This window comes from Diadema setosum, chromosome 12 (assembly GCF_964275005.1).
Source record: "Diadema setosum chromosome 12, eeDiaSeto1, whole genome shotgun sequence".
In the NCBI taxonomy this organism is placed as follows: domain Eukaryota; kingdom Metazoa; phylum Echinodermata; class Echinoidea; order Diadematoida; family Diadematidae; genus Diadema; species Diadema setosum.
Genome location: NC_092696.1, coordinates 31,708,445 through 31,780,533, shown reverse-complemented (window position 1 = coordinate 31,780,533; position 72,089 = coordinate 31,708,445). Strand labels below are relative to the sequence as shown.

General features: G+C 37.4%; 1 pseudogene; it reads left to right on the top strand.

Moving 5' to 3' along the window:
• Window positions 1-44,532: 44,532 nt before the first annotated feature.
• Window positions 44,533-70,599, top strand: LOC140235640 (uncharacterized; annotated as a pseudogene).
• The last annotated feature ends 1,490 nt before the right edge of the window (window positions 70,600-72,089 follow it).

Below are 72,089 nucleotides of genomic sequence, written 5' to 3'. Positions count from 1 at the left end.
GAAAAACACACTTTCCTGCCCATTTTAGGATCCCAAATTTTAGCATAATGTAGAAGAAGACTTGCTCTTTCAGAAAATATGAACATTTAAGATCGGATCGGTTGACCCATTCCACCTATTTCCAGTCCTCACACAAAATCAGTGTTTGCGTCTTTTTGTTCGTTTTGTGATGCACGGTCAAATATGCAAAGAGAGAAACTGACTTTGATATTTAATTGCATCTCTTTCCCTTCCAATCAAAACGTTACCTGAGATGAGATATTGTGGTTTTTAAGAGTGTAAAAACGTTTTGGGCTAGTTGATAATTATAAAGTACATGAGAAAGCAAAATGGAACTAAAATTACAAAGACAAAGAATACATCTGCTTTATTTTTTTTTTTTTGTCCTTCCATGGATTTGCAAAGCTTGTCAGCATAAGGTACTGCTTGTGGTATAAGATGGCCTCTCAACCAGAATGCATTTCAGTGCAAGATGCTCCTTTATGATTTGCCTGCTCTACAGTAAACTTGTATTTGTGTCCATTAGTATGTTGCAAGAATATTAGAAATCACATTTGTGCAATTGTAATAGTTTCCTTTTGTTTGTGTGTAATCCCAGCTTCATGTCGAAAAACTAAGTCAAAATAAGCTAAAAAGGGAAGGGATGTGTGTTGTGACTGCATTGTGCTGTTGTGTTCAAAACCCGTATTAAATTGATAAATGGTAATTATTTCAGCATTTGCTTTTTTTTTTCACAAGAAATGCTGCCTGTGCTGTGTTTACCTTCCTTGCGACTTTCACATGACCTTGTTTTTTTCCCGCCTACAGAACACATCACCGTGGAAACAAGGACCAAGTCACCCAATCAGCTGACCACGCTTTCCCTTGCGGAACAGACTGTATGGTAGGCCAAAATTTTCGGACAGAGCAGGACGTTGTTCTGCCGCAGTTCCTCGTGACTTGCAACCTTTTTGCAGGGAGCGCTACGCGACCAACCAACCGCTCGCCCAGATCGGCAGATGCTCTGTGGTGTGTGTTCCAATTCATTTATGGGGGTGATGGTATTATTCCGCCACAGTGTCGGAGAACATTGGTGTTGGATTTGCGATGACTTCCGGGTGACACAAGAGTCCGTGAGAAATTGTGCACCACATACAACGATGTGATGACCCATCAGTTTTTTTTTTAATGTGTCCAACCAGACAGTAAGAGAAAAGCTGGAAAATTCCAGGCCACCAAATGTAAGAATTGTCCTTTCCGCGCACGGTCAAGCCAACCCACGTCTAGAGAAAGACGGCCTCTGGGCCGGATGACAGCCCCGAACGACTTGAGGTCCTGCCCCAACATGATGCAGAAGAGATGACCTGATCTTGAACCCCAGCCTGACACCCCCTCCCCCCCCCCCCCAATATTAGCAGCAAACATCAAAGGCAGCTTCGCAGATTAACGAACAATGTCACGTCTGTCTTGGTGAGCACGCCAGGCCAAACTCTCAGCAAGTCACACGGTCTCTTCAATGCCAAACTCTCACACATCCTCTCCAATTATCTTTTGCGATGCTCTCCAATCAACTGAAACTAAAATGCTGACATGCAATGAAGTACTTAAATCACTGTATTAAAATGTTTTCTGTGTATCCTTCTACAACAAACAGAATCTACACATTCCATTGAGGAAATAATATTTTGTTATTCGTAAGGTTCTGTCCCTGGAGTGTAAATGCTCACGAGATTTCATTGTTTCGATGTACAATTGTATGTGCACTTATTCGTTAACAGAAAGGAATGAATAGAAGAATCAGAGTGTGGTATTTTAAACAGACTGCTGAGTCTGGTTTTGGTAAGAGAAGAGGAAGCAGAGAATATTTTATAGCAGTAAAACATATTAATTTGGCTGTAGCATGGTTTAAAGGGGAACACCTTTCAGCCAGATCTGCTTTCAGCTCATTTAAAATTCCAGCAGCAGATAAATTGATATTGCTGTAGATTTGCTTGAAGGGACTACGACGTAGCCCACTTGCCAAATCCCAGAATGACCTCAAAATTAGTATTCCTGTCATGTTATGTTGCCTCCGTAATACACACAGTGAAAGGGGACATATAGAAAGTCATATATGTTGATTTCTAAAAAGTTTAATTGTGTTTGTATAAAGAGTACAAAAGAGATGATGTCACAGTCTTTTGTTATGAGCTTGGCTTGGAACCAGGTGGGAGCCAACAATAGTGTTCACAGACAGGGCCAGATGAGGTTGTCTAGAACCAGTCTCCATGGCGATGAATGCCTATGACATCACTCTTTGGTACTCTGTTGGAGGGTCTGAATCATGAATTCGGGGACAGACATTTGAAAGAGTGTGGTACAGAGCTACCAAAAAGACGAAGATGTATGGTCAGTTATGGTGCTTGATGGTGTCATTGATCATTAATTTTAGACATTTTTTTCCATCTTCATTGGGCTTTTGCCTTCACAAGCATGCAGGTATTTTTTTTTTTGTTTTTCTAGGTAGATGACATTATGAATATTTTCGCTAGATGCCGATATTCATTTATGATGTGTTTCAATCCTCCCATTCACATACATTGCACATTCTGAGGTCCAGTGTAGGGGTCGTATGGTACAATGAATAGGATAATGTGGTCTGTGCTATTGTACATGTACGTAGTCACCAGTTCACGCTCATCGTCAAAACTACCTCTCCCCCTCGTAAAGACCGGACACCGATGGTTAAAGCTGCAAGCAGCCAGTCCGTCACAGGTCAGCCTGCATGGAGTGAGTTCATTGACCTCTGTCTCCCCAAAGTGCTCTTTTGCAACATTATCCCTACAAGTACTGAGGAGAATAAACTGGATGAAATCATATTTTTCCTCGTCAAATTGGCAACATTCAATATTGATGGATATCCCATGTTTCAACATGATAAGATGAAACAGGTTAGAAAAATGCAATTAACTTTAATAGAATAAACTTTCATCCTTAAAAAATGTGTTGCCAATTTAGCAATTACTTTACAAGTATTTTCTCAAATTTGTGAAAGTTTTGCAACAGCATCAAACATTGTATTTTTCAAATACTTCTTTTCTTAATTCCATATCATTTTGACTTTGTTCTTGTGAGCGGCAATATTTCTAAAACCCATTTACTATTGAAATTAATGAAAATGAACAGTCACGTAAATTGGTATCCCAATATCTCATTTGCATCACTTTTCTTTGATAAAAGTCAAGATTCTTTTTTTGTTTCCCCCACTAATAAATTCTGAAATTATATCATGTCTGTATCTCATCAAATTGATCATACCAATGATGTATAAAAGAATAATGACAAAAACCATAAAAAAATGCAAACAAGAGACTTGAAAAAGAGACTTTCGCATTAATTCCTCCAGCCTAACAGGAAGGAAACAAAAAAAAATATAGATACTTGTTGCCAATGTTCAATGCAAAATGGTCAGGATGAGGGTAGTGCCAAGTGGTAGAGATGACTTTCTTCCGTTGATGCAATGCTTGTGGTTGTTGTAGAATGTGCCATGTGTCGGGGACGAAAATCGTCGTCTTTATTTGTCGAAACATCAGAGAACCCGTAGACACCGCAAGCAACTCACAGTAGAGACAAAGTTAGAATCTAAACAGTGTACGTGTGTTTTCTGCTCTAAGGATGCAAATATTGATATAATGAGCAGGAATTTAGAGAGAAAGATAGGGAGAGAGTGAGATGAGAGAGGGTGAGTGAGAGTAGATGTATGCAGTATGTAGAATGTGAATTACGTTTATTACTTAAACCGAATTCACGCGACGAAATTTCTCTCAAGTATTGTGTACATAAAACTATATAAACGTGATGATATACACTCTATGTATATGATGTACAGCATATCGCAAACGTAGCTAGTGGAGAGAGAGAGTGTGGAAGAGAGAGAGAGACAGCGAGAGAGAGAGAGAGAAAAAGAGAGAAAGAGGGAGATAGGTTGGCGATCCCCAGTTAACGCAGAGTTAAGACTGTTTTACAAGCCAAATATGTAATGTACTTTTTTTTTTCTATCGAAGTCTAGGGATCGACTTTGAGAAGCTGGAGGATGAAGTTTATGTTGTCTATGCAAATTATAGGACAGGGGAGAAGAGAGAAGAGATATGATGTGAATCAAAGGAAGTGCATGTGGATTGACAAGCTGAAAAAGCTAGCAATCCTATCAAAGTCTTTTGGTGTTTTTGTTTTTGTTTTGTTTTGTTTTTTAGATGCAAGTACTCCCTATGAAGACAAGAAAGTCGGCTCTGGGAGGCGTGGTGAAGATACACAGGTGTTTAAAGATAGCAAGATGTTTTATGTTTTCATAGTGCTGTGGTGAACATGATTCTCTCTTTTTTCCTTTTTTTCCCTTTAAATCGTTCTTGTATTGCAAGGTAGTAACAGTGTTACCTTTTTGGTATATTGCTTAGTCTGAATTGTGTTTTTGATCTCACAATTTACACTCGGTATCAGAGGGAATGCAAAAGTGTTGATTATGGATTTTAATTTGAGATGTTCAGGCACCTTATAAAGGACACGAAAACAGAGAGAGACAGGAAAAAAACAAATCTTATCGGCTGCTGTAATTGTCAAAAATATTATGGTCACACAAGTTATTCCCTAAGTCCCATCTGCCTACATGTGTATGGGATTAGGAGATCAGTACAGCCCCTTACCCCAGCTGCAGGGAGTATTAAAGTGATATTAAATGATATTAAATGACTTGTCTGGGTAAACCTCCTCTTATGACAGAGAAATTTGATTTTATCGGAGAATGACTTTTTAGTTTGTGAATTATAACTGAAGACGTGATGATATTATGATCGTGTGAATTCGAAGAAGAAATTTCAAAAAAAAATAATAATAAAGAGATAGATAAATAAATAAATAAATAAATAAATAAATAAATGAATAAATAAATATAAAAAAGGGGAAAAGTGATATTCAAAAACCATAGTGGGTTTTTTTTTTAAATCATTATGGCACAATTCTTTGTTACTCTGTGTATGGTGTTAAATACATTGCTACCTTCATTGTGAATTTGTTCAGTATACCTGGTATAAGTATGTGCAAAAGGAAAAATCTTTGTTTGATTTCAAATGGTGTCTTTAGATTTTGTATGTTGTCTTCTAGTACAAAAGAATGAAGGATGAACCATGCCCATACAAAAGGTTACGTTTGGTATTTTTTATCATTTTCTGTTTAAACATTGCGGATACACATAGAAACTGTGGTATGATTTAGTGGACGATATCATTTCGGACAGAGTTTGATTTGTAATTCTTACTGTAAGGTCCTTCCGTAATGCAATCATCAGTTATTGAGCCCCATGTTTATCATACATGTGAGTAAGATTGTTAATGCCTTCCTTGTTCCTTATATGCTCTTTACCCTTTTCTCCTTTTTTTCTATTTCTTGGAGGGTTAGACTAAGATTCAGACTCTCAAAGTAAACCATCTCATTCAGTGAAATGTGCCATCAGACTGAAGAAATGCCATGTTAATACATCATTTCAACACACAAAGGGTGCATTTATACTCAATTTATGAAGGCAGAATCGGCATTTTTGAAACATTATATCAAATGCCATTCATTGGAATGCTGTTTATGCTTTACTATTTCAGCTCCAGAAAGAGTCGATTTTGCAAAACATGGACTGCGCATTGTTAAAAAAAAAACTATAAATTCCTCTTGTAACTAGCTGAGCAGCATACATGAACATGATTTTGCATTTATGCCTCCCCAGTAAATGTGATTAGAAAGACTGCAAAGACATCCTTTTGTGCATTTTAAATCAGCATTTTGAAAGAGTGCTTAAAGGGGAAGGCTAGTAACTGATCAGTGGGAATCAGTGGAAATGCTGGGAGATGATTGTTCCAATCCTTATGGGATTCATTCAAGATTTCATTGTATATCTATTGTTATGTGAAAATGATTTGCTTCAGAATGGTCTCATATTCAAGTAATGTGCAGATTAATGCTCCGTCACTGACCAGGGACGCTAACCTGGAAGCATTAAACTGCACATTACTTGAATATGAGACCATTCTGAAGCAAATCATTTTCACACAACAATAGATATACAATGAACTCTTGACTGAATCCCATAAGGATTGGAACAATCATCTCCCAGCATTTCCACTGATTCCCACTGATCAGTTACTAGCCTTCCCCTTTAATATCAAAATGAGTCAGGATGCAAGGGTGTTTTGCACCAGCTACCACATTTCAAAGCACAGATTGTTTCCCAAAAAGTTAAGCGGAAATCACCAAAAGTGATTTCTTGTCCCTGCAACTTAGTTTAGGACGCCGCTCTGTATCTATCACAGTTTGTCTTTATGTTTAAAAACAGATTCTTAAAACCAAGATGATAATGCCCAACACAGGGATAAACATAATTATAAACATACATTATTAATATTTATGTATATTATTTTATCATATTTTGTCCACAACCTGAGTGGGTGCATTGTCTAACCTTGTTAAACTTCAGTGTATGTGTAGAAAATTTGTTTGTATAGGGAATTATTTTATTTATGTTCACAAGCAGTGTCTTTAGTTTGTAATGGTAACACCGATGTATTTGTCTAATTAGTCCAGAATATATGCGCTCCAATCTTTCTGATTCTAGGAAATAGCATTCAAACTATATACCTTCTCGTTGGTATCCTTATTCAGGATGCATATTCATTTCAAAGAAATATACCTCAGTGGAGTCAAATATATGCATTGTGCTCAGTTCCTGTGAGTACAAAAGATATACATTCCTCTTCATATTTTTCAGACGAAATAACAGCTGTTGTTTGTGCCTGTTGTCTGTAAAACAAAAAAAAAAAAAGAAACGAGAGTACACTGCACCAAATTACTATTGATTTCTTGATTACTGTGTTGAATAAAACAACAACAACAACAAAGACAGAATGTTTGCCCTCTATACCCCCTATCCCGGCAAAATATGTCACAGCTAGCTGCTAAAAAGCCTGTAAAATTATTCTCTTCAGATCAATGATGGACCCAGGCAAGAAACTAAAATCATGCAGTTCAATTTGTTTGTAGATGTACTGAATTATTCCCCCCCCCCATTTTTTTTTTGAGAAAGAGAGAGGGGTAGGATTGTGTTCAAGTTAATGTCCTTTGGTTTTTCCTACTTTGAGATGTGATTCATTTTGTCGCAAAGTCCGTAGTTGAACATGTTTCAAACTGATTTTGTGGGAATGAGAACTACTAGTATACATAGTGGTTCATGTACCATTCTCTGCCCCACCCTACCACCTCCCCTTTCTGGTGTGGGTGCTGGCATAGGGTTGACAAAAATCCCTAGAGACAGTGAAAATGTGTCGTCCTTTAATAGTCAAGCCACAAAATCTATGGACTTGTGAAAGATCTTTGAGTGGGAATGTCCCTGACTTTTCTGTTGATTCAAAAATATGTTATCGTCACAAACACAGGGACCTTCACTCGCATTCTGTATGTTGATGAATTATTCATGAACCTGTGTATGAAAGAAGTATACTTTATGCATTTTGATATTTCATATAGTTGTAGTACGAGAAATGAATTTTGAACATGCGAGAGAGAGATAAAAATGATTATATATTCAGTGAGATCGTTCTGGGATTGTCTTTATGTCAGAAGCAAATTGGTAACATGAATAAAAGAAAATCATCTCAGAGTGTATTTTTTATGGGTGCATTACAGGTAGTACAATATTTGTCCAGGTATAGAGGATTAATTTTTCTTTCTTTTAATTGTGTCTTTTTTTTTTCCTGTTGTACTGATATTTTTGCTTGATGCTAGTTGTATGTAGTGTAATGCAAAATGATTTTCAATGCCAGAGTGGACTTCACCCTGTGACATGAAAGTTCACAAGAGGAGAAACTGTTACATAATCAAAGACAGTGTACAGATGATAAAGAGGATACTTGAGAATTGATTCCTTCAGAAATCTGCTATGATTACTATGATACAATAACTGACGATGTTGATAAAAGGGTTATTTGTTTTATGTACCAGATACACTCTGTATGTTACAGGACTGAAAATAGAGAGTGAGAGAAAGCAAAGCAAAAGAAAAAAAAAAGGAGAAAGATAACCAAATAAACTACCTAAGTTATTCTTTATCAAGCCTTGTGTATTATTGTGTATTTTTTCCTCCTTGTTATATGTCCTTGCGTGAAAAGGAAATTGAGCTGCGTCACGTTCGTGTGATGAGCTGCAATATAAAGGGCAAAATACTTTTTTGTCGTCTGTTGAATACCCGGTATACCAAATTCCAAAGGGGGAAAAAGTGAAGTGTTTTCCATCATGTGACAGGAGCAGTATGTTGGTATAGTGTGAAGAAATTCTTTTAAATTCTGTTTTAATAAGTGAGAAATTACGACTAGAAGGTGATGTCATCATCATCTACATGTTACAGTTCTAAATTATTTTTCCTTGACTACTTCAAGCTTTTTATACTGGAGGAATACAAAAACGATATAATTCTAAACAAAAATTTGAGTGGCCTTTAAACTTCGAATCGGATCAGAGTGGGACATTCAAACGGATTCAAAGGATGGATGCAAATCTCACATACTCTCAAAACCAAACTGACATGGACAAACTTTACTCGAAAGCCTGCACGTTAACTAATCTCTTAACCCTTTCTGTGTCAAGGACTTTGGACAGTGTGTACAATGCTATGGGGTTTTCTGAGCCAATCGTTACTAAAAGCACGTAAAACAATTTAGCTATACATGTTCTTTACAAATCATTGCCAATTGTCACGAAGTATTCTCTTTGCAATATATAGCTTCTCTTTTTCAGCCTACAGCTTTCACTTTCACGTCAAGCGGTCATGATGCATTAGTTTCAAATGACGAAGATATTTTATGGTGAAGTGCGGCGACATCAAATAATATATCCCTATAGTTCCCTCTCTCCCTCTCTCGCTCTCTCTCTCTCTTCCTCTCACTCTCTGAAACCTGGACATTTCTGGTATTGCATTACGTACAGTACTTGTGTGCGTATTTTATTGAGTTCTTCATGTTTCAAAACACGTATACTTAGACACTTGATTTTTATTGCCTGGTTGCCTGGTTGAAGGGTTATAAGAATTTCAGGAAATGGCGGCCGTTTTGGACGCCATCTTGGATTACGGTACTTATGGGCGTCAATATCTCTTAATATGTATCTGATTGAGTTCTTCATGCTTAGAAAACATATATTTAGACATGTAAATTTTGTATTTGGTTGCCTGATTGAAGGGTTCTAAGAATGTCAGGAAATGGGGGCATTTTAGATGTCACCTTGGATGACGGTAGTTGCGTGCGTCAACATGTACTTTACTGAGTATTTCAGGCTTCTAAACATATACATGTATTTGGACATTTACATTTTGTATTTGGGATACCTCGGTGAAAAGTTATGAGAATTTCAGGAAATGGCGGTCATTATGGATGCCATCTTGGATCAAAACTAATAATCTTGGACTATATGTGACCCTGCATCACAAAACCAACAAAAAGTCGCCAGACATGGATTTTTGATTTAGGGTAGATTCTGAAAGAGCAGACTCTAAGCTTTAAAATGATGTATAACTCCATTCAAATGGACTCCCCTAACCTACCGAAATACTGGAAAGAAAGCACACACTCTGGAAAAGAGTGGCTTGAGAAAAGAGGCTCTGAAGTACAGGGTCTATTCAAGTGCTTAATCTTTACCAAGCCGTGCTAGCTGTTCGATGAAAGGGACAAAAAAGAGGATGTAAACCACAGGCGCAACAACAATAAAGGAATTATCAGATTTAGCTGAAATTGAGCATGTTCTATTAACACATTCCGTTCATGATTATTGCCAACTTTCAAAGCAGTAGCATTATCATTTCAAAAGTTATTAGACTTGAAAGTGAAGAGTGTGCAAGGGATTTCAAGAAATGCACAAATGCCCCAAAGACATACCTGATCATTCTACTCTCCCCCTAAAAAGGGTTGTAGAAAAACTGCTGAAAACACACTTTCTCAATCATGTTATGATCCCAAACTAAAGAATAATGTAGAAGAATAATAGCTCTTTCAGAAAATATAAAAAAGTCAAGACTCGATGGACCCATTTCACCTTTTTTAAATTCTAATGTAAAATCAACGGGTGCGACTTTTTGTTTGTTTTGTGATGCATGGTCATATATATCATATATGGTGAAAACTTTGAACTATTTTTTTTATTTGTTTCTCGTCAGTTTTCCCTTTCTTTGTTTCAATGTATGTATATACACTCAGCAAAAAAAGAAGAAAGTAAACACTTCTTCAAGTTTATTTTCTCAAACTTTACGCATGAATGAACACTTTTGTTTTTCTCTTCCAAGGCACAAACGTAAAAATTGCAAAAATGAACAAGTTGTTATTCATGCGTAAATGCTCTTCCATGTAACAATTACAACAAATGACAAATTGAAGACAATAAAAAACATACCTACAATGTATGATCTCCATAATATCTTAAAAACCCGAAAGATCAATGAAAGCTACAGGTGACAATGAAAAGTGAAGAAATTTCTGTCACTCCAAATTCAAATAAAGTGAGAAAAGAAGCAATATTACGAAAAATGGTAGGATTTTGCATTGATTTCTCAAATGAGGAGAATTGTAGATTATATTTGGTCCTTGAATTTGTCACATGGATTCTTAAATTAATCAATTGAATGAATGAAATCAAGTTACTTTGTTGACTTAATCATCTTTTTGCCCTTACTCCCTATGTCATTTGAAGTTTCAGCTGATAAAGAATTCACATTTTCACCACTTAAGTTTCCCTCTTTGATATTGTTTGAGGTTATAAAGAGACAGAGAGAATGAAAACTTATTAAGGCTTTTTCATTCTTAACTCTCATTGTGTTAAAGTATTTTTATTGTTAAAAGCCATTTGCAAATGAAAGAAAATTTGTCAATTTTGGTAATATTTACTTTTGTGCCTTGAAGGACAAAAAAAAAATGTCTTCACTCATGCATAAAGTTTCTCTTTATATTGACCTACTAGGTTGATAGCCAAATAAATTACCTTTAATATGATATATAATACATTGATTTTCATTAAAAATCTTCTATGAAAATTATGAACTCGAAAAAGTGTTTACTTCCCGTTTGTTTGCTAAGAGTATATATATATATATGACTTATAAATTTGATTTTCTCCTGTGGGGCAAATCACTAGACGTAAATTCAAAACAAATTACTTTGATACATAATTGACTTATGAATAATAATATCCAGAATAACGATAATAACATGAAAAACTTGTATAGCACTTATTACAAAGGCATTCTGAGCATGATGGTGGTAAATTGAGAAATATTCAGAAAACGCCACCGATGATATCTTTGTTATTATTATCATTACTCTTTATTCACTTCATGCAAAAAAACATAATTACTTTGTACAATAAGATATTTCGTTAAAACATGCAGATACACAAATACAAACATAATGCTTTCAACAAAAAAGCATACACATAAATTAAAAAATATTAAAAAAGTGAAAGTTAAATACATTTCCAAAAAGGGCTACAAATTAGAAGGTCCCTTTACAGAGGAAAGAGATAGAAAGAGAAAACCGTGAAGAAATCGGAACATAGATTCACTTTCAAACACGCACGCAAAAGGCAATATGAAACACACACATGTATCGATTACGAAATTACATTTCAATCTCATTGCTTATACAGGGTGGCCCAAAAATAACGGAACGCCTAAGATTTTTAATTTTAGCAAAACTGTTCCTAATATGTCATTATTTTGTATACTATTGGAAAGGCCATTCTTTTTCCAAAAGAATGATACCAAGTTCTTTAATTTTGGTTAATGCATCATGGTTTTAGGACCATTTTGTCAACCCTTGCAATTTTCTAAATGTGATCATTTTGCACTCTCAGAGACACCGAAATCAGCGAGAATTCGGCTTGCTATAGAATCAGTAACGTTCAAAATGTGTGGAATGTGGCTGTCATTGTCCGTTACCATTGTGAATGAGACAACCTGACGACAATAACACTGTCCGCCCCGCATTCCGCACATTGCGAACGCTATTGGTTCTACGGTAAGACGAATTCTCACTGGTTTCTGTATCTCTGAGAGTGCAAAATGATCACATTTTGAAAATTGCAAGGGTTGACAAAAATGGGCCTAAAATCGTAACACATTAAGTGAAATTAAAGAGCGTGGTCTCATTCTATTTGAAAGAGAATGGCCTTTCTAATAGTATGCAACATGATGACATATTTGTAACATGTTGCTGAAATTAAAGATCTTAGGCGTTCCGTTCTTTTTGGGCCACCCTGTATAGGAAGAATAAACAAGGGGAACTTAATAACATAAATATCACACATCCTGTGTTTTTATACAAGTGGACTATTTTCTGACATGCCTATACAGCTGTTTGGATGATATGCTTATCTTTGTGTATATGCATACTAAAGACTATAGTCAGACCCGACCTCACTAATTCCAATAAACCGTCATGTGATCGACTTCGGGGACATTCACTACTTATACAGCAAAACACAGAATATAGCTCTTTAAATTGTGACGTAAGGTTTTGTTTTGTTGTTTTTCATGATTGGTATAATGATTGGTGAATCAGCTGCGTTAAGGGTATTTGCGATAATTCATGTCGTACAATAGCACATAATGGTGGGTGGATATCATCTGTTGTTGTTGTTTTTTTTGTCCATCTTCAGTTGTTTATTGCTTCTTGATAGGCTTACCAAATTACTGCCTATAAGATATACATATAAGTACGTCAACCGGTGACTGTAATTATCGTCAAGTTTGACATGTATCCAATAAACTTTTACGTGAGCCCCGTCTGGGATAATGAGTACTTTAGGAGAACATTACTTGTTGGGACATAAGCTTTCGTTTAACTTTTCTTTTTACAATTGCTGAAACATTGAAGTTATTTGACGATCTTTGTGTCGTATAATAAGGCCTATAAAAGTAGATATAATCTGACATTGTACCGTCACCCGCCACTGCTCTTCCAGCTGATTGTCTGCGATTCTAGGGACCTCATGTCGCTAAATAGATACCCCAAGTTCCTCTGCGCCATGCAATGAATCCCTCTCCATCTGATGTCAGAGCACTTGTACTCTAGCCATGCTAGGATCATGTAGGTCTTCTTGACATAATGTTTTGTTCCAGAGCTTTTGCTAATTGCGTAATCAATTTATAGTTATTTGACGATATTCGTGTCGAACCGGTGCTGGAAGATATCCTCTGGTTTTTCTGTTGTCATACGACACTGATCTTCCAGCCGACTGATCTATGATTTCTGGGGTTCCATTGACCTAAAGATGCTGGGAAGATCACTTTTCCTCAGCGACATGCAATGTTTCCCTCTCAAGGCGTTATGCTGTCTGATCTTCCAAGAGGGTTCGTGGTTCTTGATCCTGCACAATACGCCTGCCAGCAATGGCTATGCGAAAGACTAAGATCACGATGGAGACTATGACCACAGTAATTGTGATCACGCAGAAACTCTCTACGGATGAATCTATTTCCTCGTCAGGAGTTGATGGTACTGGAGTGAGGATTGGAAATGCTGATGCTGATGGTGACTGAAGTATACCACAGCAGATTGGTTTGTCATTCGAAAGGGTTCAAGTGTGATGCTTAATGAATGATACGTTTTGAGGTCTTGATCCATTGCATACGTAAACGTCGAGCCGCTAGGCAATTTCACTTTGGCATCCTTAATATGCAGGCTATGAGGTCTAACTATCCAGTCATACTCTTCACTACGTAGTCCCATGATGTTACAGTTCATGGTGTTGTCCCTTGGGTGTTTGTGGCCTGAACGTGCGTCAAAGAAACAGGTGCATCCAAACACACAGACATGGTAGGTGGTCGTCCTTGTATAACTCGTACCACGGCCTGCTATTGAAAATGTATAGTTTCTCGAGTTTCTGAAGGAGATACTAGCGAAAGACAGATGCGGCGATCCAATTCCGTTCACATCTTTTACGCTTGGTAAGTTTTTGTCTAATTTTGAGTAAACTCCGAAGTACTCGTAGTTGTTCTTTGTATTCCTAGTTTGGTCCCCATTCTCGGAAAAACGAAAAGAGACAGTACCTACATTTATAGCCACTGCATTCCAATATCAAATTATCTCCTGCGTTGACAGATATTTTGACAAAGTCCTCTCCATTGCATACCACGCAGACTTCCAAGAACATCGGAGAAAATAACACGTCTGACAAAAAGAAAATCATTCCAACGTGAATTGCAATTGACTTTAAGAGACTTCATCATGCCGTTCCGTCTCTCACCGCGATTGATACAAACAAGACAATAATACTAACTAAACAACATTATTGTTTAGTCTTTTTGCGAGTAGACATGCAATGACTTATAGTTACCAAAAGACATTAATTCATTCCATATCAGCAGTCTTACCACATGAAAGTACAGAGCATCAGTACAGCAATTCACCACGATGCTATTATCCCGACTGCGATTAGATGATACAAATCACTTTCTTTTTGCTTCCATCTAAGCGGAATATCAAAAGAAACGTCTCGGCAAAAATCACTTAAAATGAAGTTTGTGATAAATGGCAGCGAGTCTTGATCCTGATCACAGAAGTCCTTTCTTTCTCACTGCCGATAATTCTGATAAAATGATTCGTGTTCATGAGATCAGATGTTGCAAACAGGGCCAGTTTAGAGAGTACAGATATGAAATTTGATATATTGTTTATGTTTTGGGCTGAGATTCTAAGATACACAAAGATAGAAGAACACGATGGACAGAAAGGGAGAGAGAGGGAGAGAGAGAGAGAGGGAGAGAGAGAGGCCAAAATACACAATGTAAAACATGATAGATTTGCATACACTCAGGTACCACATACAATAAGGAAACGCAAAATGATATATCATTCAGTTAACACTTTGATTGAATTCAAGGAGACAAAATAAGCAAAAACTAATAATTCATGAATTCATGACAAATCAGATATTTTCGGAGAGACACGTTTTTCTAACGTAATATGGGTCTACAGGTTGTTGGATGATATCATGCTTATCTTACGAGAATATGACTTTGTACAATTATGGCCTCGCTAACTCAAATTTATCATTCAAGGGACATTGAGTTGTTTGTCCTTCGATTCGACGAAAACTATCTCTACACGAAGATAGCGAAATTTAGCAGCAATTATTGTTCTTTATCACGATGAACGCGTACATGGCTTATTAGTCAAGTCCATACCTTAATCTCGAATTCAAGGATGATGAATAGGAGTTAGATATCTCAGCTATTTAAAATCGAAACAGAACTTTGAATTGCTCACAAATTGTATGTTCCTAGATATTTCATAAATATTTTCTAGTTATCTCGCAAAAACTATAGATATTAATCCCCTGTCTCAACCAAATCTATATCCATCCCTTTAACAGGTCTGAAATGTGTTAAATGAAAACAATCAATTGATATAATAATTATTATCAAAAGAGGTTAATATTTCTATTGTGTCATAATTCTGTCGTTGCCAACTTTGGGAGAGAAATTTGGGAGTCGCGAGGTTTAAAGGGGATGCTAGTAACGGATCAGTGGGAATCAGTGGGAGAGCTGGGGGATGATTGTTCCGATCCTTGTGGGATTCGTTTAAGAGTACATGATATATCTATTGTTGTGTGGAAATTATTTGCTTCAGAATGGGCTCAATTCAAGTAATGTGCAGTTTAATATTAATGATCGCCCCGTCATTGTACAGGCATGTTAACCTGGAAACATCAAACTGCACATTACTTGAATATGAGACCATTCTGAAGCAACTAATTTCCACACAATAGATATTTAATGTACTCTTAAATGAATGCCACAAGGACTCGAACAATCATCCCCCAGCATTTCCACTGATTCCCACTGATCACTTACTGGCCATCCCCTTTAAAGCTTGCATAAAAGATCTATGATCATACCATATATGACCCTGCATCACAAAACCAACACATAGTCGCACCCCTTGATTTTACGTGAGGACTCACCAAAAGGTGAAATGGATGAACCTAGTCAATCTTGAGTTTTTCATATTTTCTGAAAGAGCTTATCTTCTAGATTATTCTTTAGTATGGAATCATAACACGAATGGTAAAGTGTGTTTTTAACACCTTTTGTACAACCCCCTTTTGTGGGAGAGTAGAATGATCAGGTCGTCTCGTCTTTGAGGCCCCTTTTCATTTCATCCTTTGCACACTCTTCACTCTCAAGTCTAAGAACTTTTGAAATAATAAAGTACTACTTTGAAAATCGACATTAATCATGAACAGAATGTGTTGAAAGAACATGTTCAATTTCAGCTTAATCTGATAGTCCCTAATTCCCATTTCTGTTGCTCCGGTGGTTTCCATCATGTGTTTTGTCCCTTCCATCGCAAAGCTAGCACAGCTTGGTAAATATTAAACGTTTGACCAGACCCTGTACTTCAGAGCCTCATTTCTCAGTTGACACTTTTTCAGAGCGGGTGCTTTCTTTCCAATATTAGGATAGGTTAGGAGAGTCCATTTGACTTGAGTTATACATCATTTTATAGCTTAAAGTCTGCTTTTTCAGAAAATGTGCTTAACTAAAAATCCATGTTTGGCGACTTTTTGTTGGTTTTGCGATGCAGGATCATACATACAACCGAACATATATAGACTGCGTTTTAAAATGTATCATCGCGGGTTCCCTTACTTTGTGTTTTATATTTCGATTGAATGGTGCTTCTTATTAGATTAATATTCCTTGTTGGAATTACGTTGTTTGTTTGTTACATCGCTGGATTCGTAGAGTGGGTTGACGACCACTTCGTCGTCCTCGGCGAAAAGGTCATAATCGTACAGGTGAAGATCGATGTCATCCAACGTTTCATCCTCATCTCCAAATGATGTTTGCTTTGATCGATCTGGAATTGTTTCGTAGACCGGAGGGTGCTGCAGAGACGCACCCTTCTCAGCGTCATCTCGGAGTGCAGTTGCTCCGGATGAATGAGCAGGGATCGTTTCGTAGAAGTCACCTTGCTGAAGAGATCCACTCGTCGCGGCTCTATCGCCCACTGAGTCTGCTGAATCCCGCTGATTCCTCTTATGTTTCATTCTGCATGTGTGTTTCAGTATCCTGTGTCTGCTAATTAGACAAAGAACGATCACGAGAGCGAATATCACGCTGCCGATGATGATGCCAGTTGCTGACGAAGTAGGGGGAGATGGCATAACATCCGTAAATGTAGAATAAAGTGGGAACGGCGAAGTAGATGGAAACGGCTTTGCTGATGGTGACGGAAGTAGCCCTATATCACACAAGATCGGAGTGACATTTGAAAATGGTTCGAGTGAAATGTTCATTGAACGAAATATCGGAAAGTGTTGATCCAATCGATATGTAAATGAGCCTCCCGACATTTTCACTTTGACTTCCTGATGCAGGCTACGAAGTCTAACTGTCCAGTCATACTCTTCGCTTTGTAGCCCAGTAATGTTACAGCTTATATATATATTTGGTGTTGAATTTTAGGTTTTTTATGGCCTGATGTCCGTGCATCAAAGAAACAAGTGCATCCGAACACACGCACAAGAAACGTTGTCGTCTTTGTATAACCAGTACCCTTACCATGACCTGCAATTAAACATGTATAGTTGCTGGTGTCACTGTAGGAGATATTAGTGAAAGACAAGTGCAGGGAACCAGTTCCGTTCTCATCTTCTATGTATAAGCTGCTGGTACGGTCATTTACGATTTCATGAGTTGAAAAAATGTTATCTAATGTCGAATAAAAAGCAAAATAGTCGTCTGCATTATTTATTTGATGGCCCCTTCTGGAAATCCGAAAGCTGTCTGTTTCTTCAAAGCCATTGCACTCCAATGTCAAATTATCCCCTGCGTTGACGGGTACATTAACAACTTCCTGTCCATCACATAACATGCAGACCTCAGAGAACACCAGAGATAATACCACAGGAAGAAAAATATTCCAATGTAACTTGCAGATGACATTAAGGAACTTCATCATGCCGTTTCATTTCTCACGGCGACTAATACAAACGATATCAATATTGTTCAGTCTTCTGGCGAGTAGAATTATTCATTGGTGTCGAATACTCAAGAGACGTTAAGCCCACTGCATCCAAAGCTTTCTCATCAAATGAATGTACAGAGCATGGAAATTAACAATTCATCACGATGCTATAATTCCGAGTACGATAATTTAATACCAATCACTTCCTTTTCTTTTCCATCCGTAGCAGTATCTCAAAGAAACGTAACAGCAAAGATCAGTTCTGAAGTTTGTGATAAGATGTCAGAGAGTCTTGATCGGGAGCGCCTTTTCAAACGTCCATCTCGCACTGTTTTTACTTCTTAATGATTCGTTCGCAGAGAGAAATGAGGAAGTGATATCCTAACATTGTGATGAAGGCGTCAAGGCGTATACTGCAGCTCTGTTGTCTTCATTGGGTACATCTGCAAGGATCGCCTTCCTCATAAAGAATTTTCAACCCCTGGATTACTGGATTAACCCAACTACTTTTGGATCTTGAGGCGACTGAACAGAAGCGTATAGACTCTTTCCCAGGTCGAACATTATGTGAATATGAGTACTTACGATTGGAGAAACAACAGTTGGTTTTGATATCAGTGGTCCTTCATTAATGGTGATTGTATCGAGTATTTCTTTCAGAAAGTACCCTCTTTACATTGAGCGTGAAGAGAGATGCACATCATATAATATTTGCAGAGAGCACGTCTTCACAGTTAAAATTGTTTAAAGGAGACTTCCGGATGATTTTCAGACTTTTACATAAACAACTATAAATTGGTTATACTGAATACAGAGTTTCAGAATTTATCGTGATTGGGATGAGGAATAAGAATGTTTTCAAATTGTATAACTAATCATAATGAGCAAGGATGATGACATGGTATATCCTCACTATGAGAATGCATGAGTAAGGGCCCAAGGAAGCAGAACAAAAGAAGAAAGCATGCATAAACTATACATAGGTGAACTTGTTAAGCATGTGGTATCGTAATGGAATCACATCACTACAATTCTGAAACATGTGAGGCTGATATGTCATCATCCTTGTTCAGTGTAATTTGTTTTGGACATTTCAGAGCATTAATTTCTCTATTCAAGGTCCACAATGAATTCCACAAATCTGTACATGGAGCTGCTGATTTATGTACTCCATGATGTCAAATTATGAAAGTCGTCTGGAATACCCCTTTAAGTGACGTCCTGCCAGAGTCGCTACAATATAAAGTGCATATAATACTTTTTGTTGTTTGTTGAACACCCCGTAGAACAAGTTCCAGAGGGGGAAAAAGTTAAGTGATTTTTTTTTTCAATATGTAGCTGGTGTAGTATGTTGGTATAGTGTGAACAAATTCTTTTAAATTCTTTTTCAGAAAGTGAGAAATTACGAATAAAAAGTGATGTTATTACCATCTATTATGTCACAGTTCAAAATCATTCTTCCTTGATAACTCCAGGCTTTCCATACTGGAATGATAATAATTATAATGATAATGAGACCTTTAACATTTTATGTGCCACTGTGGAAACTTCCTGTGTGCCACATTATTTTAGGACACCAACGATGCCATGCTTTGAGAAAACATTCTGTATTTCAAATTTATGTTACTTCTATAGATTTTTGTTCAGCTGGACGTGTAGTGAGTAAAATTTTAGAAAAAATTCCTAGCTTTGCTTTGATGTAACGTATATGACATATACATGATTGTTTTTTTTTTTTCAAATGACTGGGATAGGTAAATTACTGTAAAGGCGTGATTATTGCACATAAAACAGTGACAGAAACTTATAATTTACACCTAAACCCAGTAGGGAACAGTGCTTGTTAGTCAGTCACTAGATAAAATGCAAGCTATTTGTGAGAGGAACAAAAGCAAGAGAAACGCTTTTATTGAAATGCGGCATTTGGCGATTTATCGATCGGTTTGGGCGGGATTATGCGTTTGAGCAGAATATGCGAAGTTGGCACGCCGTCGACTGAGTCGGACGTGCGAACGTGGCACATAAGAGTTAAACTTCGATCAAAGTGTGGCATTTCAACGGTCAAAAGCAAATCTCACATACTCTCAAAACCAAACTGACATGGATAAACTTTGCCCTGAAGCCTGCACGCTGTGATATCTTAACCCTTTCTGTGCCAGGGACCTTGGACAGTGTGTTCAATGCTATGGGGTTTTCTGAGCCAATCGGTACTAAAAGCACGAGCACAAAGGGTATGGTATCCGAAACAATTTAGCTATGGTATACATGTTGTGTACAAATCGTCGCCAATTGTCACGAAATGAAGAGTTTGTTCGCAAAAACCGATAGGTCCATATCTGCAAAACGGAGATATTTGCCATTAAAGGTCAAGAAAAATAAAAACAATAATAAGAAAATTTTTGCTTCTTTTGACCATAACTTCAAAAATGTACCTTTAAATGTAATAACCAATATATCATTTTAGAGGTATTATTTTGTACTTTATGACATAGACCGTACTTCAAAATTTTCAAAAATGGACTTATCGGTTTTTGCAAACAAACTCTTCAAATATTCTCTTCGAACTTTTCTTTTTTAGCCTGCAGCTTTCACTTTCACGTCAAGCGGTCATGATGCATTAGTTTCAAATGGTCCAGATATTTTATGGTGTAATTCAGCGACATCATACAGTATTACATCCCCATAGTTCCCTCTCTCTCCCTCTTCCTCTTTCTCTCTCTCTCCGTTGTCTTTGTATACCAGTGTTATCTATGATAGTCCTATTTACATATCAATTTGTTGTTGTTTTTTTGTATTGGGTTTCTGACATCAAAGTATGTATTTATTTTTCTTTTTGGTTATTAGAAGGTCCAACATTATGACAAGGGTTGTCTGTTTAGTAGGGCCATCCACTTTCATACAGTATACAAATATACCAGGCCTGAGAGGCTCTGGTTGAAACTATGCGCATGAGGTGACTTCAGTAGCACTATTTTCTGAGGGGCGCAGCCCCGAAGAAAATAGTGCTACTGAAGTCACCGAAGGCACATAGTTTCAACCGGTGCCTCGAAAAATTGGCCTGGTATATTTGTTTTATATCCCTCCCAATGAATTTAAGAGTATTCGACTGCTGGTATTCTGTAATTTACCTCTTTTTAAAGGGCATCTTGCTTTACTTTTCAAGAAGATTGACTAGTCATTCACGCTCGGGAAAGCAGCTCAGCAGGAGGGCAGCGCGTACGCGTACTATGAAGAGACAACTGCGCGCTCAGCCGCTGAAGTGTACTCGTTGCATTGCTGTACAACGTACTGGTAAACATGCGCAAACTGCAAACTCACTACGCGCTTCATACATGCAATACGCCTATCCGATCTGTCAACAAGTACGTTCGGTTGCCAGTGCGGTGATGTGCGTGCTCGAGCTGATCACTGGCGATGTGACTGTGAGCTGCAGTTGATTGTGTTTTCTGTCGTCTTTCTACCTAGCTGTCATGTCTGTACATGAATACGGACTATCATTTCCTGTTAAAATGCAAGTAGATGTACATTGTAAATTTGGGTAGCATTCAGTAACAGCGTAGATCGAGTGCCACTGTAAATTCGTGTGATTCGTACGGTGTTCTAACGTAAACAGTGAACAAGTTAGACTCTAACTTACTCGTTAAACACTCTAAAAAATAATTATTAGGAATGAGATTACGGGAAATAGGGCCTACTGTTAGACAGGTAGAACTAACGTTAGGCTTAACTAGCGCTAACGTTACAGCAGGCCTACTATCTACTGCAGTTTCGTTTGTCAACATCTTTTGGGTGGGTCGCTCGAGTTTAATAATGAACTGCGAGACCAACTTTCAAACGGCGAAGCACGAACTCCCCAAAGGCCTACGGTACGTCGAAGAACCCTAGCTTGCTTGTTGTCTAATTATAGATCTACGATATCGCCAAATCTATTGTAACGTAGAATGAGGGCTTTACTATAAGAGTCTGAGTCTGAGTCTCTCCAACGTAACCCGTGTCGCATTGAGTGTATGCGTGCCTTGTGGTTCTCGCGAAGTGCAGTGATCTAAGGCGCCGCGATACCCATTCATTTGTACATGAAATCTCTCGCGAAGCGAAGGTGCTGCGATACCCATTCATTTACACGTGAAATATTTCGCGTCGCGACGCGAAGCAAAAAAGGCGCGAAAATCACCAGCGTGGTATAGTTTTTACCATTTCCCTAGGGAGTATAGCCTTTTTCGCGCACTTGTATGGTAGAATTATGTTTTGTTGTTTACAGTGCTCTCGACCAATCAGAGGACGAGATGCATTTTGTGAGGGATATAATATGTATTATTTTGTTCTCCTAGGTGATTTATTACAATGTTTTGTTATGCCAATGAATGCATCATAACTTCTTGTTATTGTTTTGCAAGGTTTCGTTTTTAATTTGCCGCTTATAATATGAATGTATATGATTTGTCGAAAAATTTGAATGAATATCTATTAGATTGACTAGAATCTTAAAGAACTCGTATCATGATAACGCATGTCTACAAATGATTATTAAAACTAATTTCGTAATGCAACTGATTGACAAATTGCCCCACATCGACGTAAATAAGCACCGAATTGATCAGTGTTTTAGTAGTAGCCATGATAAAAAATCATGGGCGTACATACTCGAGCAGGATTCGAACCTACGACCTCCTGATCACCGGACAGGCGTCATCTCCACTAGACCACCGAGCTTTCGCCCGACAGCAAGTGTTGGTTCTAATCCTTATAGCATGCAGCGGGTAGGCCTACTGCTTTGTTATTCATTGGTTTGTGAATTTGAAAGAAACAACACAAAGACCAAACACAAACAAACACACACACACACGAAGACACACACACACACACACACACGCACAATCAGATACACACAACAACAACAACAACAACAACAACAATAGTACAAAGATTAACACTTAACGACACCTACGTAGTACTTTCACCGACACCTATCATTATTTGTGTCTGTTGTAACTAATAATAACAATTACAACAAGAATCGTCAAGCTAAATAGTCAACATATTAAGAGAGAGGCGGATTTCATCTAAAATTTTAATAGTCTTTTTTTTTTCTTTATGTTAGGATATACTCTCTAAATTATACGGGGATTTTGGTCTTAAAGGGGATGGCTAGTAACTGATCGGTGGAAATCAATGAGAATGTTAGGGATCATTGTTCCAATCCTTGTGGGATTCATTTTAGAGTACATTTATATATCTAAAATGTTTCCAGGTTAGCATGCCTGTACAGTGACAGGGCATTAACTGGGCATTATTTGAATAATAATGCGACCATTCTAAACCAAATATTATTTACACAACAATAGCTATATAATGTACTCTTAAATGAATCCTACAAGGATTGGAACACTCATCCCCCAGCATTCCCATGAATTCCCACTGATCAGTTACTAGCCATCCCTTTTAATGACACACACCAGTCACTCAAGTTATCTCCCCCCCCCTTTTGTTATTCATAGTTGGAATGCATTTTATCTCATCTGTGCGTTAGGAAACAATGTGAGTTATATTTGTATAATATCTCTTTACGTGTGCCCTACCTTGCATGGACTCAAGTGGATGTGACTGAAATTGAATATAAAAGCTTCTGCTTGGTAGGGTTAAGGTGCTTTAACTGATTTTTCACATTCCGTTACCTGTTCTTAAATTTCCACATGCAATTGGAACTGGCGTTACTGTTTCTGGGAAATTCTAGAAAGTTTATACTTTCCTTATGTTACATTTTCTACCACCATAGATCATCCGCTCTGTTGTTGTTGTTTTTTTTTTTAGTTGGACATTAATTCAATGAAAGTTGATATAATTGAACACGGCCGTAATCTGGCAGAACTCCCTAAGTCGATTTTGGTCGATTTTCAGGTTTTGAGTGTTTTGTGTGTTTTTTCTCATGTTCTTTCAAGTGGGCCAAAAAATAAGTTGTGAATCGGTACAGAAAGTTATTTTTAGAAAGTAATTTTGGCAAAATTCCTGAGGAGAGAGGGCGATTAATCTGGCAGAACTGCGTAAGTCGAGATTCGAAATGAATTTTCCGATGTTAATCAGGCAGAACTGCGTAAGTCGACTTACGACAACGCTTGGACCAAGGTGTTCCTGCATCCCGCACGGACATGGTATATCTTAACACGCGCGTGCGCGACCTTGGTAGTGACGAACGCGCTGCGCGTTCAGGCTAGCAGTGCCTAGCTACCTAGCTAGACACGTCGTACGGCTACGTGTATTGTACACGACGACAGTCGCGCTAAAGCAATAGCCCTCGTTACTCTTGGGGGAAATTGCCACTTTCTTTCCCTTCATAGACTGGCAGGCTTCAAAACAGGTCAATATGCGGTATGCCTTACTATTAAGTTTTGCTACAATCTAATGCTTATTAAGCCTAGAGCATTTCTAGATCTAACAAACGTTATAGTTTGCATCTTGTCTGACATCACTCTCCAGTCAACTTTAGGCCTACTTAGTACTGCTGCAGCACTTGTCCATTGTTAGTGTACGTGAAATCAATGTACTGTGCGGTAGCGTAGGTCACGCGAACAACAATATCTGTAATCCATTGACCATAGCTTCTTATTTTGTTTTTCATTGTAATAAGCGGTTAGTGGGCTTGGATCTATGGGATTGATCTCGAGAAGTTTAATGAATATCTGGGATACCGTCCATAACGATGGCATTTTCGATCCAATCCTACAGACGTCAGAAATTGACCAATACTAACACTTTTAAAGTTTACTTTTTAATACGGGTACCGTACCGGTACTCTCAGTAGAGTTGTGCAGTAGGGGCCTACTAGACTACTGGGGCCTACCGTTACTTAACTTAGGCTGAATCGCCGGTTATTCTGTCTTTACTCAATTTTCTATTTTTCTAGATTTGATTCGGCCAGACATTCTTGAAATCTGTAATATGAAGAATCTAGAATCTACAGGTTAAACGCTAAATTATAAACATTTAGCCCTAGAAATAGATCTGAAACTTAGATTTAGATCCGTGTTCTATACATTACTACTAGGGCCTAGTACTACTAGACATTATAGGCTATAGACTTTATAGTCTTGCCGTTAGTCATTATAGATAGGCAGGTTAGGCTTTACGTTGTTCTTAGATCTACTATAACATTAGTACCTTCTAGGCCTAGATCCCCAATAAACAGTCTAGCTGTAGATTTAGCCCCTACCTGGATATAGAGTCGAGATCTCGAGTCTAGACTAGAAAATCTAGAAACTCATTTTTATTGATCTACTAGTCTCTGTTATAATGACGCCCCAAAATAGACGTCTGGATGTTACATAGACCTAGACAATCGAGTAGACAGAGTTCGAGAGTTCTCGTACGTTTTAATAGGCCTGCGTAGATAGTAACGGTTAGAACACTACTACCCTAACGTTAGTACTGTAGTTACAATAAGGCCTACAGTAGGAGTCGACACAAACGAGAACTAGGGTCTATTTTTTTATTTTCTGATAAAGCTGTAAATAAACTTTTAGTCAGGCCTAGCTCCTAGTATTCTTTAGTTTAAATAGAGTTTAGGCCTTCAGCCAAAAGGGTCTAGGCTTACTCTTACTTTGGGCATAGAGTAGGTATACTAGGATAATGAGATCAGTAGGCCTATCGTATGCAGATTCCTACGTACCGCTCTACTAGTCTCTAGATGTCTAGTGTATCGTTCATAGGCCTGAATAGACTATGGTCTAGACGGTCTACAGTGTAGTACCTGTAGTCTTCATGAACAATATAGCTTAACATCTAGAACCTAGTCTAATAATATTCTTAATCCAAATGCAATGCTTCATGAGATCGACAATAACCCAAGCAGCAGCCAAGCTTTTGATGTAGCAGTACTTCTTGTGCCGCTAAATAATACTGAAACATGAACACAGACTGACAACATTTGGGGAAAGCAAGTTATTTTCCACATACAAATGAATGGATAAAATGAAATCAAATGTGAATCAATAATGATGACTTTATACATACAAATATTTCAACAAAATTGTACTCGATCTAAAATATTCATTGTTTTGACACTGCATCCGCTGAATAGTGAGAGGATGGATGGTAAAATACGATAGACAACCCGCAGAAAATAGACCGAGATACGTAGTTCTGGTTGATAAACCACGTGTTTATCAGCCAGAACTGCGTATCTCTAGGAGATACGCAGTTCTGGCTGATAAGCACGTGGTTGACCACGAAAAGAGATACGTAGTTCTGCCTGATAAAACACGTGCTTATCAGGCAGAACTGCGTAACTCCTAGAGATACGCAGTTCTGCCTGAAAAACCCCCCGCATGGCCGAAAACTTACGCAGTTCTGGCTGATCAACCCGGGCACGTGACCAGAGATACGCAGTTCTGCCAGATTACGATCGCAAAAATTTGGCGACGATTAATCTGGCAGAACTGCGTAAGTTTTTTAAATTGGTAATTTTTACTACTTAAAAAGGTCAAATTGTCATTTTTTTGCTGGAAATAAATTCTTTAGACCAATTATGACCGAGAAAAGAGGAAAAATGCAACTCATCGTATCTCAGTTTAGAAAGGTGTAACATTGAATCTTTAAACCCGATTTCTGGCGTAATGTGTTAAAGGAGATACGCAGTTCTGCCAGATTACGGCCGAACAATAAATGAAGTAGTTTAACATAAATTTATAACATCGTGAATTCATGTGACCACTGATACGACTATTATAGAAGCTCTGATTGAGAACAAAGGTTAAAATGTGCACACTGTTTGTACGTGTGATTGATAAGGTCTGTCTGTCACTATGTCAAGCACAAAGTCCATAATGTATGAATTATGTATATAATTCATCACGTTAATTCAAATACCAAGACCTCGTTTTCGTGGATGCCTTATCGTTCTACAAACTCATGCTTGGATATTTACTTTTACATCGTATAGATATGTCAAACTGTAGACATAGTCGGGACATTCTTACACCTATAGGATACTCAAATGCAAATGTGCTTCAGTGAAATATGTACATAATTTCATATAAATAAGTGTCATGTTACTGGAAGAAATTGCTGATAAGTTGTATACTTTACATGCTTAATCTAAAAATAATTTTTCGAAAAAAAAACCCAATCAAATAGACGTTTTAAAAACAAAACACACTTGCGTGAAGAAACAAACAAACAAGAGGTATGTTGATTGTTATTAGATTCAATGGAGGCAGACAACAACGGCGTAAATCCATACTGAGGAGTGGGGGGGATGGTCACCATCACCACGATTACAAGCCCATAACCGGACCGGCGCAGCCTTTTTTTTTTTTTTTTTTTTTGGGGGGGGGGGGGGGGAGAAGCTTTGTGCCCCCCTCCCCCCCCCACACACACACTTTACAGAGATCGGATGCCCCACTCTTTTGCATGAAATATAAAGTGGGAGAAAAGTGGCAGCAACAACATAAAGACTTTTTGTTCTTGTTGCTTTTTTTTTTTTGCTTGTCAGACGACTTTCGGCGGAAAATCAGACCTTAAAAGTACGAAAACATTTTTTTTTTTGAAATATCTGTGAGAGGGAGCGCAACGACCGAACGGGGGAAGGGTGTGTATGGGGGGGGGGGGGTATCCCTCTCCCACACGAGGAAGATTTTGCATTTTCAGACCTGAAATTCAGCGATCTGGTGCCCACTTGTGAAAATTTTGTTTTCTTTTCTTTAAAAAAACAATAAGAAAATGAAATATTCACAATATATTATTGAATGACAAAATCGTGGTATTTCAGCTCTTGCTGTGCGACATCACTGTGAAGGCCTACTAAATAATGGGGCCTATCATCGGCGTAGACAGGATTTGATCTTAGGAGGAGCGGTTATGGCCAGTGAGGGAACGAATCAAGCGAGGGGGGAGGGTATGGTAGGGGGGTTTCCCCCTCCTACGGTGAAATCTCTTTGCGTTGAAAATGTTGACATTTTTCAGTCCAAAAACTGCCGTTTGTAGCTATATTCTTCGCTTTGGAAATGAAGGGGGGCACACCAGGCGCAACTGCTGTCAATCACTGGCAGCAACATCAGGAGAATGGCATAGCGATTAAAATAATGCGAGCGAGCGGAGCGAGCGAGCATGAAAATTTTAACATTTTACAGTCTAAAAACTGCCGTTTGTAGCTATACTTTTTCGCTTTGGAAATTAAGGGGGGCCGCATCAGGCGCAACTGCTGGCAATTACTGGCAGCAACATCAGGAGAATGGCATATGCGAGAGAGCGGGGCGAGCGAGCTTGAAAATTTTGACATTTTACAGTCCAAAGACTGCCGTTTGTGGCTGTATTTTTTCGCTTTGGAAATTATGGGGGCACACCGGGCGCAACTGCCGGCAATCGGGCAGCAACATCAGAATGGCATAACGATTAAATGCGAGCGAACGAAGCGAGTGAGCTTGAAAATTTTGATATTTTACAGTCCCACATGTCCTTTGTGGCTGTACTAGTATTTTTTCGCTTTGGAAATTAAGGGGGTGCACCGGGCAAAAACTGTTGGCAATTACTGGCAGCAACATCAGGAGAATGGCATAATGATTAAATGCGAGCGAGCGAGCTTCAAAATTTTGACATTTGACAGTCCAAAAACTGCCGTTTGTAGCTATATTTTTCGCTTTGGAAATTAAGGGGGCGCACCGGGCAAAAACTGCTGGCAATTACTGGCAGCAACATCAGGAGAATGGAATAATGATTAAATGCGAGCGAGCGAAGCGAGCGAGCTTCAAAAATTTGACATTTTACAGTCCCCAAACTGCCGTTTGTAGCTATATTTTTCGCTTTGGAAATTAAGGGGGGCGCACCTGCTCACAATCACTGGCAGCAACATCAGGAGAATGGCATAGCGATTAAATGCGAGCGAGCGGAGCGAGCGAGCTTGAAAATTTTGACATTTTACAGTCTAAAAACTGCCGTTTGTAGCTGTACTTTTTCGCTTTGGAAATTTAGGGGGCACACCGAGTGCAACTGCCGGCAATTACTGGCAGCAACATCAGGAGAATGGCATAGCGGTTAAATGCGAGCGAGCGGAGCGAGCGAGCTTGAAAATTTTGACATTTTACAGTCCAAAGACTGCCGTTTGTGGCTGTATTTTTTTCGCTTTGGAAATTAAGGGGGCACACCGGGCGCAACTGCCGGCAATTACTGGCAGCAACATCAGGAGAATGGCATACTGATTAAATGCTAGCGAGCGAAGCGAGTGAGCTTGAAAATTTTGACATTTTCCAGTCCTAAAAACTGTCGTTTGTAGCTGTATTTTCGCTTTGGAAATTAAGGGGGGCGCACCGGGTGCACCTGCTGTCAATCACTGGCAGCAACATCAGGAGAATGGCATAGCGGTTAAATGCGAGCGAGCGGAGCGAGCGAGCTTTAAGATTTTAACATTTTACACTCCAAAAACTGCTGTTTGTAGCTATATTTTTCGCTTCTGTTTGTCCCACTTTTATTTGAGAACCATCCCCCCCCCCCATCGACGCCTCTATACATATTAGGTTGCTTTAGTTAAGTGAAAGATCTGCTGCACACTCTTTGATAATAACTAATTAGGGAATATACGTCTATGTCAAAAGTGTACAAAGTTTATCCCTTCCATACAGCGGACCTTTTGCATGTTCATGATTGCAATACAACAATCTGGTGCATAGTTCCGGAGATATTTGGACAATTTTCCATTAAGAAAGTTCGAGATTTGTCCTCATCTCGGGAATTGCTTGGGGGATAAATGATTTGTCTGTCTAAACACTTCCTTGGGGGCGGGGCAAATGCCACTTTGCCCCCATAGATTCGACGTCCCTGATCTTCCCTTGGTATGCCCATAGATGTATCCTGACTAAGTCATCAGTCACTGTCGTTTCTCAGGAATGATTCAGGAAATGGAGGGGATTCAATTATGGCGATAAAGTTGTTGTTATTGTTTGTTTGTATGTTTTCGTACATATTTTGCAGATGGTCCCCAGTTACTCGCGTCATAGCATGTTTACATGTAGACCTATACTATTTGACGTTGTCAACGCCTGAGCCATACCTTACAGTGTATGTCGATGTTACTTTCTTCGCGAGCGAGCGAAGCGAGCGAGCGCTTGAGAAAATTATACATTTTCCTACAAGATAGAATACTGTTCAGCTCTGTTACCTGTCTGAAGGCCGGCGTACAAACGTCATGCAATATGCCAAAATTGATACAATCACATTTCTGCTTCCTCCATTTTTTTCCCCTCAAAATCCAGGGGGGATGATTGTACAGGCCATCCCCCCCTCCTCCATTTCAGGGGGGATATATCCCCCCCATCCCCCCCGGGATTTACGCCCATGGCAGACAAACTTTGTCACGTTTGTAGTCAATAAATATTCTCCCCTCTCTTCATGCAATATCGACAGGATAATAATCTATGATAAGCAATGTCACAATGAAGCCAATTATTCGTGATGACAGTATGATATTATCAAATTCAATGAAGTTTGATAAACTATTACAGACAAACAAGGTTAATCACAAATGTCTAAACAAGCTCAAACAGTATTACATTCACCGGGCATCAGTTGTACTCTTTCGATTCATATCATAATTCCAATATTATGTAATTCACGTCAAACCCATGCACAACCAAAATGAATGTATACTAGAGAAAGATATATATATATATATATATATATATATATATATATATATATAGATAGATATAGATATATTCAATTGTGTATGTTTATCCCTTTATTAGCCCCCTGAATTTTGCACATCAGTGCATATTTTTCATAGGGCATAGTTATAATGGGTGAGGCTTGTTATTCCGAATGTCTGTTATTCCAAAACACACGAATTCCGTATTCTACCTTGTTCGCTGATCTCCAAGTGGATTTGTTAATCTGATCAACTGTAGCCTTATTCAAGAGGTTTGTTTACTCAGAACTTTCGCTGTTGTGTAGGATAATATTTTAAATGTCGAACCATATTTCCTTGTCTGGTTAATAAACCTTCGGAAACCGTTAAAATACAAAAACACCCGACACATGGGTATATCTGTGTCTGGGATCAAGATTAAAGCTAACGTACTTTAGAGGGTGATATATTTATTCTTGTTTCTCGCATAGCGCAAAGTTTCCATATACGTGTGTAGCGACACGGATTGTCGCCCCTACACGGATTGTCGCCCCCGTCACGGATTGTCGCCTGGCGACAATCCGTGACGCTTGTGCAGTTCCCAGTTTTTGATCTCGAAGGCGACAATCCGTGTTGGCAAAAAAATTGTTGCGACACGGATTGTCGCCCCGTCACGGATTGTCGTTCCGGGCTCGGGGTGGTTACTCCGGTGTTAATGGATGGGTATGACCGGTAAGTTATGCGTATGTGTGTGTGTGTGTGTGTGTGTGTGTGTGTGTGTGCATTGTGATCTGCATGATATGTGATGTGTATGATTGTTGTGTGTGTGTGTGTGTGTGTGTATGTGTGTGTGTTTGGAGTATAATAATACAATATGTAGAAACTGTGCATGTGTGGTGGTTGTATAGTGGTAGTGGTTTGTTTGTCTGTGTGTATACGTGTGCCTCTATGCTTTATACGTGTGTATGTGGAACATAGTGGCGCTACTGTGGCAATACAAACTCCTTCAGAGTGTATGAGCACGTGTTTAAAGAATTCACACCAGCGTCGATCTAAAAATAGTATGGGTGTGTCAACCAATATCAGCGGTGAGGCGGGCTAGGCGAGAGAGAGACCGAGAGAAAATACATACGAGGGAGGTACCGTCCCAAAATGTTATTTGTGTTTGTCTTTGTTCATTTTTCACTGCAATCATTTTCTTCCATCAGTCTTATGAACTAGAACATCCATAAATACCACTATTCTTTGTCCCTGTAGGTTTGGCATGCTTTATGCATGAGCGAATAATTTCCACACGCCGTAAAAAATTTGTCAATCGTTAGTTGATTTTAGCACAAACGAACTGCTATTGCACACTGTCCGCTAATACATACGTGATACAAACAAACACCAACAAACACTCAAACAAATCTTCATAATGCAAATAAACCAACATTCTTCGGACGAATGAGCCTTCCGACGAATGAGCCTTCAGAATAACAAACTTTTGCAATAACAACATGTAACCCCCTTCCCACATACCGACGCACACCCAAACCGATACCACATTCCTTCCTGATGAAACGATTTCCCAATGTTGATAAATAAGACATAATGGACCGTATGCATAAAAGCAGCATCCGCCCGCACGCAAGCTCCACTCCGAATTCATATACAAATCTGCCAAACAAACTCATCAAATTCAAAGCTGCTGATAAAATCAATATCAACGTTTATACCAGCAACAGCTTACTAGGTATCCCCCCCCCCCCACGCGCAGCTAAAAAAACACATACGCAAAAAACTGACATAACAAGCACATTCTTCCATCACACACACACACACACACACTCACTCACGCACACGCACAAACGGACACTAAATTATCATGTGCACGCGCACATACACACTTCCTTGAAAACTCACCATGACTTTTTACATGGCATGTTTGCATGGATGTAGCCATGTAAGTTAGGTGTTAGTATTTCAATGATTATGTCCAGAACGATATTACTCAGCGAAGTGTGCTTCGAGGGCGGGCGATAATCCGTGCCGCCAGCCCTCGTCACGGATTGTCGCCAGGCGACAATCCGTGACGGGGGCGACAATCCGTGCCGCCAACGCCCATCACGGATTGTCGCCTCGAGCAGGAGGCGACAATCCGTGTAGGGGCGACAATCCGTGTCGCAACATACGTGCTTCTTTTTTAATTTTCTTTTCCCCGCCGCGCAGTTATAACGCGATTACCAAAGAAACACTGCGTCGTACTGTTGTATCTGTCGATTTAACACAGTTGTTTGGGAGATTACATGAACAACACCAGCACTAACTGGAAGTTACATGTTGTGCTTTTCAAAAATTTTCAATATGTTGTAGTCCATTTCTTTCTTTTATAGCGATATGAGCACATAAAGAAAATATTATGATAATTCTACCAAAGACACTACTATCGTAGAGCTTGCCAAAATAAGGAAAAATTGATGAGGCATTAAATATTACATTAAATCTCTATGTGCAATGATGGAAACCCCCTGTGTGCCACATTATTCTGAGACACTAACGTAGTCGTGCTTTGAGAAAAAACATTCTGTTTTTCAAATCTATAACCTCTATATTATAGATTTCAGTTAGGCTGGATATTTAGTGAGCAAAGCTGTAGAAAAAATACCAAGCTTTGCTTTGATGAAAATTGTATGGGCGGGTTTTTGAATTTGAGCAGAATATGCTAAGTTGGCACGCCGTCGACTGACTTGGATGTGTGAGCGTGGCACTTATACTGTCAAGATTTTGCATTATAATCATTGAAGAGTTTGTTTGCAAAAACCGATAAGTCCATATTTGCCAAATGGAGATATTTGCGATTAAAAGTTAAGAAAAATAAAGAGAATAATACGAAAATTGTTGCTTCTTTTGACCATAACTTCAAAAATTTACCTATGTATGTAGTGATAAATATATTATTTAAAAGGTATTATTTTGTACTTTACGACAGAGACAGTACTTCAAAATCTTCAAAAATGGACTTCTCGGTTTTTGCGAAAAAAAAAAAAAAAAAAAAAAAAAAAAAACTGGTCAATTATTGTCATCAATGTGGAAGCCAGGACCTGGTTCCCTGTTTCATTACATGACAATATTTCCTCAATGCATTCAGATGAAGATCAGAATACGTCATATAGACATATTATGTATGTGATCCTGCATCACAGAACAAATAAAAAAAATCGCCAGACATGGATTTTAAGTTACGGGCAGATTCTAAAAGAGCAGATTCTAAGCTTTAAAATTGTATATAGCTCAATTGAAATGGACTCTCCTAACCTATCTAAATATTGGAAAGAAAGCACACATACTGGAAAAATGTGAACCGACTCAAAAGGGGCGAGGAAAGAGACTCTGAATGATCGGGTCTATCTGTCTATTCAAGCCTTTAATCATAATTATCATTCATACTAGGCGAGCTAAACATACAAAAGAAAAAGATCCATGAGTGATACACTTACGAGTCATACACCCTCAGAATCACTCAGGTCACACGCTAGATACAGGTAAAACAGACCAATGAGCTAGACTCTTCTACGTAAATTCTAATATGTAATATCCAGCTCGTGTCCTATTCTTTGGGCCTTATTTCCCTAGCGTCTAACTCTTGGTCTTTATTTGCGTAGTGTATAGCTTTTGTATTGTATAGCTCGTGGGCCTCATTCACTTTAGTATCAAATTTGTGGGCTGTTTGACAATCGAGCTGTATCACTGCTGACAGGTGTCGAGCTCGTGACGTACACCACTCGCAAGTACCCAATTTGTAACGTGCTCATATATATATATATATATATATATATATATATATATATATATATATACACACAGGAATGGCACGTTCTGTAGCAGTTATCTCAACTGACACTTCATCATAACGACAACTCATGTCAGCCATGCACTGATCTGAGGACTGTGAGATCATTCTTTGATTCTATTGTATGTGCAGCACTCCCTAGTTATCTTCAGGTTGGCCTTTGGCCGCGGAAAAAGAAAGCAGAAATTAAAGGCCAAATAAGAGTCTATACACGTTGTTTATAGAAATCATAATCAAAGACGATACGAGCAGATAAAACAGTTTACTCCTCACTGAACCTTAGACTATCATTGTCTCCTACAAACAAACAGTGCCAACAGAATGTTGTATGCTACATAATCTGGAAATATGACAATTTAACAACTTACGATAAGCAAGCAAACGGTTGTGTCGAGGCAGAAGCGTCACATTTACTTCCACGCGTTTACAGACGAATTGATTTTGTCCCGCAATGGTTTATTACTTTGGATATATTCCACTATTTTCCTTTTTTATATGATTATTGTAATTACTAGATAGTATTTTAGGACACTACAATCCAAACGTGTATTCAACTTATTATTTATCAATCATCTCAGTCCTTCAGACTGCCAGCAATGGGTAGAATATACGACCTTTTTCTCCTTTTGACACTGACTGCTACTATGTTCTGTGACCAAAACATAAAAGGTAAGTGCAACTTTATTTTCGTAAATCTGCATTCAATAAATCGTTGCCGAGTAATTACAAATATGATAGGTTGGTTCAAAACGACAGATCCTTAAAGGAAATTACAAATTTCTGAGAATGTCTGAAAACACTATTATGAACAAAGTTGCTCGTTAGTGTTGTATCTCTTTCATTTAACCGTTTGAAATTTAGCCAGATAAAGACACAACCTTCGTGTTGTGGACTTAAATGATGAAGTTTCTTTAATTCAACGTATCAAATTCAACATGAAAGATGAGTGTGTTCACTTCAATTCTTTACCAGGTATCAGTCCTAGATATAGGCCCACAGAAGTCTATTCAAAGTTACATATTTATCACGTTTGGGGCACACGAATGTGGGAAAGAGGGACTTTCCTTAAAGGGTTGATGTTACTAGCATAAACTGCTAGCAATCATAAGGGGAAGGATTAGAATAGAATGTTATTTAATGATTTTCAGGTAAACGTTTCTGGTGTTTCAACGGAAAATTATGACATTGTTGACATCAATTAGGATATATCTGTTACCATTTCAATAGCGACACAATTTTTCTTCGGTCAATATGTTGAATTTTTGTTGAGGACACTGTTGGTTGATTTTAAATCGTGCAAGAGTAGAATGGTGTAATGACTATGTGCTTATGATGTCATTTGCGTCGTTTTATTCGTACATTTTATCTTTATAATCACCTTTATCAAATAGAGAGAAGAAAACAATTATATAGGTTCATTAGGACAACATCGATTATTTTGATTTAAGCTAAGATAACCTATCATTTCCCATTCTTTCGGGGAAAAATGTTTTCACTTCACCTTAAAAATAAGACTCAACTCATCCAAAGTTTTAAACCTTAAGTTTCGTATGCGGAAAAAAAAACTTTCTCATGTATAGCGTATACATTAATTTTTATGATTGAAAGCGTAAGAAGGACATTGATTGAACAACTTTTTGCTAGTTTTACCGGACAAACTGGGGTATCAAAATAATAGTAAATATGATAATTAAACAAAAAAAAAAAAAAATAACTCTGATCTCTTTGCTTCACCTCTCCCATTTTCTGCGGGGGGGGGGGGTGGGGGCATGAAGACTCTGGAATGATGCATGCAGAGAGTTTTAGAGTAGAAAGCCGTAATTATGTATGAAGTTCAATGCATGCATACAATCACGCGAACTCAAATTTCTCCCGTCTAGCGTCAGTGGTAAGCACTACCCCCAACGTTCAAGGATGGAAAGGAGAAGACATCTTATTGCGGTGTGACATCAGGGAGGAGCCTCTGTCTGTATACTGGGAAAAGGAGGGCTTCTTAAATCCAGAACAGAAGACGCCTAAGGCTGGATATTTCGATGGAAATTTTGAGAGCTTGGAGGAACGGTTTGACATGGACAAAAACTTAAGCCTCGTCATCAACAGCTTGGAGGTGGCAGATGAGGGTCGTTACTATTGTCAGGTGCTGCTGAAGAACACCCGAAGTTTTGGAAATTCCACCATTATGACGATTAGCTGTAAGTAACATATGTCTTTGTTCAATGTCATAATCAGCGAGAGGGGAAAATATTGTTATGAAGGAGTTTACCGGTAAATATATAAAAGAAGAAGCTTTAGACACTCAAGCTAACTGAAGAGAAGAAGACGAAAGAACGACATGTCAGTGATAGTACGTCACAATCTCATAGTGTCACATTGACTTATAAAATAATGCTAGCAGTTTAAAGCCAATTTCAAAAGTAATCGTGGTGATGGATAACTGAGACTAAATGAGGGCGTTGGTGCAATATAGTGCTAACCCACACAATAGTAATTTGGAGCTAATCACTGTTGAATGTTGGGGAAGTCCATACATTGTACAATGTACATTAATAAAACATGAATGCATGCATTTTTGACAAACTTATTCGTTGAATTAAAATATGTGACCTCGCATCACAAAACGAACAAAAAGTCGCACCCCTTGATTTTACGTGAGGAATCAAAAAAGGTGAAAGAGGTCAACCAAGTCAATATTGTTTTTTTTTTCATATTTTCGTAAAGAGCTACCCTTCATTTACATTATTCTTAAGTTTGGGATCATAAAATGAATTGGAAGGTGCATTTTCATCGTTTTTTTATACAACCCCCTTTTTTGTAGAGTAGTGAGATAAGGTATGTCTTTCCTTTTCATTTCTTGATAACCTTGTGACCATTCTTCACTCTCAAGTCTAATAACTTTTGAAGGGATACAGCTACTGCTTTGAGAGTTGGCAGTAATCACGACCAGTATATGTTCAATTTCAGCCTAATCTGATTATCTCTTCATTTGTTGCTCCAGTGGTTTACATCCTGTTTTTAGTCCCATTCATGGCACAGGTAGCACGGTTTGGTAAAGATTAAGCGCTTGAATAGACCCTGTACTTCAGAGCCTCTTTTCTCAGTACACACTTTTCCAGAGTGTGTGCTTTCTTTCCAGTATTTAGATAGGTTAGGGGAGTCCATTTCTATTGAGCTATACATCATTTTAAAGCTTAGAGTCTGCTCTTTCAGAATCTACCCTTAACTAAAATTCCATGTCTGGCGACCTTTTGTTCGTTTTGTGGTGCAGTGTCACATAATAACAATTATGATATTTTCACGGAGGTTAGAGTGAAGGGTAAGAATTATTGTGAAAATGCATGCAACTCAACTTTGACAAAAGTGTGGGTTAGCACTATATTGCACCGACCCCCTCATAATGAAATCAAATCTTTTGCTTGAAAGAAATACAACATGACAGATAAAGTACATGTATATTTAAGTTGTTAGAGCATGTTTACATATCGTTCATTTTCTCACAAGCGCACTTAACCTTCCTTTTAGTATTTTTTTTTATATCTAAAACATTACATTATTTATTAGATTTACTACAAGGACATATCTGAGACTGTTTTCATATGTCAAGTTTCACAGCAAACAGATAAGTAGAGAAAACTTTTCAAAAATGTAAAATGATTTTTTTTTTTTGTCAGAGAGGAAGATTAACATTTAAAGGGATCGTATAGTTTTGGTTGAGACCTAATTTCAGGTTTTTAACATTTTGGTGAGATAATGAGAAACCTCTTATGTTATATGAAAGAGCATGTAATTCTATGAGGAAATCAACGTATATTTTATTTGATGAAAATTTGTTTTGAAATGGCTGAGATATCCCCCCAAAAAGAGCGATTCTAATAAGGTGCAGGACATACACTTTATTACGATCGCTTTGTTTTACTTTGTTTTTGGATGCTTCAGTCATTCTAAGCCCGATTTTCATCAAATAAACTTTGAATTCTTCTTAAAATGGCAAGCTCTGTATTATATCATTTGTGTTTTCTTGGTATATCTCGCAAAAAGTTAGAAGCCCAATTCTCATCTCCACCAATACTGTACCACCCCTATAAAACTATTTTTAGAAAATGGACATTGTCTTCTTCTTCTTCTTCCTCTTTTTTTTTTTTTGGGGGGGGAGGCACTTTTCCACGTGGTGTCAGAGCAACTGTCCTACTTGACATTACCGTTTATGCCTTATAAAACCAAATAGATGTAAACTTCGGACAGTTAGTGTGTGAAATTTCTGTATAGATCAGTAATGAATAATGTTTTGATACAAATTATATTAAAGTGTTTTTTCTAAAACAGCAGTTTCTACAAACGCGTTACCATAGCAACCACCAAATTTAAAGCAAATTCACTTTTGATGACCGAGTTTTCTTTGACAAACAAAATTCTCACTTGTAGAAGACATACACAGACAGGTTCAGTTACTTATCTCACATTTTCATTTCGCATTATTGAAACATGTTTATTAATTGTGACGCTGCACCTCAAAACAAACAAAAAGTCGCCAGACATGAATTTTTAGTTAAGACCATATTCTGAAAAAAACAGACTTTAAGCTTTAAAATGATGTATAACTCAAATCAAATGGACTCTCCTAACCTATCTAAGTATTGGAAAGAAAGCACAAACTCAGGAAAAGTGTGAACTGAGAAAAGAGGCTCTGAAGTACAGTGTCCATTCAAGCGCTTAATCTTTACCAAACCGTGCTGGCTGTGCGATGAATGGGACAAAAAACAGGAAGTAAACCTCCAGAATAACAACAATGAAGGAATTATCAGATTAAACTAAAATTAGGCATGCCTCATTAACACATTCTGTCCATAATCAATGCCAACTTTCAAAGCAGTAGCACTATCCTTTCAAAAGTTATTAGAGTTGAAAGTGAAGAGTGTGGACAAGGTTTTTCAGAAATGAAAAAGAGATTCTAAAGACACACCTAATCACACTATTCTACCAAAAATGTCCGAGATAAACTGCAAAAAAAAACACACTTTCCTGCCCATTTTATGATACCAAATTTTAGCGTAATGTAAGAGAAGACCCGCTCTTTCTGAAAATATAAAAAAGTCAAGTTCGGCTGGGTTTACCCATTTCACTTATTTTCAGTCCTCATGCAAAATCAGTGTGTGCGACTTTATGTTCGTTTTAAGGTGCACGGTCACAATTAATAGCTTTATAACTACACTATGGATGATTATTTTCCTTTCCTTTTCATTTGTTACGCTGTTGCTTTTTGCGTTGATCATATTACTTATGAATTTTTAGGTATATTAACAGTGATTTTGGTATTAAGTCATAAAACTATATAGATGTAATAATCCTAAATTTCGAATTCAAATGTAAACGGATGAGCTTTCTTTATTTTGTATTATCATCCAATAAATATTGTCATAATTATGTTCCTTCATTGTACAGTTTGTATAGTCTCATTTGTATAATAGCAAGTTCAAGGAAAAACAAAACAAAATGAAAACAAAAGAGAAAACAACTCTTCATTACATCTACGCAAAGTGTCGGGTGATATCATGTCATGTCAATTATTTGCCGAGTAAAGATTAGGATACGTATATAACAAATACGTCATTTCAAAATAATTTTCTTATTTTCCCAGCGATGGCATCAGGACATACGATTGAGGAGTGTGCTGATAGAAGTCGATCTCGTCAAAGCCGTTGTACATATCAATCTCCCTCCAACACCCCTTCTTTAAATCTTACGTGTGTGGTGAGTGGATTCAAACCTAACATTTCCTTGCTATGGACCGAGGAGTCGGGAAAAAGAATGACTTCCGTTGTTTCACAACAGAACACACTTTCTGACGGTACATACGAGAGGTCCGAGACAATCTCTGTTTCAGCTGAACATGGGACAGAGCAAACCTTCACGTGTGTGGCTACCGGTGACTCGCTGAATGGAACGTCAACCAGAGAAATCACAGTTTTGCCTTCATCAGGTTTCGTGAAATGTTTCCAATTTTTTTTTTTTTTTTTTTCTGAGTAATAACTGTCAAACTCAAACCAAAGTTTTTATTGAGATTTGTAACGGGAAAGTATAATTCGCTCATTTATATTTTGAACAAAGTATCCTTCCCGCACAAAACTTGTCCATTTTACTGGTCTCCAATTTACTATAAAAGAAAAAATTAAGAAAAGTTGCATTCAAGAGAAATGTTTACCAATTTTAATGACTAAAAAGTAGGAGAAGAAGAAGAAGAAAACGAAGAAGAAGAGAAGGAAGAAGTAGAAGAAGAAGAAGAAGAAGAAGAAGAAGAAGAAGAAACTTACCACAATTGCCAGGGGTACGCGTCACAAGTCCGACACCAACGAGCTATAATACAGCACATGAGTCGCACAGTCCGTGATATCGACAGTTCTAAGCAAGTATGAAGGCCCATGAGTTTAGGTATTAAAAAAAGGTCCACGAGTCCGATACCTATTGCTATCATAATCATGCAGTGTTGGTCTAATGAACCACTGTTTTTGTTTTGTTTTGTTTTTGTTTTGTTTTATTTTGTTTTATTTTGTCGGATCGCAGGTCTTGATTGCCTATATAGTGTCGGACTCTTGACCTTTTTACCTAATGCCAGTCTAACAGGTTGTATGACTCGTGATCTAGGTGACTCATGGACCTGGACCTGGAGCTCGTTGGCCGTATGACTCGTGGGTGCCGATCTTGTAGGACGACTCAATTAGAAATGTGTCCTTAGAATAATTTGTTTTGTCATCATAATGATAATGATGTGACCGTGCATCGCAAAACCAACAGAAAGTCGCACCCCTTGATTCTACATGAGAACTCAAAAAAAAGTGGAACAGGTGAACAAAGTCGATTTTAAGTTTTAAAGGCATAATAATCGTTTGCAGATGAAACAAAAACCCAGCTTTAGTGCTTCAAAATAGTTCTAAAATGTGAGTTAAAATGTGGGATGGAAACAACCATGTGTAAAAATTAAATCAGTATAAATAATGTTTGTTAAATTTTGTTAAATATACAAGATGTGAACAATGGCTTAGATAAAGATATTAGCAGATTAAACCCGTCTACTTGTATGGTTTATTGAGAAAAATAGTCATATCTCCTAATATTTTAGGTTTGATTGCAATTTTTTTACACGTTTTGATATTTTGTGATACAACTAACTTGCACATATGCATTAAATGTGATATCTCGAACTTTTTTGTTTAATCACTGCTCCCAATGGAAAACAGTACCTTTAATACTTTCTGCGAGAGCTAGTCGTCATCTTCGTCTTATTCTTACGTTTTGGATCATAACATGAACCGGAAGGTGTTTTCCAACAGTTTTTCTACAACTATTTCTTGTAGAGTAGTGTGAGCAGGTACGTCTTACAGGTCCCTTTTCATTTCTTAAAATCCTTTGCACACTTACTACTTTCAACTCTAATAACTTTTGAAAAGATATTGCTATTGCTTTGAAAGTTGGCATTAATCATAAACAGAATGTGGTAATAGAACATGCTCAATCTCAGCTTAATCTGATAATCGCTTCATTGTTGCGATGGTTAACATCCTGTGTTTTGTCCCATTCATCGCACAGTTAGCACGGCTTGACCCCATATGTCAGAGCCTCTTTTCTCAGTTCACACGTTTTCAGGATGTGTGCTTTCGTTCCAACATTAAGATAGGTAAGGGGAGTTCATTTGAATTGAGTTATACATATAGCTTTTTAAAGCTTTGACTCTGCTCTTTCAGAATCTGCCCTTAACAAAAATTCCATGTCTTGCGACTTTTTGATGACTTTTTGTGATGCCCTGTCAGATATGTATTCTCTCTCTCTCCAACAAACACACACGCACACACACACACACACACACACACACACCAACACGTACACACAAAACACATAAACTTAAATATTAAAATTGTTTTGTATATCTTAGTATTCATATGTGTTTATTTTACTGTCTTCTGAATGGAGTAATGAATTAAAACGTATTTCATTTGTGCCTCTATCAAGTTTCAGAAAAACGTGTTAATTTGGGTCTCATCACTGGACTCACCATTAGTGTGTCTGTTGCCATAGTCATCCTATTTCTCTCTGTTGGGAAATATCTGCAAAGAAAACATCCGGACTACCTACCGCGAAAAGGTATTGATTCATTTTCTTAAAGGTTAGATATTTGCATTCGTTGTGTTAATGATTATGCGAGTGTGTGTCTGTGGATGTGTGCGCGCATGTGTGTGTGCCTATATAGGTGTATATTTCTTTGGCTTTATACATTAATTTTTCATAATTTTGCTACAAAAAATAAATTATTACTAATATTTGTCAACATTACAAAGATCGAAAAATTGTCCAATGTAAGCAGGACTTGCAAATCTATTATCTATGATGATTACTTTATGTCAAATAAAAGAAAAAATATTATTCATGAAGGGTGAATGCATCAAACCACACATCGAAAGCGTATTATGGTTGAAATTATGTTGGCCTTAGAATCTGGTAGTGAAAAGAGAGGAAACAAGAAAGGTGTTGAAAATAAGTTGTGCCCCTGATATACAGTATATAAAAATGTTCATTTATCGTGATGCTGTTGTTGTTATTGATTATGATAATTTTTCAGGATGTGGCTGGAACCCCTGCTGGCGAAGACCAAACATATCAGAGCGATTTCACGAGGAAGAAGAATTAATGCTCGGTGAGATAGTCGCAATCTTATTCGTTGTCTTAAAATAATGCATGATTCCATTATGCACAGTGACTTAATTTTTTTTTTCAAGATTTTGAAATCTCATCTCTTTGTACAATGATACAGCTGTATTGTGTAACACAGTTGTTACAAAGAACAATATATCATAATTACCGGCCTTCTTTCTCTCTCTCTCTCTCTCTCTCTCTCTTCACCCTCTCCCCCTCTCTCTATGTATACAGGTTATTCCTTCGTGTCTGCGGGTATTTATGTATACTCTTATATTTATAATATTGATTTTATGTTTTTGCTTTTTTTCTATTATTTTGATTTCTCTTCTAAGAACTACCATCGCTTACAAAGAAACAGGTACAGCAATGCAAGGAAGAGCTGAAGAAGTATTACCGTGTGTCACGAAGCAAGGTCATGGTGGATCCACTCAATTTTATGGAACGTACTGAATTGGATGATATTTATACGAATTTAAGTATAATAGACCAAAGAAGCAAGCGTAAGATACCAATAACATACGACGATCTTCTGACAAACAAGGAAGAGGGATATCTTTCAAAGCGACTTCTGATCCAAGGTGAGGGAGGTGTCGGTAAAACAACACTTTGCGCTAAGATTGCCTGGGACTGGTGCCAGGGACGAATTCTCCGAGATCTGGACATGGTGCTGCTAATACCTCTTAGAGATATTAAGAACGCAACAAGTATTGGTGGTATTGTCAAAACGTACCTCTCTCATTCAAATACGGCAACAAAGAAGAAGATAGATGACTATATTTCAACAAATCTGAGTAGGATTCTTATTATATTTGACGGTTTCGACGAGTTTGACGAAACATTAAGTAAAACGAGCAGCAGTGAGGTCATTCGCATTCTAGTATCAGAGCAATACTATTTATGCAAAGTAATTGTCACAACACGCCCTTGGAGGACAAATGAATTCATAATGGAAAAGAGTCTTGCCGAAACTTACACTTTTCTAACTGTCGAAGGATTTAACAAGGAGGATGTATCAGTTTATATTAGGAGGTATTTTCGGATTAGAGAGAAGGACAATCTTGCCGAAACCTTGATCAGTTTTATGCAGGAAAATGATGTCATCCGGTCGAACATGGCCCCGTTTCCTATTTACTGTGGAATGCTTTGCCTCCTGTGGAACGACTTTAGTGAAGAAAGACGAAGAGAAATGCAAAAATTGCACACTTTCTCCCAGATTTTTGGAGAAATGATCTCTTTCCTGAGAGAACACTACGCATTAAAAAAATGTGAAAATCTACAAAATGAGAACAATGTTGAACATTTAAAAGAAGCTGGTAGGGCAATTCTGGAAATAAGTGAGATAGCGTTCGATGGTTTATTTGACAGGAAGTTCTCATTTCCTGAAGAACAATTCAGAGAATGTCATGATGCCATGGTCACATGCTGCAGAGTGGGTGTTTTGACTAAAGAAAAAGATGTCATCACAAGGGGACGTCAGCGCGATGTCAACATTTCATCTTTGGTTACATCAACTGTTTCTTTTCCCCACAAACTGTTTCAAGAATACATTGCAGGGGTATATATTAAGTATTTATTCGACAATGATCGTGCTAAGTACGACGAGGTGAAAAACGAACTTCTTAGTCGACCTGAGGAATTTCGCTACGTACTGTACTTCACCTCGGCTTCAGAGAATGAACTCGGCCTGGGTATCATTAAGCGCCTGGTGAAGTCTTATGATCATTACTGGGAGCTATGCGTTGACATTGCGTTTGAGTGTCACACTGAGGAGGCAGCAAGGGCAGTGGGAGAACGATGGAATGAATACACACTAGAGTCCTATACACCAGAGCACACAGTATCAGGAGTGGTGTTCATGGTGCGCTATAACCAAGTGGTGAGTGACACAAATTGAATATTGGTATGAAATATTCTAGAAAATATCATGTCGAACGAAAATAAGATTCTTTGTCTATAGTCTACAACCACAACAGCTGTACTCAAAGTTGGTTTTCAGAACTGGAACAGGTCCCATGAATTTGGGAAATTGTTTTTAAATACAAAATCCTGTACAATTGTGTTAACCGTTTAGGTATGATATCGTTATGTTAAATGATTGCATTCCTCGCATGATGCAGTTGTCATATAACTTGCTGTGTGAGTTTAATCTGAATCGCTATGCCACTTATTTCATGTCTTGTTATTATTCAGAACGTTTGGTGGTGAATTGTATAAAAACGTTTATGATCGTGGCTTTTAGAAAAAAAAAAATAAGTTATGAGGAGTCTAGCAATATGTTCTTATGGCAAAATAATTCGACTCCATGGAGTCAGACCCATTTGCGACAGTTCCGTTGTCAAACTGCCCTTTGTAGTAATCATCCAAGTTTGGTTATACTCAGTGGCGTGTCTGGGGGGGGGGGGCAAGGGGGGCACGTGCCCCGGGCGCCACTCCTTGGGGGCGCAAAAAAACGAAGAAGAAAAAAGAAAAAAACGAAGAAGAAGAAGAAAAAAAAGAAAAGAAGAAGAAAAAGAAGAACAAGAAGAAGAAGAAGAAGAAAAAACTCGCCCGGAAGGGGTAGGGAGAATGGTGGGGGGGGGGGGCAGAAAACCAAATCAAACAAGATAAAAACAAAACATCATGATGACGCGGACAAAATGACAATGTTTATTGTGTTCACACAAAAATTCCATGTTCTGTGAGCTGAAATACAAAAATTTTCGGCTCGCTCGCTGCGCTCGCTCGCCAAACTTTATATACAAAAGAAGGTAAGAACAAAACGTGATGATGACAAAATGACGGTGTCTATTGTGTTCACACATGTCATTTTATATTTAGCAGGCAAAATGTTTCACGGAGCAGCGGCTGCAATTTCATTCGTTCTGAAGCGATCGCCAATTCGATCAAAAGAGGGCGTCAACGGTTTCGAACATGGGGGGGGGGGGGCGCAAAAAAACAACAACAAATCAAACAAGAACAAAACGTAATGATGACGCGGAAATATACAAATTTCGGCTCACTCGCTCGTACTAATTTAGAGTATTTTTTCAAGTCCTCAGTTTGTTGGTATAAATCGTTATTTATAAGGCCGTCACTATATCTTGATTAGAATTGTAAGATTTAATAAGCAAAAAATGACAAGAGTTTCATGTATTGTAAGCTGAAATATAAAAATTTTCCGCTCTCTCGCTGCATTCGCTCGCCAAAATTTGTGTACAAAAAAGAGAAGAAGATAAGAACAAAACGTGACGATGACGCGGACAAAATGATAATGTCTATTGTGTTCACTCATGTCGTTTTATATTTAGCAGGAAAAATGTTACACGGAGCAGCGACTGCAATTTCATTCGTTCTGAAGCGATCGCCGATTGGATCTAAAGAGGACGCCAACGGTTTCGAACATACGGGGGAGGGGGGGGGGCGCAAAAAAAAAATAAAAAAAGATAAGAAAAAAAAACGTAATGATGACGGAGAAATATACAAATTTCGGCTCACTCGCTCTTACTAATTTAGAGTATTTTTTCAAGTCCTCAGTTTGTTGGTATAAATCGTTATCTATAAGGGCGTCACTATAATTGTGAGATTTAATAAGCATCAAATGACAAGAATTCCATGTTTTGTAAGCTGAAATACAACAATTTTCGGCTCTCTCGCTGCGCTCGCTCGCCAAAATTTATATATAAAAAAAGATAAGAACAATGCGTGATGATGACGAGGACATTTACAAATTTCAGCTCACTCGCGCTCACTAATTTAGAGTATTTTTTAAAGTCCTCAGTTTTTTGGTATAAATCGATATCTATAAGGCTATCACTATATTATCTCGATTAGAATTATAAAATTTGGTAAGCAAAAAATGACAAGAATTCCATGTTTTGTAAGCTGAAATACAAAAATTTCGGCTCGCTCGCTGCGCTCGCTCGCCAAAATCTATCAAAATTCATTACCCTCAAAAGATCCCTTTTAAGTGCTTGAAAAAGCATCATGTGGACTTGGGATGGGGTTGGGGTTGAACACTTTTTCAGAAATTAGGGACGCAATTTTCGTGCTTGCCCCGGGCGCCGTTTTCCCTAGATACGCCCCTGGTTATACTAAAGACGCCGTGTATCTAAGGGAGATGTCAAACTTGTTATCGTGTATAGAACGTACCTGTGTTTGGGCATATATCCTTTTAGGGCACATAACACGAGTATTGATGCAATCATATTCATTGCCCCTCTGCCTTTCCCATAATATATCTAAGTGAAAATGCATTCTTTCTTACGCAAGTTGTGATTAGCGAATTGACGATATGAATATGGAAAAAGTTGTACATTTTGACTTTTGGATTTTCTTAATAAACATAACATTATTTCTAATAATCAGTTTGGTTTCCGGCAAGAACACAACACATCTAATGTAGTCCTATTTTCTTAGATAAAGTCTCCAAAGCCATTGATAAATTTCATCATACTATAGGTGTGTTCCTGGACTTCTCCAACGCCTTCGATACCATTGACTACAAAATACTCCTTTACAAATTATCCCATTATGGTATTCGAGGCATGGCCTTGGAGTGGTTCAGGAATTACCTTATCAATCGCAAACAATTTGTTTATATTAATGGTCATAAATCTGTTATGCATGATATCACTTCTGGTGTACCGCAAGGAAGTTTACTTGGTCCACTTTTATTTGTTCTTTACATCAATGATATTGAAAATTCATCAAGTATTCTTTTCTTTTTATTATTTGCTGATGATACAAATGTGTTCTTTTCTAGTTCTGATCCTGTGTTACTGATCGATACTATGAATATCGAGATAAAACAGTTACTTTACTGGACTAGAGCCAACAAATTGTCAATCTTCAAAAAACTAAATGTATGCTTTTCAGTAATTCTTTGGAAAAGTTATCTCAGAACATTTATTTGGATAAAATAGCTGTAGAAGAAGTTTTATCAATTAGAGTTTTAAGTTTGATTCTTGATAATAAGCTTACCTGGAATTTGCATATTGATTCAATTTGCCGTACAATTTCTAGAAATGTCGGCGTAATCAATAAAGTTAAATTTTATGTCCCCAAAAATGTTTTATAAATGTTATATTCATCTTTAATTTTACCCTATCTGAACTATGGCATTCTCGCCTGGGGCAACACTTACTCCTCATATCTAGAAAGAATATTATTATTGCAGAAAAAAAAGTTCTTCCTATTATTTGTAGAGAATCGTGGAGATGTCATACTAATGACTTGTTTTATCAAAATAATATTTTACAAATCAAGGATTTGTATTGTTTGAATTCAGGTCAGTTTATGTACAAATTGATCAATCAGTCCCTTCCTTTTGCGTTTGACTCCATGTTCATTCAAAATAAAACTGTACATTCATACCCCACTTGCTAGACAAATCAATGAATTCCATTTACCGACTGTTTAGGACGATTTTTGCAAATTCTATATTATTCTCCTTCGCTGGACCGAAATTCTGGAATTCCCTTGACAGCAGCATAAAAGAATCTCTAAGTTTCAACACTTTTACTTTGAAATTAAAGAAAATGTTTAATGATTCTTATATCACTGGGGATTTGCATTTCGAAAGCTGCTGATTTTTTTGCTGCTAATGTCTTTACTTTGTTTAATTTATTTCATAGCCGTTATATCACTCATAGATAGTCCACTTCCCGGTAAGACCAAAGTCACATGTGCCCTGGCATCGACCCTTGAACTCTTCCTCCTTTGCCATTTCCTCTGTCTTCCTGTCCCCTTCTGGCCTTTGACCTCCTGTTTATTCTTTCCACGCGTATGTAAGAGAGCAGCTTTGTTTCTGTCTGTGTGTGCGTTTGTGTGCGTACTCGTTTTATGTTCTGTTTCCCGAGGTTTATGTCAAATTGTCTCGTTGCATTACTACTATAATTTTCACGACTCACGAGGGGACTGCATTCTACAAGCTTGGCTTTTTACCAGTTCCCTCCATTTCCGACCTTTTCTTTGTTATGATTCAGTCACATTTTGTCCATGTATTTCTTCAACTAGTATGTTTATTGATTCATGTAAACAAATGACGTGTATCTAAATTTCATTTGGAAAAGTAAAAGTTACATTGTACTTAATTTGTTTATATGAAATTGTCATATTATATGCTTTGGCCGGAAATGAAATAAAACTGAAATGAAATGAAATGAAATGAGAAAGAACGTGTATCAAATGATCCTCTTTGCTCTGTGAGGTTCAAACCTCCAATCAACTGCGAGTACTTTATCAACCTTCTTCTTCTGTGTATAATTACTTTCCTCTATCGTCAATTCATGTTCGTTCTATCAGCAATCGCTAGATATTATGCACCTGGTGGAGTGCGGAAAAACTGTGTCACGTGACTTGGCGGAGGGCATGTGTTCCAGTAGTGTACTCCGTAAAGTACGAGTATGGGACTCACGATTTCACGTGGAATTCTACAAGATCCTCCGGGCAGAGGCTTCAAACTGTCAGGTAAGAACACTTATATGTATTACCACAATCTACAACACGTATGCCTCTTTTATGTACCTGGACTACAGAATGATGAAAAGATATGTCATAGGGGCAATACATCAACTGGATGACAATAAAAAATGTACAGAAAAAAAAAACCTCTTGGAAACAAAAAATGTTTCCTTGCAGAAAAATCTTCTCAAACAAAGAATCCAAGGTAAATCTGAAAGTATATGTAATAATCATGTTTAGTATCGTAGATGACATAACTGCCATTAAAGGACAGGTTCACCTTCATTAACATAAGGATTGAGAGAATGTAGCAATATTAGTAGAACACATCATTGAAAGTTAGAGGAAAATCGGACAATCCGTTCAAAAGTTATGAATTTTTGAAGTTTTTGTGCAGTCACCGTTGGATGAGAAGACTACTACAGTGTATGATGTCACATGCGTACAACAATATAAGGAAAATATAAAGAGAATTTCACAAAATTTCATCTTTTGAAAAAAGTGCACATTCCCTTGACTCGTTACTGACATATGTTATGGGTAATATTATTCCCATTGCCTTTTGAAAGAGGCAAGTCAAGTGCTCTTTTATCATGCGAAAAAAAAAGTGAAAATATGTTGAATTTTCTTTACATTTTCTTTATACTGTTGTACTCTTATGACATCACGAGCCTTAGTAGTCTCCTCATCCAGCGGTTCCAACACAAAAATTTTAAAAATTCATAACTTTTGCATCGATGGTCCAATTTTCCTCAAACTTTCACTGATGTGTTCTACTAATATTGCTGCATTCTCTCAATCCTTTTGTTTGCGAAGGTGAACTTGTCCTTTAAGTATGATGATCACTTACTGTAGTGAATGACGAAGCCATCTTTTATCCCCCGACTGAACTGGTTGGGTTTGTATACTCCTATGTATAAAAGGGGAGTACATTATACTGCTTCCAATAAAGTCGTTATTACTGTTATCTCAACATAATCATATTAGTGTGTTGTTTAAGTAAAAAATAATGTAGCTTGATCTTATGTCTATAGCTTTAAAATGACTGCACATTACATCATTACCATATGGTTTTTGTTTGTTTGTTCGTTTTATTTTTATTTTCTTATTTTCCATCTGAGAAGATGGCTGGATAGCCCGTATTCAGCTACGTTAATCTGGTCTTCCATGGGGTCCCGTTGATAGTCTACGATCCACCTCTACAATGATCTTTTTTCTTCTTGTTCAATTATTCCTTCTTCCAAAGTTCACACCATTTTATTAAGTCTTCATTTGCCATGGTGGAAACCCCCTTTCTGCCATATTATTCTGAGACACGAAGGTGGTCATGCTTTGAGAAAGAATTCTGTTTTCCAATCTATACATGTATAACTTCTACAAATTTCTGTTAAGCTGGACATAAAAGTGAGCAAAGTTGAAGAGGAATGCCAAGCTTTGCTTTGATATAAATTGTATGACAAATCTATTTCTATTTATTTTTTAATGACCAGTTGCTACATTACTGTAAAGGCATGACTTACGCACATGAAACCGTGAGAGAAACTTAAAATTCACACGCAAGTTAAGTTGGGAACACCGCTTGATAGAATGTCAGCTGTATGTAAAAGGAACAAATGCGCGAGAAAAGCTCTTGTACCGCGGGATTAGGCGATTTATCTATCGGTTTCAGCGGATTAGTGAGATTGAGCAGAATATGCGAAGTTGGCATGCCGTCGACTGAGTAGGACGTGCGAACATGGCACATAAAGAGTTAATCTCTCTTTTTTTAGTTTCACATTTCGAATCCGTTATTCTTTTCAGATTGAAGATCTGTATTTCAGTCTTAGCAGCAGTGATGATGATATCCTTAATAAATCCTCGGTGGGAGAAGACTCAGCCCAATGGGTGTGTGCTATGCCACGTCTTTCCAAGTTCACCTTGGTGTACTCCGACTTGCTCGATAGTTTCTTCTCAACAGCTGCCACCTTAGCATCATCATGTCAGGTATGTAATCTTTGAATTTAATTGATATGAGTCATGTAGTGTTGGGAGAGGACTGCATTTTTTTTCGAGAAATGAAAAATAAAGAACCTGTATTTTAGGGTAGTAAAGAGACTCCTTTAGCAAATCAATCCTATTTTACTTGGTGTTGACATAACATTATTTGTAACTTCAGTCCTCCTCAGCATTATGACATTCAATGTATAAACGAAAGCATAGGTATGAACACTTTTCATGCACTGACAATTAATGTACGGAAATCGAGTGCAATGCGTTTCTTCCGTTATCCGGTTGGGCTTTACACAGTCTTTTCTTTACTGACGATACAATGTTTCTCTCCGATAAGTGTGATTATTGAATTTTTGCCATAAAACAAACATTGCACAAGCAGGCAGAGAGGAGAGAGGGAAGTTGGAGAGAGAGGGATATACAATGTTTATATATAATATAATATAATTATATATATATATATATATATATATATATACATACATATATATATATATATATATAGAGAGAGAGAGAGAGAGAGAGTGATTGAAAGATACTTCAGTGGGGGATCCCTAAATGCGGTAACGTGCAGGTGCTTGGCGCTGTACTATTCCCAGGAAGTAAACATTGTACACATTATTTTTTTTTCTTTTAATAGGAAGGGATAAGGCAAAGGATATCGTTACTGAAACACAGACACACAGACACACATACATGTGTCGGGTTAACAAACAAAGACTTTGGCAAATTCAATGCAATTCAATTCATTTCATTCATAATAAAAGAAAACTTAAAACTAATGATGATATGTTAATTTTGGCTTGAAATAAACAAATGTATTTTTTTTTACTCAAATAAAGAAAGCAAACGTTTCGTTAAATGGAAATTAATGACATTATGATTTGATAGCTAGGTAGACTTATTTTAGTGATTTGAATGTTTGCATTCGGTGCGATGACGCATGCAGTGGAGGTACGAGAGTGCACGGACCTCGGTTTCAATGTACCATTCGTTCACAAAGTGTGTGTGTGCGTGTGTGTGTGTGTGTATGTGTAAGTGTGTGCTCGTGTGCAAGGGCATTGTGCCCACATGATGTAAATACATAGATCATAATTATCAGGAGAGCCTTTGATCCTTATAGCAAATTAGTTTTTAAAACAACCGGCGACGCCACTGGCTGTAGCTATCTCACGTCTGAAAGGAGTGTATTAGGCCTATTTAAAGAATTATAGACCGGGAAAAATCGTTTTGATAAGATGCTCGGGATCATGATTTTTTTTTTTCTGTCGCATACTGAAATCTTGCGATCCCAAAGACTGCACGCTACGTGTGCGACTACGCAACGTTTGTGCCTCATGATAAATCCAACTTTTAGGATAAAGTGAAATAGAGTAAAGATAATTATTTCAGACATTTTAACCTAGAATGACACTGGACGACTCTGTGTTCGAAAGTGTTATAGGTGTTTGTGATCACTTCCTCGCTGACAAGAACCGCAAAAAAGCAAGGTGGTGGAGCAGTAATTTGCATTCGTAAGTCACAACTCATTATTTGAATCTAGACGGAAACAATACACCGTAACGCAGGGGCGGATCCAGGAATTCTGTCAAGGGGAGGGGGGGGGGGGCGTGACTAATATTTCTGGTGCTACTTCCGGGTTTCATTTCCTTTTTTTTAAATTTCTCTTGTTTTTAACGAAAAATAAATGGGGGCGTGCGCCGGTTGCGCCCCACTCTAGATCCGCCACTGCCGTAACGGGGAGGCTACTCAGGTGTTTATGACTCTACGAGGACGTCGAGTCATACAGTAACAATGATACACCTTCCTTTCGTCTGTCAAACGGTTTATTCTCTCTCGGCTTTGCATTGTTCATGCTGCTGCCATTGACGCTAAGTCATGGAGAATGTTATCTTTGCTACAAGAATTCCATGTCAAATAACACTGCTCAGTAATGTAACTCAATACTAGACGACCGTTGTGATTTTGTTTGTTTGTTTGTTTGTTTGTATGTTTGTTTTTCTTGTAAGTGATGAATCCTTCCCATTTACGCTAGAAACCGATTATTATTCTTGCGTTGCGCTTCACCGCGAAGATCGTAACAAATAGTGGATTCTCTTTCGTCGTCTACTTCCACGGATTATAACTTTAGGCATTTGTAACATAGTAACGTGTATGAGACCTGAACATGATAATTATGTCTTTTCTTCGTGTTCAATTATTCCTTCTTACCAATTTCTTATCATTTCATTAATCTCTCTTTTTTAGTTTCACATTTCGATTCCGTTATTTTCTTCAGATTGAAGATCTGGATTTCCGTCTTATCAGCCCTGATGATGATATCCTAAATCAGTCCTCGGTGGGAGAAAACTTTGCCCAATGGGTGTTTGCTATGCCACGTCTTTCCAAGTTCAGACTGGAATGCGCCTACTTGCTCGATAGTTTCTTCTCAACAGCCGCCACCTCAGCATCATCATGTCAGGTATGTAGTATTTGACTTTAATTGATATGAGTAATTAATTGTTGGGAGAAGACCATTTTTTTTCGAGAACTGAAAAAGAACCTGTATTGTAGGGTAGTGCCGTGACTCCTTTAGCAAATCAATCCTATTTTACTTGATATTGACAATACGTTATTTGTAACTCCAGTCCCCCTCAGCATTATGGCACTCAGTGTATGAACGAAGCCATAGGTATGAACACTTTTCATGCAGTGACAGATATGGAAATCGACTGCTGCATTGCGTTTCTTCCGTTATCCGATAGGGCTTTACACTGTCTTCTCTTTACCGACGATACAGTGTTTCTCTCCGATAAGTTTGATTATGCAATTTTCCCATGAAACAAACATTGCACAAGCATGGAGAGAGTAGTGGGGGGAGGGGAGAAAAAAAATGATATATGTATATATTAATATATATATATATATATATATATATATATATATATATATATATATATATAAAGAGAGTTAGGAAAAGAGGTCAATGGGGGATCCTTAAATGCCGTAACGTTGTGCCGGTGCATGGCGCTATATATTTCCAGGAAGCAGGGAGGTGAGAGGACTCTCACCTCCCTGCAAAAGATACGACAGCCTTGGAAGAGATAAAAAAAAAAATGGGTAAAGCATACACTTTGAATACCTATCAACAAAAAAGGAAGAAAAATAAATACAAATGATAAGAAATTCATTTCAATTTGAAAATTTGAAAACTTGAATTTCATTAAGTAACACAGAAATAATACAGCTTGATCTTACGTCTATAGCTTTCAAAATGTGCGCACATTACATCATATGGTAGTCTTCGATCCACCTCTTCATTGGTATCTTTCCTTCGTGTTCAGTTATGCTTTCTTCCCATTTTCGCGCCATTTCATTAATCTCTATATTTTAGTTTCACATTTCGATTCCGTTATTTTCTTCAGATTTTACATGTGGATCTCAGTCTTAGCAGCCGTGATAATGATATTCTAAAGCACACCTCGGTGGGAGAAGCCTTCGCCCAGTGGGTGTGTGCTATGCCACGTCTTTCCAAGTTAAGTCTGGAATGTCCTTACATGCCCGATAGTTTCTACTCAACAGCCGCCACCTTAACATCATCATGCAAGGTACGTTATCTTTGACTATAATTGCTAATTAGTCCGGCAGCAGAGGGGCTACCTACTTTTTCTCTGATATAGTTTTTTTCTTTGTTGATTATTCATCTTAGGGGTCTCTTCAATGATATTTAGGTGGATGTGGAGCTCTCACCCTTGGGCAATTTTAATTATTCAAAATGGCGTCCAAAATGGCCGCCATGAAGCCTAAAAGCCACAAAAATGTCATTGAAACACTAGTTTTCAATCGGAACACTCATCTAAAAGACCAGTAATATTAGTACAATGTCTTTAGTTGATGGGCAGAACCTGGTAGCCATAGTAACCATCAAGTAATTGGAACAAACCTCATAAAAAGTTAGAAAAGTGTGCAAAATACACACAAAAAATGCTTGTTATTTGTGCGACGTGCACAGAATATCAATTACCTGCAAAGCCCTTACAAGAAAGCCTTAATGAAGTAACCATTAATCTAGCCTTTATTTATACTTATAGTTGCCATAGCAACCTAGACTTGAATTTAATTGTGAATAATTGCCTAAGGATTGAACTGCAGTTTAGCGATGATGTGAAAATGTGACATATCATATTTCAGGTTACCTATATTGGTTGCACATACCGGTACCTCCCTCTGTTACATGAAGTTGATATGTCCTGGATGCCATGGTAACAATGTCACTTTCAAGGACAGTCCCATAACATGCATACATATACATTGCAACAAAATTGTTTGACATTAAGTTAGATGGCAAGAGACTAACACCTTTGTGTAAAGGTGGATAAACTGACCGTTAGCTGGTGATGTGCATGGTTTCATTTGTTTCCAAGTTGTAATAAAATCATACAATGTGAAATATTTTCATGGTTTTGTTAGATTTTTGGAACATTGCAATATTACAACCTGCATAAATGTCCTCAAAATCGTTCATTAAGTGTTATGTGAAAACAACATTTCAAAATGAGACTTCCTTATGTGGTTCAATGTGAAGGCTATAATATAATGAAATAACTTTCACAGTCATGTCATTGACAGCAATACATACATTGTTCGTAATAAACTACAATCCTTGAGAATGAAATAATCCAGTTTGTTTCATGATGTTTGTTAATTATTTTACAGTACTTTCCTGTAGTTTTTATTCATGGGTCATGCATATTAATTTAAGCGAAGTTGATATTATACAAGTGTAGAAGGCACATACACTCTGAAAAAGAAAATATGTGTTTGTTATAATTTTCCATAACAAAAATAACAAATTACGACTTACTTTTCTTGTTCTATTTCTGTAGTACATGCAGGTTTCTAAATTAGGTCTTGTTAGTTTTTAAGATTCAGGTTCCAATTCTGATGAGTAGCTTATTTTTACTCTGCTTCATTATGCGAGGGATTATAGTATCTAGGACATAGGGAGGGGATGAGTAAACTTAAAGAATCTTAAACATCTTACTTGATTTTCACTCTATTCTTCCTTACCACTCTCTCTGTTCCCTTCTCTACCGTCTCCACTAGTGCAACTTCAACTTCCACCCAATTACTATTCCCCCGCTCTTCACTTTTTGCCCTCCTTACTACCCCCATATGAAGGGAGAAGAAAAAGGATATCGTTAATAAACACAGAAACACATACATGTGTCGGCTTTGGCTTAATAAAGAAAGACTTTGGCAAATTCATCAACTCAATTCAATTCATTCATAATACATGAAATATCATAACATATCATAATGATGATAATATGTTAATATTGACTAGAAATAAACAAATCATTTGAAAATAAATGGTATATATATATAATATATATGTGACCCTGCACCTCAAAACAAACATAAAGTCGCCAGACATGAATTTTTAGTTAAGACCATATTCTGAAAGAGCAGATGTTAAGCTTTAAAATGATGTATAACTCAAATCAAATAGACTCTCCTAACCTATCTAAATGTTATAAAGAAAGCACAAACTCAGGAAAAGTGTGAACTATGAAAAGAGGCTCTGAAGTGCAGTGTCTATTCAAGTGCTTAATCTTTACCAAACCGTGCTGGCTGTGCGATGAATGGGACAAAAAACAGGAAGTAAACCACCAGAGTAACAACAATGAAGGGATTATCAGATTAAACTGAAATTAACACATTCTGCCCATAATCAATGCCAACTTTCAAAGCAGTAGCACTATCCTTTCAAAAGTTATTAGAGTTGAAAGTGAAGAGTGTGGACAAGTTTTTTTCAGAAATAAAATAGGGATACTAAAGACACACTTAATCACACTATTCTACCTAAAATGTTCGAGATAAACTGCTCAAAAAACACACTTTCCTGCCCGTTTTAGGATACCAAATTTTAGCATAATGTAAAAGAAGACCCGCTCTTTCAGAAAATATGAAAAAAGTCAAGTTTGGCGAGGTTGACCCATTTCACTTATTTTCAGTCCTCACGCAAAATCAGTGTGTGCGACTTTATGTTCGTTTTGAGGTGCACGGTCACATAAATATATATATGTATATATATATATATATATATATATATATATATATATATAGTGATATTATTATTATTATTATTATAATTATTATTATTATCGTAATTATAAATAAAATGTTTTTTGTGATTTGGATGTTTGCATATGGTGCGATGACGCATGTAGTGGAGGTACGAAAGTGCCGGGACCTCGGTTTCAATGTACCATTCGCTTACAAAGTGTGTTTCTGTGTGTGTGTGTAAGTGCGATGTGCCCATATTTATGATGTAAAGACATAGATTATATCAGGAGCTTTGATCTTTATAACGAATTAGTTTTTTTTAAACAACCAACGACGTCACTGGCTGCAGCTACTTCGCGTCTTAAAGGAGCGTATTAGTCCTAAATGATAATCATATAACCCGGGAAACTCGTTTTGATAATATGCTCTGGATCATGTTTTTTTTTTTTTTTCTCGTACAGTATGACTGAAATCTTAAAATCTCAAACACTGCACGCTACGTGTGCAACTACACAATGTTTATACGGTACACTATATCCGACTTTTAGGATAAAATGGAATAGAATAAAGATACTTAACAACATTCTGACCTAGAATATTACTGGAGGACTCCGTGTGCGAAAATGTGATAGGTATTTGTGATCACTTCCTCGCTGGCAAAGACCGCAAAAAGTAAGGCGGTGGAGCAGTAATTTGCATTCGTAAGTCACAACTCATTATTTGAATCTAGACGGAAACAATACACCGTAACGCGAAGGGTACTCATGTGTCTATTACTCTACGAGGACGTCGAGTCAAACAGTAACAATAATACACCTTCCTATCATCTGTCAATTAGTTTATCCTTTCCACGCTTTACATTGTTAAATTTGTCATGCTGCTGTCATTGACGATTAGTCATAGAGAATGTTACCTTTGCTACAAGAATCCCCTGTCGCATAGCATCGCTCAATAATGTAACTCAATACTAGACGTTGTGATTTTTTTTTCTTTAAAGTGATGAATTCTTCTTGTTTACGCTAGAAACGATTATTATCATTTCGATGTGTTCCACTGCGAAGATCGTAACAAATACACAACTTAGTGGATTCTATATAGTTGTCAGCTTCCAAAGAGTATAAGTTCACTAATTTGCAACATAGTAACGTGTATAACTCCTCTACCATTGTCTTTTTTGCGTATTCAAATATTTCTTCTTGAGATTTTCACACTATTCATTAATCTCTTTTTTTATTTCCACATTTCGATTCCGTTATTTTTCTTCAGATTGAAGATCTGGACTTACGTCTTGATGATGATGATGATGATATCATAAAGCTCTCCTCGGTGGGAAAAGACTTTGCCCAATGGGTGTGTACTATGCCACGTCTTTCCAAGTTCAGACTGGAATGTCCGTACTTGCCCGATAATTTCCTCTCAACAGCCGCCACCTTAGCATCATCATGCCAGGTATGCACATGTAGTATTTGAATATAATTGATATGAGTCATGCAGTGTTGGGAGAGGACTGATTTTTTTCTGAAAAAGAGTCTGTATTGTAGGGTAGTGTAGTGACACCTTTAGCAAATCAATCTTACTTTACTTGATATTGACATAACTTTATTTGTAACTCCAGTCCTCCAAAGTCAGCATTATGAAATTCAATGTATAAACGAAAGAATAGGTATGAACGCTTTTCATGCAGTGACAAAAGTATGGAAATCAAGTGCACTGCGGGGTTTTTTTCCCCGTTATCCGGAAGTGCTTTACACATTCTTTTCTGTACTAATGATACAATGTTTCTCTCAGACAAGTTTCATTGTGGAATTTTTGCCATGAAACAAACATTGTCAAGCAGGGGGGGGGGGGGGTAGAAAGGAGGGAAGGAGAGGGAGATTGAAAATGAGGTCAGTGAGGGCTCCTTTAATGCGGTACTAATGCTCTACATACTATTCCCAGGAATTTTTTTTTTATTTGAAGGGAGAGGAAAAATTATATCGTTACTAAAACAGACACACAGACACACCTACATGTGTCGGGTTAACAAACAAAGACTTTAGCAACTTCAATTCAATTTATTTCATTTCATTTATAATAAATAAAAGAACTAAACAAAACTAATGATTTATGTTAATTTTGGCTTCCAATAAGCAAATGTATTTTTGTATTTTTTTTAATCAAATAGAAAATTAAACGTTTTGATAAATATAAATAAATGACATTATAATTATAATAGATAAATAGGTAAATATTCTTTAGTGATTTAAATGTTTGCATGCAGTGGACGTACGAGAGTGCACGGACCTCGGTTTCAATGTACCATTCGTTCACAAAGTATGTTTGCGTGTGTGTGTGTGTGTGTGTAAGTTCATTGTGCCCATATGATGCAAATACATGGCTTATGGCAGGATCGTTGATCTTTACAGCAAATTAGTTTTAAAAACAACCGACGACGTCACTGGCTGTAGCTATTTCACGTCTTAAAGGAGCGAATAAGGCCTAAATGTGACCGTGCACCTCAAAACGAACATAAAGTCGCACACACTGATTTTGCGTGAGGACTGAAAATAAGTGAAATGGGTCAACCAAGCTGAACTTGACTTTTTCATATTTTCTGAAAGAGCAGGTCTTCTTTTACATTATGCTAAAATTTGGGATCATAAATGGGGCAGGAAAGTACTCTCTAAAAAAATCGAGTGAAAATTTTCACTGTAAAAAGAGTGAATACAAAAAAGAGTGAATTTCGAGTGAAATTGGAGTGAATTTTGAGTGAAAATGCTCATTTTCACTCATTTTGAAGTGACGTCAGGGATCACTCCAAAATCTTCGAGTGATCCCTGACGTCACTCCAAAATGAGTGAAAATGAGCATTTTCACTCAAAATTCACTCCAATTTCACTCGAAATTCACTCTTTTTTGTATTCACTCTTTTTAGAGTGAAAATTTTCACTCGATTTTTTTTAGAGAGTACGTTTTTTTAGCAGTTTATCTCGAACAGTTTTGGTAGAATATTGTGATTAGGTGTGTCTTTAGAATACCTTTTTCATTTCTGAAAAACCTTGTCCACACTCTTCACTTTCAGCTCTAATAACTTTTGAAAGGATAGCGCTACTGCTTTGAAAGTTGGCATTAATTATGGAGAGAATGAGTTAATGAGGCATGCTCAATTTCAGTTTAATCTGATAATCTCTTCATTGTTGTTACTCTGGTGGTTTACTTCCTGTTTTTTGTCCCATTCATCGCACAGCCAGCACGGTTTGGTAAAGATTAAGCGCTTGAATAGACACTGTACTTCAGAGCCTCTTTTCTCAGTTCACACTTTTCCTGAGTTTGTGCTTTCTTTCCAATATTTAGATAGGTTAGGAGAGTCCATTTGATTTGAGTTATACATCATTTTAAAGCTTATAGTCTGCTCTTTCAGAATATGGTCTTAATTAAAAATTCATGTCTGGCGACTTTTTGTTTGTTTTGAGGTGCAGGGTCACAAATACTAAGAATAATATATTATAGACCGGTAAAACTCTTTTTAATAAGATGCTCGGAATCATGAGATTTTTGTTTTCTTGTACAGTACACTTTATATTGAAATCTTGGAATCCCCAAAACACTGCACGCTACTTGTGCGACTTCACAATGCTAATGCGGCACAACGAATCCTTCTTTTACGATAAAATGGAATAGAGTAAAGATACTAAAAGATAGTGTGACGGAGAATGACAATGGACGACTCCTTGTGCCAAAATATGACAGGTAATTGTGATCACTTCCTCGCTTGCAAAGACCGCAAAAAGCAAGGCGGTGGAACAGTAAATTGCAATTCGTAAGTCACAACTCATTATTTGAATCTAGACGGAAACAATATACCGTAACATGAAGGCTACTCAGGTGTCCTTGACTCTATGAGCGAGTCATACAGTAACAATGCTACGCCTTCTATATGTGACCCTGCATCACAAAACAAACAAAAAGTTACCAGACATGAAATTTGAGTTAAGACCATATTCTGAAAGAGCAGACCTTAAGCTTGAAAATGATGTATAACTTAAATCAAATGAACTTTCCTAACCTATCTAAATATTGGAAAGCACACACTCAGGAAAGTGTGAACGTGAAAAGAGGCGATTGCGACACGGATTGTCGCCCCGACAAGGATTGCCGCCGCCGGCTCGGGGCGACAATCCTTGACGGAGTTGGCGTCAAGGATTGTCGCCCCGTCAAAGATTGTCGTCAGGCGTCAATCCGTGACGCTTGTGCAGTTCCCAATTTTTGACCTCGATGGCGACATTCTATGATGGCAAAAAAAAAAAAAAAAAAAAAAAAAAATGTTGCGACAAGGATTGTCGCCCCGTCAAAGATTGTCGCCCCCGGCTCGGGGTGGTTGCTCTAGTGGTATGCTTTGGTGGGATGGGTATGAGTTGGGTATAAGTTAAGCGTGTGTGTGTGTGTGTGTGTGTGTGTGTGTTTGAGTGTGTGTGTATATTATTGGTTCATTGTGCCCATATGATGCAAATACATAGCTCATGTTAGGAGCTTTGATTTTTACAGCAAATTAGTTTTGAAAACAACCGACGACGTCACTGGCTGTAGCTATTTCACGTCTTAAAGGAGCGTATAAGGCCTAAATACTAATCATGATATATTATAGAACGGTAAAACTCTTTTTAATAATATGCTCGGAATCATGAGGGTTTTTTTTCTCGTACAGTACACTTTATATTGAAATTTTGGAATCCCCAAAACAATGCACGCTACTTGTGCGACTTTACAATGCTAATGCGGCACAATGAATCCTTCTTTACGATAAAATAGAATAGAGTAAAGATACCAAAAGATATTCTGACGGAGAATGACACTGGACGACTCTGTGTGCGAAAATGTGATAGGTATTTGTGATCCCTTCCTCGATGACAAAGACCCCAAAAAGCAAGGCGGTGGAGCAGTAATTTGCAATTTGTAAGTCCCAACTCATTATTTGAATCTATACGGAATCAATAATATACCTTAACGCGAAGGCTACTCAGGTGTCTATAACTCTACGAGGACGTCGAGTCATGCAGTAACAATGATACACCTTCCTATCATCTGTCAAACGGTTTATTCTCTCCAGCAGGCTTTACACTGTTTCATGCTGCTGTCATTGACGATTAGTCATAGAGAATGTCACCTTTGCTACAAGAATCCCCTGTCGCATAGCATCGCTCAATAATGTAACTCAATACTATATAGACGTTGTGATTTTTGTTTGTTCGTTTGTTCGTTTTTCTTTTAAGTGATGAATCCTTCTCATTTACACTAGGAACTGGTTATTATTATTTCGATGTGTTCCACTGCGAAGATCGTAACAAATACACAACTTAGTGGATTCTATTTCGTTGTCAGCTTCCAAAGAGTATTATAAGTTCACTAATTTGTAACATATAGTAACGTGTATAACACCTCTACAATGGTCTGTTTTTTTTTTTTGAGTGTTCAAATATTTCTTCTTGTGATTTTCACACCATTCATTAATCTCTTTTTTTATATCCACGTTTCGATTCCGTTATTTTCTTCAGATTGAAGATCTGGACTTACGTCTTGATGTTGATGATGATGATGATGATATCATAAAGCTCTCCTCGGTGGGAGAAGACTTTGCCCAATGGGTGTGTACTATGCCACGTCTTTCCAAGTTCAGACTGGAATGTCCGTACTTGCCCGATAGTTTCCTCTCAACAGCCGCCACCTCAGCATCATCATGCCAGGTATGTATATGTAGTATTTGAATATACATATATAATTGATATGAGTGATGCAGTGTTGGGAAAGGACAGATTTTTTTTTTTCGATATAGATGAAAAAGAGTCTGTATTGTAGGGTAGTGTAGTGACACCTTTAGCAAATCAATCTTACTTTACTTGATATTGACATAACTTTATTTGTAACTCCAGTCCTCCAAAGTCAGCATTATGAATTTCAATGTATAAACGAAAGAATAGGTATGAACGCTTTTCATGCAGTGACAAAAGTATGGAAATCAAGTGCACTGCGGTTTTTTTCCCCGTTATCCGGAAGTGCTTTACACATTCTTTTCTGTACTAATGATACAATGTTTCTCTCAGACAAGTTTCATTGTGGAATTTTTGCCATGAAACAAACATTGCTCAAGCAGGGGGGGGGGTAGAAAGGAGGGAGGGAGAGGGAAATTGAAAATGAGGTCAGTGAGGGCTCCTTTAATGCGGTACTAATGCTGTACTATTCCCAGGATTTTTTTTATTTTTTTTATTTGAAGGGAGAGGAAAAATGATATCGTTACTAAAACACAGACACACAGGCACACATACATGTGTCGGGTTAACAAACAAAGACTTTAGCAAATTAAATTCAATTTATTTCATTTCCTTTATGATAGATGAAAGAACTAAACAAAACTAATGATTTATGTTAATTTTGGCTTCCAATAAGCAAATGTATTTTTGTATTTTTTTTAATCAAATAGAAAAGTAAACGTTTTGATAAATATAAACAAATGACATTATAATTATAATAGATAAATAGGTAGATATTTTTAGTGACTTAAATATTTGCATGCAGTGGACGTACGAGAGTGCACGGACCTCGGTTTCAATGTACCATTCGTTCACAAAGTGCGTGTGCGTGTGTGTGTGTGTGTGTGTGTGTGTGTGTAAGTTCATTGTGCCCATATTATGATGCAAATACATAGCTCATGACAGGATCTTTGATCTTTACAGCAAATTAGTTTTAAAAACAACCGACGACGTCACTGGCTGTAGTTATTTCACGTCTTACAGCAGCGTATAAGGCCTAAATACTAATCATGATATATTATAGAACGGTAAAACTCTTTTTAATAAGATGCTCGGAATCATGAGGGTTTTTTTTTTTCTCGCACAGTACACTTTATATTGAAATCTTGGAATCCCCAAAACAATGCACGCTACTTGTGCGGCTTTACAATGCTAATGCGGCACAATGAATCCTTCTTTACGATAAAATAGAATAGAGTAAAGATACCAAAAGATATTCTGACGGAGAATGACACTGGACGACTCTGTGTGCGAAAATGTGATAGGTATTTGTGATCCCTTCCTCGCTGACAAAGACCCCAAAAAGCAAGGCGGTGGGGCAGTAATTTGCAATGTGTAAGTCCCAACTCATTATTTGAATCTATACGGAATCAATAATATACCTTAACGCGAAGGCGACTCAGGTGTCTATAACTCTACGAGGACGTCGAGTCATACAGTAACAATGATACATCTTCCTATCATCTGTCAAACGGTTTATTCTCTCCAGGATTTACACTGTTTCATGCTGCTGTCATTGACGATTAGTCATAGAAAATGTTACCTTTGCTACAAGAATCCCCTGTCGCATAGCATCGCTCAATAATGTAACTCAATACTATATAGACGTTGTGATTTTTGTTTGTTCGTTTGTTCGTTTTTCTGTAAAGTGATAAATCCTTCTCATTTACGCTAAAAACTGGTTATTATTATTTCGATGTGTTCCACTGCGAAGATCGTAACAAATACACAACTTAGTGGATTCTATTTCGTTGTCAGCTTCCAAAAAGTATTATAAGTTCACTGTTTTGTAACATATAGTAACGTGTATAACACCTCTACAATGGTCTGTTTTTTTTGCGTGTTCAAATATTTCTTCTTGCGATTTTCACACCATTCATTAATCTCTTTTTTTATTTCCACATTTCGATTCCGTTATTTTTCTTCAGATTGAAGATCTGGACTTACGTCTTGATGATGATGATGATGATGATGATGATATCATAAAGCTCTCCTCGGTGGGAGAAGACTTTGCCCAATGGGTGTGTACTATGCCACGTCTTTCCAAGTTCAGACTGGAATGTCCGTACTTGCCCGATAGTTTCCTCTCAACAGCCGCCACCTCAGCATCATCATGCCAGGTATGTATATGTAGTATTTGAATATACACATATAATTGATATGAGTGATGCAGTGTTGGGAAAGGACAATTTTTTTTTTCGATATAGATGAAAAAGAGTCTGTATTGTAGGGTAGTGTAGTGACACCTTTAGCAAATCAATCCTATTTTACTTCATATTGACATAACTTTATTTGTAACTCCAGTCCTCCAAAGTCAGCATTATGAAATTCAATGTATAAACACAAGAATATAGGTATGAACGCTTTTCATGCAGGTACAAATGTATGGAAATCAAGGGCTATGCGTTTCTTCCGTTATCCAGTTGTGCTTCACACATTCTTCTCTTTACTAACAATACAATGTTTCTCTCAGACAAGTTTCATAGTGAGAGGATGGGGGGGGGGGGGGCTAATGCGGCACAATGAATCCTTCTTTTACGATAAAATGGAATAGAGTAAAGATACTACAAGATATTCTCACCTAGAATGACACTTGATGACTCTGTGTGCGAAAATGTGATAGGTATTTGTGATCACTTCCTCGCTGGCAAGGACCCCAAAAACAAGGCGGTGGAGCAGTAATTTGCATTCGTAAGTTACAACTCATTATTTGAATCTAGACGGAAACAATACACCGTAACGCGAAGGCTACTCAAGTGTCGATAACTCTACGAGGACAGCGAGTCGTACAGTAACAATGATACGCCTTCCTATCATCTATCAAATGGTTTATTCTCTCCAGGCTTTACATTGTTTCATGCTGCTGTCATTGACGATTAGTCATAGAGAATGTTACCTTTGCTACAAGAATTTCATGTCGCATACTAGAATTGCTCAATTATGTAACTCAACACTAGTCGTTGTGATTTTTGTTTGTTTGTTTTTCTTGTAAGTAATGAATTCTCGTTTACGCTAGAAACTGATTACTATTCTTAGTAGGGCCTTTTCACAACTTAGTTGATTCTATTTCATTGTCTGCTTCCAAAGAATTTAACTATACTAATTTGTAACATAGGAATGTATATGATACGTTACCAATGCTCAGAATATTCCGGAAAAACTAGAAAGAATCAGAAACAGATGAGGAGAAAAGGGTCCGTACAGTTTGAAAAATTTGTGACTGATTTTTTTCCATCTTTCTGATACAGATCAGCGGATTTTACCTATTTAATCTGCATAACGTCTCAGAGTCAGCAGCAGCAAACTTGGCTGAATTTCTGTGTCGTCTGCCCCATCTTACACTTGCCGATCTCGATAATCTAAACCTGCCAAGGACGTTCTTCACGACAATTGCTTCACAGGCTTCATGCTGTAGAGTAAGAATCAGTCATTGTCATCTGTCCAACACTGTCGTGTTCAAAATGGGAGGGGCAGGACATCAAGTACCTCGAGCACGATATTTCGATTTATTTTACCATGCAGTTATGTCTTTCAGGTGGCACTGATTTCGGAAATCCGTCAATCCGATGAAATATTATAATCGAATATATGCCTAATTACATTGTAAAATGTTGTAAAGTTTGAAAAAAAAATAAACGTCTCAAGCAATATCATTTAAGTTGAATTTCAATAAAATCGAAATTGAAAATGAAATTGAAATAAGTCACGTGCAATCCTCCTCCGTACCAACGCTCGACAATAAATGAAAGTGTTGTAAAAGAAAATGAATCAAAATGAACTTTTTTTTTTGCAACGAAGTAGCATGTTCAAATTTATGAAATTCTTCCATCGAGGTGTTTTTTATGCAACTGGTTGGCAAATTGCCCTCCATAGACACAAATAAGCACTGAATTAATCAGTGTTTTAGTAGTAGCCATGATTAAAAAAAAATCATGGGCGTACATGCTAGAGTAGGATTCGAACCTACTAATCTTGAATAATTACTCAGTACCCGCTGCATGCGGCAAGGATTAGAACCAACACTTGCTATCAGGCGAAAGCTAGGTGATCTAGTGGAAATGACGCCTGTCCGATGACTAGAAGGTCATAAGTTCGAATTCTGCTGGAGGAAATACGCCCATTTTTTTTTTTTTTTTGTATCATGGCTACTACTAAAACACTGATCGATTCAGTGCTTATTTACGTCGATGTATGGCAATTATTTTGTCAATCAGTTGCATTTAAGGTGGATGTGTCATTCCATATTGGTAAAAACACGGTACTCAAATATTCAGTATGCTGCCAGGAAACAATTTCCTTTAGAGAATATCAGAATGTCTATATCTATATGAACAGTTTGCTTCCAAAAGGCGCTAATTCTATTGAATAATGACGGATTTAGCTTTTTTTTGAAACTCTCTCTCCCTCTATGTCAATCTCTTTCTCTCTCTTTTTAATATATATATATATATATATATATATATATATATGTGTATATATATATATATATATATATATATATATATATATATATACATATAATACAATATATAGTAGGATGGAAGGCGTTGCTTTATTAGTGACTTAGCTGGACAGTCTGTTTCGGCCGAAGCCTCGTCAGCAACTAAATCAGTTTCTTGTTAAAGTACAGTGTAAGACATACGGCTCTGGTGCACTCAAGCAAGCAAACAAAAGATACAAAAGATACAAAAAATACATGCACGTGGCTACTTAACAGCACAATAAAGCTGTTGAAAAGCGACACCAGACAGAACTGAGTAAATACATTTGGGGACTGAAGGATGAAGGCACTCCCTACTCACTCACATGGAGGATCGTCAGACACGCCCAACCGTACTCGCCCAAAACAAACCGCTGCAACCTGTGTCTATGGGAGAAATACCACATCATCACGGCCAAGAAACCAGCAATCCTGAACTCAAGAACAGAACTCATTTCAACATGTAAACATAAGAAAAAGTTTTCCCTCGCAGAGCTTGGTTAGCTCCCCCCCCCCCCCTCCCTGGCTTCCACATGTAACAATTTAAGCCATACAAGTGTATTACCCCTGCCTTAAGCCCAGTACCAGTGTCATTATCAACTTTATTGTGCTGTTAAGTAGCCACTAGCATGTATTTTTTGTATCTTTTGTATCTTTTGTTTGCTTGCTTGAGTGCACCAGAGCCGTATGTCTTACACTGTGCTTTAACAAGAAACTGATTTAGTTGCTGACGAGGCTTCGGCCGAAACAGACTGTCCAGCTAAGTCACTAATAAAGCAACGCCTTCCATCCTACTATATATTGTACTACATGGGCTCCTATATAGTTGAGCACTGTCAGCCATATTGCAGTTCACACTCTACTTACGTATATATATACATATATATATATAACTTATATAGTGATATATAGTATATTTTGATATAGAATATGTGCCCTTTTTCATATTGGTCATCGTGTTATAGATGGAATGCATCACCATCAATGACGAGCCATTAAGCGAGTTGCTGGATGATTATCAAGGAGGCATACAGGTATACATATTGTGTTTTTTATCTCGTCGATTATTATACCTTATTATTAATGAACTAGCATTGCCTAGCTGGACAAACAGAAAAAAAAAATAAAATCAAATGCTCTGTTAAAAACTGCACGCACTTGAATTTTTTTTTCTATCAACCACTATATGAGACAGTTTCGTGCATTTTATTTTTGATGTCCATATTTTTCTCAGTAAATACTTTGTGCTGTGTCATGTTGTGATGACGACATCATGTTTGGCACTAGTATACGTCTTAAAGATCCCTCCAATTAATTGATTTATATCGCATGGTCGTCGATCATAAATGCAGTCGGCCAATTTTTATCAACAACTTTATTTTGTACATTATTTGTCTACCAAATTGCACGAAGACAGTATCAAGATTTCGCCCGTGGCTTTTTATGCACCTTTGAGAATTTTATGTCAGGTTACACCTTTAGTAGAGGCAACTTCGAAAATGTTTCAACCACAAGTCACGACGGCTACGAACATGACTTTAGGAAATACGCCAAAAGTGAATTATTGCAAATCGCTACCAAACACATGCTGAGCGATAGTCTGCCAAAGTAGAATAATATTTAATTGCATACTAGTAGTAGATTTTCCAATCGATTCAGCCAGTATATTCTTAGTAGCGTATACTTCCCATTTGTTCTGGATAATGTAAAAAAAATCCCATATCGATTTGCAGTTTAAACCTAGTCCAATTAGATATTTCAATTTTATATATTATATCAATAGCGTAAGTGTGATAAGTGAAGCAAGAGAAAGTAAAGGTGAGAAAAAATGGAGAAAAGGGTAAAAATGCATTAGCGTTGCGTTTTATACCTTTACATTAGATGTTTCCTTTAATTAAAAAAAAAGTCTACTATGATACATAGGCCTACAGTTTCTTTTAACGAAGAAATGTCAGTAGCTTTTCAGAAGAAAAACAAAACATTGAATATAAGAACATTATGCACTTTTGTTCCATTCCAACAATACCTAGTGCTAGTAAATTCCTATTATGAATTGGAAGAGATTTATTAAACAAAATAGAAGGGGGTCATAAAACATTTCAATCAGTTGTGTATCATTGTGGTGTAGAAACATTCATCTCTAGCAATATCTAGTTCCAGAAATGACGTGGGTTACCCCCAAAAACGATGATATCGACGTCTACTCGCATGTCGTGTGCTGAAAACATTCACTTTTCGAGATCTTCGCGACGTGCGCTGCTGGCTGCGCAAAATGTAAATGGAATTAGCTTTTGGTGCTTTCAGTTTTGCTCAAAAGTAGATTGCTTACTTCAGTTTCAGATACTAAAGGAAGTGTAAAAAGTGAAGGGTAAGTTTTTTTGAGCGACGACAAGCAACGTCGTATTTTTGAAAAAAAAAAAAAATCTGCAGTGCGAAGTTCCATAGGCGAAAAATTGGCCGAACTCTAAAGATTATCATATAAGTTGCGAATTAACACTAGCAATGCTAACGATAAGAGTTCACGTAACCGAGGTACCTTATTTGGATCAGACAAAAATGTACAAGTCATCTATAACTATCTGGCAAAACTTGGCCTTTCTATCCAATCTCCTCTCACTTTCCAATAGACACTCGGTGACGGAAACGGCTCAGAAGGCGACAGTAGCCGCGAAACTGGTCAGGGTTCTTGCCAGGAAAACGTGCACTCTCCGGATGATACAAACAGCTAAGGAAACATGTTCCTATTCGCGGAGTTGGTTTCTTGAGAGGACCAGAAAAAAAAATCATGAACACATTCAAGAGAAAGAAGAGAACAAACCCAGAGAACAAAGTCATTGCTAGAGATGCATTAACCAAAACTAGTCTTCATAGAAAAGAGTCACAAAGTTCTTAGACATTGATAGACAAGCCACCAAGAGATGGGGGCGGGTGGTGGCGAAAAAGTGAAAAAAAAAGGAAGTAAGGGAAGAAAGAGGATGACAACATGGACCAGAACGAAAGGACGCTAGCAGAAAGACATTGAAGCGACATTGGAGTCGGGAAAGAAAGCGAGAAAGAATCTAAAAAAGAAAACACACTTTTATCATAATATGCTTGTCTAAAGATTAGTACAGTTCTCCTCATAATGTTGTAAAGAAATTAATGTCGACTGCTTCGAGGCAGTACGGTTTAAATAACAATGAGTATAGTTAAAAATTTGCAAAGAGTCGCAAAGAATAGATTTCTCAACTTATGCAAAGACTATGCCAATACTATATGCCAAGACTGGTGATACCCCATCCACGGAGAAACAATGCCAGTCTGGTGAAGCCTGAGCAGAATTCAGTCGACGGAAGCTGTATCATTCTTACTGAAGGAAGTTGAGAAAACCAGTGACCACACATGACCAATCAGAATGGAGGATTAATGGTATGACGTATTAAATATATCATATTATTATAATAAAAACTGTTACAGTACAGCAAAACATGTCAATTAACATATCAGTGAGGCACAGTTCCGTTTGTCCGAGATCATCGAGAATCTCGCTTTCGCGGGATTCCAAGAGGAGGCGGGGCCTGGCGGGTGTAGAGTGTAGATAGATCGCATGCTTTCGGTGTCTTCATGCCCATGACGTGGGTTCAGGAAGACAGTAGGGTGAAGGTGGGGGAAGAGGGAGAGAGGAGGGGAGGAGCCCAGCTCGTCCTGATGGTCTGAAAGAAAGAGGGGGATCCACTAGTATTTCTCATAATCACCAGTATTTCTAATAACATGTACATTTGCACATAATGCCATTCTATTTCCCCTAACATTTTCATGCCATTAATATTCGTCGGGGGGGGGGGGATTCGGCATTACTCAAATTCACCAGTATTTTTAATAACCTGTACATTTGCAAATATTATTACCATTCTATTTCCCCTAACGTTATCATGCCATTGATATTCGGGGGGGGGGGGGTCCAGCAGACTGAAAACTGTAATTTCACTCAATCATTATATATACAGTATATATATATATATATATATATATATATATATATATATATTTAGCGACCTCCGGTTAAAGCTCTAATTCTCTATACTTTATAACCTTCCTGGTTATATCTGTGTTTCAATAACACAAAATGAATATATCAAGAAAACACAGACTAACCATAAATGGGCCATTCTCCACAAAAAAAAGAAGTGTGCACAACTTTGATTTTCAGCATTTACTCAAATTCACCAGTATTTTTAAT